At 37.1% G+C, this 72,089-nt stretch overlaps 2 protein-coding genes across 2 annotated transcripts; both read right to left on the bottom strand.

Moving 5' to 3' along the window:
* Nucleotides 1–21,130: 21,130 nt before the first annotated feature.
* LOC113108693 (ephrin-B2a-like) lies at nucleotides 21,131–38,989 on the bottom strand. Its single transcript, XM_026271972.1, has 5 exons — nucleotides 38,070–38,989; nucleotides 31,812–32,095; nucleotides 26,925–27,017; nucleotides 26,393–26,500; nucleotides 21,131–25,124 (listed from the first exon to the last, which is right to left on the bottom strand). Exons 1-5 carry the CDS (start codon nucleotides 38,180–38,182, stop codon nucleotides 24,721–24,723), a joined length of 1,002 nt encoding a protein of 333 aa, XP_026127757.1. The 5' UTR covers nucleotides 38,183–38,989; the 3' UTR covers nucleotides 21,131–24,720.
* Nucleotides 38,990–42,365: 3,376 nt separating this feature from the next.
* Nucleotides 42,366–49,343, bottom strand: LOC113108692 (arginine and glutamate-rich protein 1-A). Its single transcript, XM_026271971.1, has 5 exons — nucleotides 49,211–49,343; nucleotides 48,831–49,117; nucleotides 46,861–47,086; nucleotides 44,646–44,729; nucleotides 42,366–43,539 (listed from the first exon to the last, which is right to left on the bottom strand). Exons 2-5 carry the CDS (start codon nucleotides 49,112–49,114, stop codon nucleotides 43,375–43,377), a joined length of 759 nt encoding a protein of 252 aa, XP_026127756.1. The 5' UTR covers nucleotides 49,115–49,117; nucleotides 49,211–49,343; the 3' UTR covers nucleotides 42,366–43,374.
* Nucleotides 49,344–72,089: the final 22,746 nt, after the last annotated feature.

The raw sequence follows: 72,089 nt of genomic DNA, 5'->3' as shown, positions 1-72,089 counted from the left end.
TGCAATTCAGAAATGTATATGCTTCTTTCACGACAAGCATGTTTTTAAAAAATACAATTAATATTGATAATTTCATAAGAACATGAATAAAAAAAAAACCTGATAGGTCCATAATGACGTTTTCCCCATCATTATTAAGTTATTTGTAATAAATATTTGGGACCCACTTTATATTAAGTGGCCTTAACTACTATGTACTTACATTTTTATTAATAATTTAGTACAATGACCCATACTTTACACCTTAATCCACCCTTAAACTTACCCATACCTCGAACCCTCTCCCTAACCTTACCCCTATCCCACCTCAATAGCAGCAGAAGTGTTTTACAATACAATATGAACACAATAAGTACATTGTACTTATTTTTTTTATTTAAGTACATAGTAGTTAATGCCACCTAATATAAAGTGGGACCAATATTTGTATTATTACAATAAACAGCCTTATTAATAAAGCTTTAATGAAAATTAAGTAATATTTATTTATTTATCTATTTATTTATTTTTTGTCATCATATGGCTTTATACAGTGTTGCTGAATTAAAAGAACTGTTAAAACATTTTTGTCGAGACAAACCGTTCGAAGAGCCAATTTGTGGAAATGAGTTGGACGTCTTCAGGCTTGTCTCTGTTTTACGACTGACCCATCTGATGACAGACTTTCTCTCTCTTCCTGTACCTGTGCCCCAGGGGACCACCGTGTCTGATCAGAATCATCTTCACTTCTCGAGGTGTTAATGTGAAGGGGGACAGCTGTCCGTGACCTCTGACCTTTCCCAGGGTCCTCTGTTCTGATCTCCGTTACTGTGTCGATTTCTCCGGTCCATAAACGTGTCAGTTTTGTGTTTGTGTGCTGTGAGTACAACCATATGTACATCCGCATCTAACCTTTGATGCCTCCTAAAGCAGATGCTGACAGGTACAACAAATTCGGTTAACCTGTATGAAGATTCTCCACAAACAGAGAGAGATTAGAATATGTAACAACCAATAGTAAAATGAAAAGAAAAATGTTCCAAGTTTTTCAATGTACTATTTTTGGTCGAGTTTTAAAATATGCGTTTGTTCATGCTTTATTTGCTACAGCCTCCTGTGTGACCAAACAGGAGCTTGTGATTCTCTCTCTACAGTGATGTTATTATTAACTAAAGCTAAAACGTTTTGTTAATTGACCTGAAAGTTGAAAGACTTGAACTTACCTTGAAAACTTAAACTTAACTTGGAGAATGAGAAAACAGAAATGTTGCCTTAATTTGCAGCTAAGTGAAATAAAAGAAGTTAAAGCACTAATATTACTAAAAACAAAACAGAAAAAAAAATAATAAACCAGATTACAAAATAAAATAAAAAGTACTCTTACTAATGCTATTTTCAAAGTACATCTGCAATTTTGTACTTGTAGTTTTTCTTCTCTTCATATATGTTTGATCTTCTCATTTCTCCAGTGATTTTTATGTTCTTTCCTTTCATTTGTACTTGACAGATGTACTGTACTACAGATGTTGTTTAATCTCTTCAAACTTGGATTTGGGATTGCTTGCAGGTAGATTAATGGTAAATCTTGCTATTAAGTGACAGACTTAGAGGATCCTTGTGTCGTTTCTCCTGTTGGTGTAGGATCATGGAGAATGTCCAAAACAGTCCAGAACAAAAATGTGGAGTCATAGTGGAGTCTAAAACATGAGTTAAATTAAGTGATTCATTAATACATCGTCATCTACTGAGCTTTCTTAAAGTTGAACTTTGATAAATAAATAAATTATAAGCCTACTACAGTATAAGTACAGACCTGGAGGTGCTGTGTATATTATGTTTGTTCTGTGTTTGTATTTTATGGGACTAGAACTGCTTTTCTGTCTATCATCTCTCTTCTGGTCAACATCTGTGTCCTTTTCTGTCTATATTTCTCTTTTTTTTTTTCATTTGTCCACCATTCCATTAAATGTTTGTTTTTACCCTGTGTGTAATGTTCATCCTACAGTATGGCGTGAGTTTGAGGAGGCACTACCTGAAAAAAAGAAGAAGAAGAAGAAGAAGAAAGAAGTCAAAGGGAATATTTGAAACCTGTTTGGAAACAGTCTTTGGCTGCATCCGAACATACATGCAGTAGGTGAAAAACAGAATGTGAAAACTAGATAGCATGTTTTCATATACAGTATCCAGATGATCTACTTCTGGCTAGATGTTGAAATGTGCATCCAAAGACAACCTACATATCATGATATCATGTGAATGGCAGTGAAGTGACAATGACATGATGGATGAAGTTTGCCTGGTTCACATTACTACTACACACATTCATATTATATAGAATACACTTTTTTTTAACAGTTGCAAGGTAATTATTTTTTCAAAAGAAGTACTTACTCAGAGGGTATGGGATTTCAGATGCAGCCATTGTTTCTGGTGCCACTAGTGGCTATGAAATTACACACTGTGGTTTTAAACGATAATTCACTTGGAAATAATTTACTTCCTCTCATGTCATCCCAAACCAAACCACAGATGTTTTTATGTGGAACATAAATATTTATTTTTTGTCCCTAAAGTGGAAGTAACCAATAACTGAAACTGTTTGGTTGCCAACATTCTTCAAATTATTTTCTTTTATGTTGCACAGAAAAGAAATGACAACATCACACATGTTTGGAATGACATGAGGATAAATCAAAAAATGACATAATATTCATTTCTGGGTGAACTATCCCTTTAAGAGGCAAATGCACATATGCTTCAGTGTCTCCATCATGCACCATAATACATTGCCTGTTTGAGTCTTTAGCAGACATGCATATTTTATGAAAATTCTAGCAGCACTGTCAGGCATTATGTAAACGGTTCCCAATCCATATAAATTCTTCTCCACCATCGTAAACAATTAAAGCTCCGAGGACCACTGCCATAAATGTCTGATAGATCCCATACTGTGTGGAGATCTCCATATTTTGAAGACAATGAATACTGAACATTCACAAACAAAGAAGTTAAAGTGAACTGAAAGCCAGAGAGACAGTGGAAGATTACGTGCCGTGGAGAGATGAGACTTATGGAAATGTGTTTAGTCACACTTCAGTCAGCTTTAGACTGAGAGATGATGGAAGCTACACAATAGCAAATGCAAATGTGTGTGTGGGTGTGTGTTGTAGACAGAAGTAGAGGTAACACACACCGCATGCACGCTGTAAAGTTTTGGGAGTGACAAACGCATTTAAATGTAGGAGTGAATCACATGAAATGATCATTCTGTGTGTGCACAGAACACAGGAGTCTCAATGGGGGATAGTGAAATAGCAACGTTTTGATCTCTCATGATCTAAACCTGTGACAGATGGGTTTGGCTCAACTATAAAACTCTACAAATCAAAATATGAGGCTGAAGTTGCAACATCATTATGTATTGGTATAAAGAATTAATCTTGTTTGAACCGAACTATAGCTGAATTAACTGCATTTAAGATGCTATTGTCATGCAAACCTAAAACTTGTGTGCGCAGAAGACAGATATTACAGCCTTGAAAATAACTTATTTTATTTATTTCTTTTAATTATTGGAGATATTATTTTATTTATTATTTAATTTTCTCTCTGTGTATAAAGGATAAACACTCAGGAGAGGAGTGAAAACTGCATTTTTATAGTATGTGTACATGTGGCCAATGAGACTTTTAATAGTAGTGCTGATAGTTTAACAGTCTGAGCAGTTCCATACATTTACACCCACACAAACTCAACTTTCTGTTATTTTTATCACTGTAGCTGCACACAATTCATGCCGTATTTGGTCTTTTTCTGAGATCATAAAACCATATGAGGAGATGCTTACCACAGGTGATTATGGTATATGGGCATTGTGCATCAGCATAACATTATATGTGTGTGCAATTCTATAGAGACTATAATCCACCTGCCCTCTACAACACACCACTCAGAGATAAACACATCTAATAGAGCTGTCTGTCAAAATGAACTCTTAAAGTCTTAAGCCCTGTTTACAGTATATGAGATAACAAAGATGTTTTGTGTAAAAGTGAAGAATATGTCAGACACATAATCTAACCCTAACAAATGAAGATAGATAATCATTCTCACATCTCTGTTGGACTCAATTTTACCCTAAACAGCCCAAAAAATGCAGGTATTATTTACCTGGCTGAAGTACAGTTATAACTGAGTCAAGGCAAGTGTAAATGCACAACATGCTTGGGTTTAGGCTGTTGAGTGTGGTTTATTGAAATAAATGTAAGTATTGTTTATAATGTAATAGTCTATGTTTGTATCACACTTATGTCAATATATATATATATATATATATATATATATATATATATATATATATATATATATATATATATATATATATTATTTTTTTTTACAGTGCACATAATCTTTACAAGTATCTGGAGTTTGTAAAGACATAAAGCAGAGGTCAGGACTGTAAACAGCTGTAGTGAGACACCGTAATGTGACACTGGCGCTCTACCTGAAGGGTTCGGGGTGAAAGTGTGTATTTGGGGTTTTGTGTGACTGTGCATTTGTGGGAGAAAGAGAGAGTGTGTGTGTGTTACTGAACACAGCAGTTAGGTGTAACATTACACCGCTCTTCCGATTACTGTGACAGGTTCCCACACACTCCTACAAACTTGATGAGTCTCACACACCCAAGTAACCCCCAGCACACACACACTACAAACATGTAGCTTAAACCGAGGTTTGCCTATGTGCGTATGTGGGAAGTGTCCTAGTTCAACGTCATTCTTACATTACAGGAATGTTCTGGGTCGGACAGCAGATATGTCGCCCTATCTTACAGCTACAGGCTGTTTAATTCCACACACACATTCGGCATTGTCCTGTTGTCATCATATACCTGCATGTGTGTGTGTGAGTGAGAGAGGGAAAGTCAGAAAAGATAGAAAAAAATTGTTTTCATCAGCCTGAGTGCTGCTAGAATAAAGCATGCCATAAAGTGTAAATACACACACACACACACACACACACACTACATAGACACGGTTATTTCACATATAACAGCCTGTAGCCCATCCATACAAAAAAGACAATGGGGACTTGTTCTCTTTGTTATGAGAGGAGATTGCTCTCTCCACACACACCACCACTGATGAATGTATATTAGGATGAGATCAGCTCATCCACCTGTAGTATGAAACAGACAAGTGTGCTGTAGGGATGATGCCTAAGAGAGACAGACAAAGAAAGAAAGACACACACACACACACATGCACACGCACACACACACAGAGAGAAACTACAGACAGAGTTAGTATCTTATTATATATTAGATATTTTATCTGCCACATTACACTAAATTAATTTACATGCTAGATAGACAGACAGACAGACAGACAGACAGACAGACAGACAGACAGGTAGGTAGGTAGGTAGGTAGGTAGGTAGGTAGGTAGGTAGGTAGGTAGGTAGGTAGGTAGGTAGATAGATAGATAGATAGATAGATAGATAGATAGATAGATAGATAGATAGATAGATAGATAGATAGATAGATAGATAGATAGATAGATAGATAGATAGATAGATAGATAGATAGATAGATAGATAGATAGATAGATAGTGTATAAAGAACGAGACAACAATAAATGAGACATGAGGTTGTATAAGAGTACATTTGTGGAGTGGGAGAGAGAGACCCTCATTATCAACTTTTTATCCGTCTGCTTTTCATTGGTTCTTTGAGTGGTGATTTCGTTGAGTTTGCACAAAGAGCACATAAGAGCAAAACAATGTTGAAACATTTATAGAGGGTGCACTCTACACAAAGGCTCAGTTCTAAAACCTGCTGAGCTGCCTTGTGTGTTGTTAGCTTAGCAACATGCTAATGTCACTGTCAAGTTCAGCTGTGGAATCAGTCAGTCCCATGCGCTTTACGTGATGAGGACTGTCTTGCAATATACAATTTATAGTGTGAGTGTTGCTGTCTATACAGAGAACTCACAGCTTGGCCGCTCAAAAGCCTCTAACCAAATCCATTTATATATATATAAATGAACTGTATATATATATATATATATATATATACTATACAGAATTATGAACTATATATATATATATATATATATATATATATATATATATATATAGCGAAATAATGGTTTACTTGATAACAATGTAAATCATATTCACATATCATGCCTGAATATTATATCAATTTAATATATAATTTGTTTATGCAAATTAATGCCATATTAATTGTAATATTATTATACATCAGTAAGTGTCATCATAGATTCCTTTTGGTATAATGTTGTAGGGGAATTTACAGTTAAAACCCAAGGACCAGATATGTCGCAATAAAGACCAGGAGTCAGAGATGAGTTCAATTAATAATAATAATTTTACTTGAAGAAAATAGTTTGCAATTTCATCAGCAGAAGTCAGCTTCAACACTCTCGAAGGAGTTCACAAGCCGCCCCCAGTACAATACAAAATCAACCACAGTTATACCCTGACAGAGGATACTAATTGCGTCAATACATGAGTCAACAAAATTCTGATTGGTTCCAAAACCAAGATAAAACTCTCCAAAGACGTATATCTGATATGCTGGACACTGGCAGTTGATCGTTTGTCCTGGGACTGTCTGAGCTTCTCCCTGTACAGACAGATACTAACACACGTACACAGAGAACTTATCTAAAATTCAAGGCTTTCTAGCACTGGCGAGTGTCTTATCATTACGGTTGGATACACACACATAATATGTGGACATTAATCTTGAGGAAAAGAAATACAGCACACATAAGGTTACACATTTCACTCTTGCTATAACTTGATTAATAGTCAAACAAGAAATCATGTAATAATATAATATAATATCAGTATGAAGGATATGGCAACTCGGCATCCACTCCTTCAATGTTGTCAAAGTACAAATGTGAATTAAATTACCGCAACTGTATGTGAATGAGAGGTATATTCTCCTGCTGAGAAGATTTTCACTAATAAACGCATGTGCGTTTAAATCGGCCCAATCGATGGTATGAAAGATGAAAGGATGAAGACCTCCCAGTAGACCAGATTAGTTTAAAAGCGCCTGTCGGCAGTTGGTCTCAAACTAATGCAACATAACAAGGCCTCAGTGATCGATCATTAGCAGTCAGAGATATTACATGCTGCTCCATTGATTTACACACACCTTAGCATATTGTAGCATGTGTGCAGGAGAGACAGACAGACTGCAGGACAGATAGATAGAATTTTAATGTTCATTAATGCTGTTGTACTGTGTCCACAGCAGATGATAAAGTGACAAGCAATTAAATCTCTCTTCCATGTACGTTCCTTGAGTTTTTGTTTGGAGTGGAGTTTAAAGTTTTTGATTAAAGATTATGAGGGCACATTAATAAAAAAAAAAAAAAAAAAATGAAGTGCACGGATAAATTATTTATAATAAACACTGGAGTATTCCATTAAAACATAAGAATTTAAATGTTTGATTTCATGGTGACTTTAATCTAAATCATTTCTGACAACTAACATAATTTTAGTACTGACTGATCATCAAACTGATTAAAATAGTGTTAGAATAAAATAAAATTGACGTCAAAGAAAAATCATAAGATTTGACAACACTGTCATGTTAGACTAATTTAAACACTTTCTGCATCATGACATAAATATAATACTTCATCATAACACATTAATTATGCATGGTGCACAGTTAAAATAGTTTTGCCATTTATGTGCTCTTAACGTGTAATAAAAAATATATATATTATCAAGTGCACAAGCCGATGCAAAAAAGAGGAGCAGAAAAATATGAATATAGAGATAAAAATCACAAGTAATCAGCTGTGTATTAGCTCATGATGCTTATGTAGTATTTTGAAATAGAATTAAAAAAAAAAAAAAATTAACTGTCAACACTGACAATGTGGAATGTTTTTACTCGAGTTAACTGCTTATTAAATTTTAATAATAAATTTAAGCTTCTGTAATGTTATTTTAATATCAGTTACATTACTGCCTGCTTTTAAAGGGATAGGTCACCCAAAAATCTAAATTATGTCATTAATAACTTACCCTCATGTCGTTCCATGAGGGTAAGGGGAAGGGGGAAGTCGTGGCCTTAGTCGTGGCCTTAGAGAGTCGGACTCCCAATTGAAAGGTTGTGAGTTCGAGTTCCGGGCCGGCAGGAATTCTGGGTGGGGGGAGTGCATTTACAGTTCTCTCTCCACCTTCAATACCACGACTTAGGTGCCCTTGAGCAAGGCATCGAGCCCCCAACTGCTCCCCGGGCGCCGCAGCATAAATGGCTGCCCACTGCTCCGGGTGTGTGTTCACAGTGTGTGTGTGTTTTCACTGCTCTGTGTGTGTGCACTTTGGATGGGTTAAATGCAGAGCACAAATTCTGAGTATGGGTCACCATACTTGGCTGAATGTCACGTCACTTTTTTTTTTCACTTTCCAAACCAGTAAGACCTCCGTTTATCTTCGGAACAAAGTTTAAGAAATTTTAGATTTAGTCCGAGAGCTCTCAGTCCCTCCATTGAAGCTGTGTGTACGGTACACTGTCCATGTCCAGAAAGGTAAGAAAAACATCATCAAAGTAGTCCATGTGACATCAGAGGGTCAGTTAGAATTATTTGAAGCATCGAAAATACATTTTGGTCCAAAAATAGCAAAAACTACAACTTTATTCAGCATTGTCTTCTCTTCCATGTCTGTTGTAAGACAGTTCAAAACAAAGCAGTTTGTCATATCCGGTTCGCAAACGAATCATTTGATGTAACCAGATCTTCTTGAACCGAAAACTGAATCGTTTTAAACGGTTCGCGTCTCCAGTACGCATTAATCCACAAATGACTTAAGCTGTTAACTTTTTTAATGTGGCTGACACTCCCTCTTGAGTTCAAACAAACCAATATCCCGGACTAATTCAATGAATATATATAAGTTGTTTTATTTAGTTTTTGAGCAAAGAAATGCATTAGACATGTTTAAATGCATTAAAAGCATAATGTATATAGCCTCTCTGACTCTCTATTAAAATTTTTATTTGTCAGGATCATATATAATAAGGGTCAACGTTTCAGTAACATCTTCAGGTGAAACATCTCAAATAATCTGTCAATTTTGAATGAGCTGTTCTTTAGAAATGTGTTGTTGAAAAGAATTTTCATCAGTGAATAGGGTTTCTCAGACTGCAGGTGTCATGACATCAGCTCTTTCACTCTCATACTGTAAATGAAGAGCTATACGACTTGAGTTTCTCTACACAGAAACAGAGCAAGAGTCAGATGCTTCTATGAACACATAAATTACTGCAAAGCATTCACACGTAGATGATCCTAATTCCTGACCGCAAAGCTCTCTTTCACACACACACACACACACACATTGGGTGAAATAAAAAGCTCATTATGCTCATGGACCTGAAGGTATGGCTGTATTCTCATCTCATCTCAAGGCTGTGAATATTAAAGAATTTCCCTATTTTATTTCTCACTCTTTCTCTTTTACCCCACAGGCTCTGAAGTGGAAATAAATTGCAATTACACCCATACAGTTTCTTTTCTCTTTCCTTATTATTTCATTTTCATGACAACAGTTCTTTGTTCTCGTGTTCAGTCTAATCCTCACGAGCCACATGCACTGTACTCATCTGTGTGTGATGAGGTGTAGAAGTTCAGAAAGGTGGGGGGTAAGATATCGATCTTAACTTGAGAGTGATGCTCTTCAGATCTCTGTTGGGTTCTGGGCACACACACACACACACACACTCACACACACACACACACTCCTGGGGTGGATTCTACAGTCCTGAGAGTACCCATGGCAACAAGAGAGGTGTAAGGCCCACTGCTGAAACATAGCCAAGGGTCTCATTTGTGTGTATCTCTAAACATGAAAGAGAGCACTGAGAACATGGCATGATATGTGGGTTTGTGTTGTAAATCATGAAAATTCATTTTGAAGCAACCCACTGACCTTATAAGAAACTTTGAGCCATCTTCGGGCAGTGAAGGTTTGCGTGTGCATGGTTGCGTGTCAGGGCTCCATGCGTCAGTAACGGCATCTCATTAAGGCTAATTTAAAAGCAGCTGCTTCAGTTTTACCGCTCAAGTCTCTTGATATAGCTAACACCCGTTTTAGCTATTAAGTGGCATTTCTCCAGCTGAATTTATAATGCTGGCGAGATGGAAATAAAAGGAAAACGTATACGACCCTATAGATTAAACTCAGCTTTTTAGATGCTATCTAAGCACTGAAATGTAAGCTAAAGCTGGGAGGCATTACGGCTCTTTACTGTAAAGTTATTCATCATTTTCCCCCATTTTTTCTCAGTCTGTATCCATTCACTCCTGTTTGCATATACTGTATGTGTGTGTGTGTGTGTGTGTGTGTGTGTGTGTATGTATTGTAACAGTGCTGCCCATTTTAAAACTACATTACACACAAACATTAACATATTCTCTATGAACCAAGTGAGAAACAAACAAAAAAAATATTATAATAAAATACAACGTTCTGAAATGGAGAAATATTAAACTTATTACAAGAACTTAAGTCATTTAAGCTATGAGCAAGGGTGATGTTTTAGACCTGTGGATTTGCTGTTTTATACAAAAGTTCGCCTATTATGCCATTTCTAATATTACCTTTCATGCAGTGTGTAATGTAGCTGTATATGAATGTAAACAATCTGCAAAGTGCTAAAAGTGCACGATGAATAAAGTTGTCTCCCCAAATAAAGAACTGACTCTGTACAGCCTTATATTTATATTTTCTACAGATCGTTCAAAACAGAACTATTGAAACAGGCGTATCTTTTCTGACACCGCTGTACACCGTAGACCAATCACAACACACTAGACCATCTGACCAATCAGAGCAGAGCAGGCTCAGGGAAAGGAGGGGTTTAGAGATACTGAATCTTTTAACCACTTCAAACTAATCGGTTGAGAATCGCTGGAAAATTAGGTAATATTAAATGTATAATTTGAGAAAGCAAATGGGGTGGCTTATTTTTATTTATTTATTTATTTTTTTTACCTTGCATACATGTAATCCTATAGTAGGAGAATAATATTAGTAACTGTAAAAATGGCATAATAGGGGCACTTTAATACTAAGTAACCTTTATTTTAGAGACAGCATTGCTAGTTACTTTCTGTACTTTCTGTATTTTTTACTTCTAGAATAAATTAATTAGAGTTGATATAATACAGCATTTCAATTTAATGCCCTACCCTTGGATTCCCAAATTCAGGTTCAATCTTTCACAGGTGTCCTTTCATTCCATTAGAGTGTAATCTAGTCCCATCATCTTCAGCATTCTCTCCCTCAGTCTTTCTTTTTCTGGCTAATGTCCTGTTCTGTGATTCTTTACCCAACAGCCCTCACATTGTTCTCCTCTCCTCCTCTCACACTCATCTTTCACTGCGTTCCCTTGCTCCGTTCCCCTCTCTGTCCCTGATTGTCTTCAGATGACCTGCCATGAGATGACAGACCGACAGAAGTGTGACAGGAGCATGATAGTGATGTCCATCACAGCAAGAATATGAGAAAAGGGAAGTTAATGGTTTCAAGTACCAGCTTCTGACATAATAATGCTGGTTAGCAGTAGACTAGAACTATAAAATACATTGGGCCTTGATGAAAGATCAGAAATATATATATATATTTAAAAAATAATAATAATAATAATAAATAAATAAATAAAACAGACAGACAAAGCTTTAGAAGGTGATTTGACTGTCATACATTCATCATATTAAGTGTGTCATTACTTTGGCTCTTTCATGACCAGTGACACATTCTGAAGGTGTCTGAACATGACTCAAATCTTAAAGACAGGAGGAACAATAACTAGAAACACACTACAGGGAGAGACAGACAGTCTCGAAAGAACTCAATTTAAGATGACCAAGAACAAACCGGCGTCATTCTTTCTGTAAGAAATACAAATGAATCAACAGAGAACTTTCTCACGCTCACTCTGGATGCAGATGCAAAGTCATTGACAGACAATAGCAACAGGGTTCATAATAGGAGAGCTAAGAAAAAAAAGTGCTTAAAGTGTGATTCTAACTGTCTGACAGGGCATCATAAATATCTTGTCACATGAAATTTTATTAAAGATTAACTGAAATATGAGAAATTGTCTTTGTGTAATTTAAAAATTGTTTAAAATATAATAATAAATTAGAAATAAGGCCCTGAGGAAGTCAGGTATGTTTGTTTGACAGATGTATTTTCAAGGCCGTCTGAATCTAACATGTGTCTGTGTATTTGGTGCACAACACAGTAAAAATTCTACAGCAAATCTCTTCCTATTTTTATGCTCACTCTAAGGTCCCATGAGAAATATTTGGCTCATGCCGAGGTTTCAGATAGAAATGTCTGTGATTGGAATACATAGATACATACATAGGTGTGTGTGTGTGTGTGTGTGTATCTCATTTGTTTTGATCTTCACTGACTACAGCTGAGCTGCCTGGTTGGACCTTCATTATGGTTTTAGACCTTTTCGCCAAGTTTTGGGGTAGAGTAACAGATGGTGGTTCAAGTACTGCTGGCATCCCATCCGATATAAAAAGAAAATTGAATCAATAAGGAAAATCTGATCACGAAAACTTCTCAGAAAGGCCATCAACAGCATAATGAATCCCATCCATTATTGTACACATAATGGTAGAATTATATCAAATACAGCTGAGGTCAAAAGTTTACATACACCTTGCAGAATCTGCTAAATGTTAATTAACTGAATTATGTATTTCAAATATAAGACATTTACCATAGTCCACAATATAAAATAATATGAGGTAATATAAAAATGTCTTATGGGAAGCATGTTAGTATCTGCAGCTTCTAAAGGGCAGTGCTAAATAATAATAATAAGAAGAAGAAAATATATTTTAAATAAGAAAATGAGAAAAATGCAAACATTTTAATGCATGTTTGTTTTTTGTTTTTGTTTTTTACTTCTGGAGCATCAGTGAGCGTTTGAACCTTCTGTAATAGTTGCATATGAGTCCCTCAGTTGTCCTCGGGGTGTAAAAAATGAATCTCAAAAACATCCAATCATTGTTGGAAAAGGTTCAAATACACAAAAATGCTGGAAAACCAAAGAATTTGTGGGACCTGGAGGATTTTTCTGAAGAACAGCAGGCAGTTTAACTGTTTAGGACAAACAAGGGACTCGTGGACAACTATCACTAAACAAAAAACACAGCTGTTTATCATTTTATCAGTTCAACTTCTTTTCTCTTGTGGACTATATGTAAATATCTAAATAAAATAAAAAATAAAAAACATGCATTTTGTATGATCCCTCTTTTTTGTTAAAATGATGAACATTTAACAGATTCTGCAAAGTGTATGTAAACTTTTGACCTCGCTGTGGTACATTTGTAGAAATAGCCAAAAAAAAAAAAAAAGCAAATAATTGGGTCAAAATCATCTTTTTTTTTTTTTAGGATAAAATTAATTAAGATATTAAGAAAAGATCATGTTCCATGTAGATATTTTGTAAATTTCCTCCTCTAAATATATCAAATCGTAATATTTGATTAGTAATATGCATTGCTAAGAACTTCATTTTGACAACTTTGAAAGGTGATTTTTCTCAGTATTTAGATTTTTTTGCACCCTCAGATTCCAGATTTTCAAATAGTTGCACTTTGGCCAAATATTGTCTAATGCTAACAAACCATATATCAATCAAAAGCTTATTTATTCAGATGTATTGAAAAAATGATACTGAAGACTGGTTTTGTGTTCCAGGGTCACATATGGCTACTCAAACATTATTGAATAAACGAATCTCATCAGAATAGTGGTTATGTTTAGCTTGATTGTGTCATTAATTAGTGAATCTTCAGTAGTCTAGTGTTCAGACTTGCTCAGACTTCAGATGTGACGCTGGTAGCACAAACATGTAATGAAGGATATTATGGAATCATAGATTTCAAGATTCACACATGAAAAACACGTCAAACATGTCTCATAGACAGTCTACTGAAACTGTATTTAGATCAATTTACAGAGTTTTGCTAATGAATTATGTGATTAAGATCAAGTCTGCATGGACAAAAAAGCTTAGAAGATATTCACAAAAATACTCTTTCGTATGATAAACAGTCTATAGTACTGTATGAAGAGTTCATACACAAATTGAATGTAGGAATCCAACGGGTCACTTTTAACATAAAGTCCACATGATCAAAGTCTTTAATACTATTTAATCACAGAGGCAAGGAGCTAATTCATCAATTTATATTTATATATGCAAAGATCCACCGCCGTTATTCCAACAATGCAAATGAGCGGAGAATCAGTGTGTTAATTCAGATCTTTTACACTCAAACCCCAGTGTGGCCTTGAATCCCGACCTCAGCTTTCATACATGAGGGAATTCTAGAAATAAAAATGATTTTAATAAATGCATAATTCCGGCTGAATATGTGCGCACTGGGGGACAGACAGGAAGAGCATGTCATATGCAATATTCGAGCACTAGGTTGGTCTCGTGGGGGTTTTAGAATCGGGTTTTATGATTATTGTTGTGTGTGTGTGTGTGTGTGTGTGTGTGTGTGTGTCCATGCATCCGCTACAGTTCCATCACATCAAGCTGAAATTGTGCGATTGCTATGACAACGTTTTGATGGACAGCTCAAAGCTTTTTCAGTGACAGAGGGTGGGGTATCTGTTGTGACACGCCTCCTGAGAGCTGTCAATCACATTGATTGATAGGCCTCAGTAAGCTGAAGCTCTCGAGACGTTTGGCCGTTTGACAGTCCATGACAGTGGAAGTGGAGCCACTGTGTGAATGAGGACAATAAACAGTGTTGTTTAGTTTACTAATAAGCCCAGACCAAGTCTGTGGAGCTTGCTGAAACATTTGGGATCTTTTTCGAGATATATACAGTTTAATATTTAAAATAAGTTAGTATATATATATATATATAGCTGGCCAAGAGTTAAAAAAATAAACAGGGAAAACATAATTATTATAAAATATTATTGTGATTTAATTTTTTTTTTTTTTCTCAATTGCTTTTACTGATGGTAAAGCTGAATTTACAGCAGTTATTATTCCAGTCTTCGTTGTCACACAGTCCTTCAGAAATACTTCTAATATGCTTATTTGCTGTTAAAGATACATTTCTTATCATCATTGTTGAAAAAGTTGTCCTGCTTCACATTTTTGTGGAAACTAAGCTACACATTTTTGTATTGGATTCTTTAATAAATAAATGGAAAGTTAATAAAATGTATAAAACAAACAAAAAAACAATACACATATATACAGTGGGTACAAAAAGTATTCAGACCCCCTTAAATGTTTCACTCTTTGTTATATTGTAGCCATTTGCTAAAATCATTTAAGTTATTTTTTCCCTTATTAATATACACACAACACCCCATATTGACAGAAAAACACAGAATTGTTGACATTTTTGCAGATTTATTAAAAAAGAAAAACTGAAATATCACATGGTCCCAAGTATTCAGACCCTTTGCTCAGTATTTAGTATAGGCACCCTTTTAATTAATCTAATACAGCCATGAGTCTTTTTGTGAAATTTGCAAAAAGTTTTCCACACCTGGATTTGGGGATCCTCTGCCATTCCTCCTTACAGCCCTTATGAAACAAAAATATATTGCAGTATATTGGAAAATATAATGTAATATATTAGGCATATATTCTTATATATATTTATTTTTTCCAATATATTGCAATATATTGAAAGCGGCAATCATTTGTATATTTTGAAATATATTATATAATATATGTGTAATCAATATATTATTAAATGTATTCAAATATATAAAATATTAGTAATAAAAAGGGAAAATAATATATTACAATATATCACAATATATTTTAAGAAATATATTGATAAATATATTTTCCTTTCGTAAGGGAGATCCTCTCCAGTTCTGTCAGGTTGGATGCTAAACGTTGGTGGACAGCCATTTTCAGGTCTCTCCAGAGATGCTCAGTTGGGTTTAAGTCAGGGCTCTGGCTGGGCCATTCAAGAACAGTCACAGAGTTGTTGTGAAGCCCCTCCTTCATTATTTTAGCTGTGTGCTTAGGGTCATAGTCTTGTTGGAAGGTGAACCTTCGGCCCAGTCTGAGGTCCTGACCACTCTGGAGAAGGTTTTCATCCAGAATATCCCTGTACTTGGCCGCATTCATCTTTTACCTCGATTGCAACCAGTCGTCCTGTCCCTGCAGCTGAAAAACACCCCACAGCATGATGCCGCCACCACCATGCTTCACCGCTGGGACTGTATTGGACAGGTGATGAGCAGTGCCTGGTTTTCTCCACTCATACCGCTTAAAATTAAGAATTAAGACAAAAAGTCCCATCTTGGTCACATCAGACCAGAGAATCCTTCAGGTGTTTTTTTTATCAAACTCCATGGGGGCTTTCATGTGTCTTGCACTGAGGAGAGTTTTCCGTCGGGCCACTCTGCCATGAAGCCCCGACTGGTGGAGGGCTGTGGAGATGGTTGACTTTCTACAACTTTCTCTCATCTCCCGACTGCATCTCTGGAGCTCAGCCGCAGTGATCTCTGGGTTCTTCTTTACCTCTCTCACCAAGGCTCTTCTCCCCGATAGCTCAGTTTGGCCGGACGGCCAGCTCTAGAAAGGGTTCTGGTCGTCCCAAACGTCTTCCATTTAAGGATTAAGGAGGCCACTGTGCTCTTAGGAACCTTAAGTGCAGCATAATTTTTTTGTAACTTTGGCCAGATCTGGGCCTTGCCACATCTCTGAGCTCTTCAGGCAGTTCCTTTGACCTCATGATTCGCATTTGCTCTGTGAGCTGTAAGGTTTTATATAGACAGGTGTGTGGCTTTCCTAATCAAGTCACAGCTGGACTCAAATGAAGGTGTAGAACCATCTCAAGGATGATCAGAAGAAATGGACAGCACCTGAGTTAAATATATGAGTGTCACAGCAAAGGGTCTGAATACTTAGGACCAAGTGAAATTTCAGTTTTTCTTTTTAATAAATCCGCAAAAATGTCAAAAATTCAGTTTTTTCTGTCAATATGGGGTGTTGTGTGTACATTAATGAGGGAAAAAAATAACTTAATTATTTTAGCAAATGGCTACAATATAACAGTGAAAAATTTAAGGGGGTCTGAATACTTTCTATACCCACTGTATATATGTGTGTGTGTGTGTGTGTGTGTGTGTGTGTGTGTGTTACTATGTCTACTAGGTCTTCACTACCACTTTTGATTGATTTATTTGTATCCATCCATTCATTCATTCATTTCATTATTTAATGTAAATGTATGTACTGTATATGCACATACAAACATCATATAATAAATGAAGTAAATACATAAAGAATCAAACAAATAAAAAAAAAAATGAATATTGGAATCATTTAGAAAGATGGCTATTTAAATTCAGGTTTTTATATGCAGTCCTGCAGGGACCTCCTATAAGCTTATAAACTGTCAAAATTATTATTATTATTATTAAGTAAATAAATAAATAAATTGTTGTTTAAATATTAAACTGCAAAAAATATAATTTCCAGTGTAGTTATCATACAATAGAAAACTTCCAAGAGAAGCTTATTTGCATTAGCATTAGCAGTCACCAGTGCTAATCTTTTATAGTCATGGTGGAATTGCACAAAGTTACAAATTTTACAAATAATGGGCAGTTCGTTTGATCCTGAGGGATTGGTTTTGGTTTTGTATTTGTTTAGTCATATTTACAGACAATCATTTACATATTTTGGTGACAGATAATCATTTTCACATTGGCCAACATGAAACTGCACTGAAAACAAATACTGATCCACACACACCCAAACACACCCAGCGTACCTCTCACACAGCCGTGTGCTTTAACACACTCTGCATTTGTCTTTTCTAGAAGAGGGCGTATATGTTTATGTGTGTGTGTGTGTGTGCGTGTGTGCGTGTTGTCATGTCCAGACGCACAATAGCAGTTAAACAGGCTCAGGGTTTAAAGTGAGGTGAATAGCTGTAAATAAAGACAGCCACGTTCCCTTTAAACCGAGGTGTGGAGATGAGCAGCCGAATGCTGTGACGTCCAAATCCCTCACATGAAACTCAGGTTATCCCAAAGCTCTCCACTAATTCTTCTCTGTGTTTGTGTTGTCAAAACCAACAGATTATTCATGTAATGATGACTCTTGTCAAGTGGGGAATTTTGACATTGCCTTTATGCGTTTAGTATAAACACTGAATTTTTTTTTTGTTGTCATGAACCATATGTGTATGTCACAATCCTTCTATCTGAATCATACAGAAATATGATATTACACATATCACATGACTTCTGGTCCTCTCTGTGACAATACAGTCACTGTTTCCCAATTTACTTCCATCTGGCCCTTCATTTAAATCCTGAACTATCAACACATCCAGTGATAAGAGAACTAGACACTCCTTAAATGACAAATCACAGACAGAAGATCTCTAGTGTTAATTCAACACAAATAAAGAATCATGTTTTAAAACAATAACATTATTATCTTTCTCTCAGCTTTTCTGTATTCTTCCCCACAAGAGACTTTTCTGGAACAAAGAATGCAACTGCGACACGTGGCTCCTCTCTAAAAGACTGCCAGTCGCAGTAATCGGCACAGATTATTTTCGAGTAGATCTCCAGGGACTTCAAGTTCTCTCAAAGCCATAGATTCATCTTATTCACTTATCCAGGCTTGAGGTATGCCAAATGAACGAAATGCGTAACGTGGTTTAACAGGAACTGGTGGAACAATGCAACTGGCAATCTCCGTTTCACCCAAGATTATGAAAGTTCAGTCATGTGTCATCGTCTGTTTCGACTCTCAGACGGGATTTCCAGAAGCTTCACTCTTAAAAATAAAGGTTCTTTATTGTTATGGATGTAATGATTAACCGCGAGCCAGTTGAAAATGTATTAAAATATGTGGCGATTCAAATTGGTTGAGATGCTAAACAAATCGTGATTCAGTTAGGGGTAGGAGTTTATATGAATGTACAGTATGATGGATTTTGGGCTTGTTTTAAAATTTCAATTTAGTTTTGTTATTTAGATTTACGCTATATTTAACATTTTCTCATTTAGCAGACGCTTTTATCCAAAGCAACTTACATATGGGACAATAGAAGCACTCAAAACCAACAAAGGAGCAATGATATACAAGTATATTAGTATATTATTATAGTGTTATGTTTCAGTTTCACAAACAAACGTGCAGCATTTTGTCCAAGCAATAATAAAATGACAAATGTAATTTATAATTTGTCTTAAATCTAATTTTGTAAAATAATAATAATAATAATAATAATAATAACAACAATAATAATGATTAATGATTTAAATTGTGAGTTGACTGGATCGTTACATCCCAAATTGGCATCAATGGTTTCAAAACTTTTACCATCCATGAAAACTTTTCATTCCACATAAGCTTCTTTAAGGAAAAATATTTTAAGATTATTAAAATGTTCTTCACACTAAGAAAAAAAATGATTATTTTAAGAACTGTTCACTGCTCACTGAAAGGTTTTTGGGGGAACAAAAACTGGTTCTCACTGTGAAAACCTCCTTAAACTCATAACCTTTTAAAAACATTCCTTTATTCTTCACAAAACTAAAAAAAAAACCTTTATAAAGACCACTTTTATTCTTATTCTATTTTTTTTTACTTCAAAAAGGAGAGAAGATATGTGTAGACAGACAGGAAAGCGGTGAAGAAGCTCTCCTGAGTGCTGGAAGGAAGTGCTCTGGGGAGACCACCATGTAGATACCCCAGTGCCTCGCAACATGGAAAAACAAGAAAGAGCACGGGACGACAAAACTCAGCGTGCAGTCAAAGAAGCGAATGTTTGTTCAGCCCGAGCAATGATCTTCAGATAAACTTGAGGAGAGAGAACGAACACATCGAATCCTCACATCCTCTTTTGTTTCCCCTCAAATGTTAAAGCATGCAGATGGTACACATCAGGTGAACTTTGCCTTAAATAATGACGACAAAAGACTTGGGAAAGCCGATCTGCTTAACATTCTTCTTTTAGGCGTTGACATTTGACAACTGCCACTAAAACTGCAAAATAATCAGAGCTGGGTAAAAATATAGATTTTACAAATAATCGTGATCTTCCTTTGAATGATCTTGAATCTTTTACTGTTTGCCAGTGTTTCTAATACTGTTTTGAATGAAGGCACAACACTGCTGCTAAATCTACATGACATAAATGATGTATTTGAACTCGAGCTGGAAGTCTAAATTGAAATGTAAAAATAGAAATGTTATGTACTGTGTTAAATACAGCTTGACTACTGTGGTTTCAGTCACCATCAAATGATTCCTTTATCAGTTCTTTTTAATGAATCAGGATCACACAGAACAACTCATGTTGACTCATGAGTGATTTGTTTTAGTGAATTTAACCAGTGGGGTCTGATTCATGAACTGTTTTGAACTGGTTCTTTTTAGTGAATCAAAACTTACTGTGCAGCCAGCGTAGTCTGAATTATGAACACTTGTATATGAGCCAGTTCTTTTTAGTGACAATGTGACTGATTTGCAAACTCTTTTAAGACAGTTCTTGTGAGTGAATCAAAAAACACTGTGTCCTATGTATGAACAATTGCCTGTTCATTCATTGAATCAATTAATGAATCATTCAAAAATACATTTTATAGACTTTTTACTTTCTGGAGCTTCCTATTTCTGGTGTTTGTAACTCAAAAAAAAAAAAAAAAAAAAAAAAAAAAGTTAGGAGAGATAAATGTTCATGAGTTCACAATTTTATGATAATTGTACACATTTACACAACTGAAATATGTCCAAATGAATCAATTCGATAGTCTGCTCTAAACTGGCTTTTTATTTATATTTTTTAGAAGATTATGAAGCTCTCTGAACTTCTTGAACCCTTTGCTTACTTTTGTGTTTAAGTAGATTGATCAAAAGTTGTAGCACAATATTGTTAGCAGCTTTAGAACCAACCCCAAATGTGTCTGGGCAGGTTTTCCTTCATGAATATGAGTTCATTCACTTCAGGAAAGATGGTAAAAAAATATATGCTAATTGTAAATGGATGAACTCTGTCACCTGACACAACTGCTTCAAATAAACATAAAAGAGAACTGAAAGTTCCATAGGAAAAACACTTTATTGAAAAACATGTTCAGTTTGTAACAGACTGGTGGAATGTGTGCCATTTCATTTCTAGGACTTTATAAGGTTGCGCGTCCTGACCAGATCTTACTGCGAGAGAAGGATGGGCGCATGGGCCATCAGGGAAACGGTAGTTACAGAAAGATAACAGGAAATGGAGAAGTTGGGGAAAAACTCAAACGATAATACTGAGGTTGCGTACAAACTGGGTCGAAAAGAAAAATCCAACAGAAAAAAGCAAAAACAAAGAACTAATTAAATAAATATCTATGGTACACACGTATGGCACAAATATGCAGCAAGCAGTCAGTTTGGCAATTCTCTATCTCATTTTCATTTTTAAACCAGATCACCATGGGAACAGTGCAAAAGGGTTGAGTGGGAGGGGTCTGACGAGTGCTAGCTAAAATACATTGCAAAAAATTCCAATTCTATACAAAACATCTTACTTAAGAGTTTATAAAAAACGATTTATTGGGTTTGTCGTCAATATATACACAAGTTATTTACCAAAAAAATTAGTATGCTCTCTTTTAACTGAAGTGATTCATGTTTTTTTTTTCTTTTTTTTCGTAACTTTTTTTTTATTTGCTAGAAATGTGAGAATAAGGCTATCGTAACAACCGGGGATCCATGTACAATACAAACAATAACGTATTTACAGCCTCTCACCTACAGATGTACGGTGCAAAAACTAGAGTCCCGTGAACTCAGGGTGACCATACAAGCAAGGCATTTTACAATGGCCCGAAGACACTTCTCCCTGCGCTTCGCAAACCTTCCGCCCACATCGCTGCAACATCTTACGCTACTAGTTGAGGCTTACCGCTCCTAAAATGTTACAGGAAAGTTTGCAAGCTGCTTTCCGGAACAGTGTCTTCGGATTCGAAGAAACTAAAGAGATTGTCATATTTAGCCCATATGGGACAGCAACTGAACTGCAATATGTTTGTAGTTTTTGTAGTATGTGTGTGTCTTCTAAAGTTTAAAACAACTGCTCAGTCTTCAAGATGTATGTGTGTAAGAGTTCATGTTTCACAGTTTACCTCGAACCTACAACACAAAGTAAAAAATCAAATAATAATAACACACCGGGGTTGTAGTGTTTTTGTATGCTGTATTGTTTCATTTAATTTTCAGTGGTTAAGAACACTTTTCCATAGGTGAACGTATATCATCTTTTTTTTTTTCTCAATTGTTATAAAAATAAATAAAAATTGCATATTTGCAGATTTTGTGGCCTCTTACAGAGGCACAAAGCTCCGATCACACAAGGCTTGGCTTCTCGGTGAGATTCAAGAACCTCCATGAACAAGTTAAACAAAATGGATGAACAGTTAATGTGCGACTATGGCGCTCCACAGTCAGTTTGTGGACATTTTCAACTCTCAAAACGATTTTGATTTTAACGTAAGAAACAAATGGAGATAACTGTCATTGCTCACCAAGGGTTTCGTATGAATGACGACAAAAAATTCCAGTTCCAAAATCCTGTGGGTTGTGGGATACTCTGGCCTCTGCTCGGTGACTTCCTCTCTAAAACGCATGCTAGGTCCACTTGTGACCTCCATCGATCATAATGTGTTTTCTTTCCCCCTCCAGAAATGTCCCACAATCTGAGCCTGAAAGATCCCATTTCATGCAATTTACTACATTTAGCCTGCGCTCGTTCTCATCTGGTATGCTCGCTAACCCATGTCTACTGCTCTCCTTCCAGATTAAGGGGCCTAATTTCAACCCAGAGCACATCTGAGCTTCATCAACAGAGACAGGCAGGCCGGAGAAGTTGGTTTAGCCAGGACTCTGTTAGACGTGCCCTTCCTTTGGTCCGTTTCTGGCCCTTCCCTCTCATTCCTTTCGGCTATTTTAAAACCCAACATGCTGTTTTCCCTGAGGGCTCCTTCCAAAGCCGCCCCTTCCCTGGCCATGAGCGCATGTGCTTTTAGTACGGCTGTGTGTGTGTTTGTGGTCCAAACGCAGCTATTCGTGTAGGGATCGATGGAAAAAAGCAAATAGCGAGATGGAGACATATCTGTTAACGAAAAGGAAAACTTGAATCTTGCATAATGTGCAGATTCGCCATAAATTATTCATATTCTTGCTGTTTCACACTGAGCTTTCTGTGCGCTAGCATAAATAAAGTCTACCTGCACTTTTTCAAACCGTTTTCATCTAGCGCTAAACAAATCCATAAACAATTGCTAATGAATTTTTTTTTTTTATTTCAACTAAACAATTAGATTTTGACGTCCCTGTGCTTTTGAGCAAAAAAGTAGAGCACCAGTTCCTCTTCCACAATCTGCACTGGCCACTGGTGAGGGAGAATGTGTGTGTGTCAGTGTGTGATGGCAGAAATACTAGAAAAACAGGAACTTTCGCAGCGACGTGCCTGGGGAAGGCGGCCATTTTGTGTCAAAAATGACAGATTTTGCTAATAAGCCTTGAGTGATTCGCTCGCTGCTCTCTTTCTTAATGCGTTTTCTTGAGTTTGTACTCCATGTGGGAAAAGTGGTGAGGCTTTCAAAGTGCTGCTAAAGTGTTCAAGTGGGTCCTCCACCTTCCCAGCAGGCAACAGGACAGCAACTGTACCAAATATCGACGTTCTTCCCTTCCTTCTATCTCTCTGTGTGTCTTATTTTTCCAGCCCTGGCAGCAGACGTATACGAAATGAAATGTGTGTATGTGTCTTCCACGCTACTACACAGCACATAAACCAGCACAAAAGGACCTCTATGACGATACCTATTAGTCTTCTACCAAACAAATCTGCAATTGGACTGCACTGGGAATGACAGAAAGAAATGTAAGTAAGACGCATGACCATACAAAAAGACTTCAAGTAAACATCGTGAGTCATTTTGTAGAGGTGAGCAAATAAGGAGAGTTAACGTAAATGAAAACAGTACGAGTGAACGTGCAAAAACAGATGAAGTCCATTCAAATGTCCAACAGTAGGCTCCTGAGAGCTTCCCGCTTCATTGATAAATCCCCTTCCTGTAGCTCTGGCCAATAGGCTGCATTCACTTCCTGTTTCAAGATGGATCAGCCAATCAGCCAAGCTGAATAAACAGCTCAAGTTCATATTTCTTGCTGTGTGATACTGTCACGTCACTTCTCCATCTCCGTGTGTTGTGTCTATAAGGGAGATGATGTAGTAGAAAAAAGAGGAAGAATCATTATCTTGACCTCTCATTTCACGGCCACCCTCTCAACCCCCCTCTCCCCCGCTCGTCTGATTCACACACGCTCCCTCGTACACACTATAATATCTGTTATAGTGCACGTCAATCTCCAGAAGGGTTTCTGTTTTCTTTTTTGTCCTTTTTTTGATTAGTTTGTTTCGTTTTTGCAGGTGCAAGAGCAGCGAATCAGGAGTGTCACTCCACCATCAGCAACATCTATACTGAGAGTAATAATCAGGAATATTATAAAATAAACAAGAACAGCAAAAAAATAAGAGGGGGCAGGACGAGGGTGAGCTCAGGCATCAATGCCGCCCTCGAGGGGTTCATCGAGGGGCATGTGGGGGGTTAGAGTTAAAACGTCCGAAAAAAGCGTGTCCGTTTTCACACTTTATAATAGATGTTTGCTGGGCTTTGGGGCGGCATTTCCTGTACGATGTAAACGGGGTGTCCGTAATCGCCGCTCACTTTCTCGTAATGCGGGCAGAAGACGCTGTCAGCAGTCCGCAGCGGGATGATGATGTCGCTAGGCTCCGAGCCGTTGTTGTTGCCGCCGCTGCCGCCCCTCTTGGGCGTGGCTAATGTACTGAGTGACAGCGTGGTTGCGTGCTGAGGCGAGTGTTTGCGATGGCGTCGGCGATACTTCAGCAGGAGGACTACCAGCATGATGATGATGATGATGACAATGACGCTGGCTGAGGCGATGCAGGCAAACAGTGCGACCTCTGAACCAATGACCGATGATGATTTATTTCCATCTCCCTTCTCTTCACCTTGATGAGCTGCGTCTATGTGAAAAAAAAAAAAACTATTAGCAACTAGTATAAAGTACTGTTCACATTGAAAAACTATAACAATTAATGATAACTACAATAGTTTAACATTGGTATAGTGGGTGCGATATGACGGTTTTTGATCATCCATGATTAAATTGTCTCCACGATCTGTTGTGGGTGTTCTTGACAGTTGTTATGAGGCTTTTGTTTTAATAGTGTTCATCGATAGTGTACCGATATCGGAATTATATCGTATCGACCAAAATTCGAAATATATTGTGATGTAAATTTTAGCCATATCGTGTAACCCTACTTAAAAGGCTATGTTTTTAAATTAGCTACATTAGTTTAGCTGTACTGCTTAGACAACTTTCAAAATAGTGAGTCCAACATGACAAGGAATTGTAATAAAATACTATTCTTGAAAATATAATAAAAAATCGATATGATATGATATTTTTGCCATATAACCCACCCCTACATTGATCTAAATGTTAATATATAATTATAGTTATCGTTTTTTAGGCTTTCAGACTAAAATGGAAATGGCATACTCATGAGCAATTAAAAGATGCCTTGGCCTATTTTATGTATGGTGTAATAAATTTACATGTATTTAATTAGCATGCGCCTTTATCTAAAGCAACTTCCAAAGGGGAGAAAATGCAAGCGATTGATCATAAAAGAGCCGACGGTATTAGCAGTGCCATGAAAACAAATTTCAAAAAGAAACCAAATACAAATCTTGAGTAATATCGTAAGTGCTGTAGAGAAAAGAAAGATATTTTTTAAAAAGAAGTGCCTTTATCTAAATTATTTAAATTAATTAGTTTTGTGCTTCTGAGAACCGTCAATTTTTAGTGCTGTCAAAAATGTGTATTAGGATAGATAACGTCCATGGTTGTGGAAAGCTGTGGACAGAGTGACCTCACACAGCTTTGGACTCCAGTGAGTTTGTCTGGCGGAACAGAAGAGCTGCTAACGCTCACACTCAGGCTGTTTTACAAGTGGATTATTGTACCTAAGACACTCCACTCAAATTACTTTGATGTCCATATGCTTCTACGTAGAAGTTGAATTCTACAACGAATACGTCTGTCTTGCTCTGTCACATTAACGTTTGCTTGTCAGAAGGATTTTATGCGAACGAATCAGTGTGCATGTCATTTTGACAGAGGACTGGTACTTGCTCAGCAAAAAAGGGATTAAAAAGCAGACGGAATGATGAATCAGTGAGTGTCCCTTTACAGGTGTGTGAGGTGATAAAGTGTGTGACGTACCCGGCTTGTCAAGTACTTCATTCGATTTGGTGTCCTTGCCCCCTACATCGGGGTGTTTGGGAGGGTAACTGGTTGGGTATTCTTTGGGGGAAATGGGATCGGAGGGGTCTGCAAAACATAGATAAGAAACACATTCATCACTCTGATATATGCACGCATTTTCATGTGGAGAGCTATTACTTTCACGCTGCTAAGCGAAATAAAAGTTTGCGTTTGTGACTGATAGGGACCATGAGAGTGTGTATGTGTGTGTGTATGTGTGTGTGTGTTCGTCATTAAAACACAAGCAGGCATGATTAATCTAGTGACCTTCAGCTTGTGTCTGTATATTCATGAGAGAGCGAGAAATTCAGTCGCTTGTGTTGATGGGTGTGGCCTATGGTAATTACTACAGATGTCACTGGTGAGATGATTTATTAATAATCATCATTAATTACAGTGCAGGGTCTGCAGCAGGTTCGAAGGGCTTAGCTATTGATCTCCACCCTATTAGACACCCACATACGCACATGACAGTGAAACGATTACTCACTTTGTCCAACCTTCATGATGATTTTCATCGACTTGGTTTTACACACCCCTCCTTCCTGATTATCCAGCCCTTCCATCGTTCCATTAGATGTAGCTGAAACACAATGCCAAAAACAAGAACTTTAGCAACATGATATCAACATGTGAGTTGCTATTATATATGCAAACCCATAACTGAGATTACTCAAAGCTATCTAGATGACGTAACTGCGTTATATGAATATTCATGTAGACAAGTTTCAGTGTAGAACCTTCATAAATCATGTAACCAAACTTGTATTTGCCATTTAGGAACCTGATTTTTTTGTTTGTTTGTTTGTTTTGGTGTTGAAAGATGAAATGGTCAGGAGGACCCCTGCTGAAAGTGAGTCTTTGCTCTTTAACAATTCAATAGGAAATAAGAAGGATTAAAGGAATAATAAAAAGCTGATTTACTTCACCAGCGAGGCAAAGGCCTCCAGCACCAGTAGTGCTTGTTAATAATTTAGCGAATAAGGCACGGAGAGAGAGCGCTATTAATGAATGTGAGGTTTGGAGCATGTTTAAGAGCGTGTAACACTTTAGCCACAGCAGATGTTTGTCGAGAAACAAGTGAACGAGAGGAAAACAGACTAAATAATAAATAAATAATAAAATACCATCCATGTTGGACTGGCTTAAAAAATAAAGTGAGGAAAATGGTAACACTTTAACATAAGGAACAATTTTCACAATTAACTAGTTGCTAACTAACATTGCCTATTATTATCATATTGTCTGTTTATTGATGCTCATAAAACACAACTTCTGCATGAGCATATTCTACATCCCTAATCCTACCCAAAACCTAAACTAAACAACTACCTTACTAACTATTAATAAGCAGCAAATAAGTAATTTTATTGAGACAAAAGTTGTAGTTTATGGTTAGTTAATAGCGAGAATAGGACATTAAAATAGTGTGACCAAGAAAACTAGAAAACTTTTCTTGCAGTTCGACTTTACAATAAAATTAATTTGAACTTAATTAAGCCATTTGATGTCATTATCTGGTGCTAAACAAACTATCAGCAGTATTCTGGCCACTGGTCCCACGTGTCCCATGTGGGCTTTTAACCGAACAATGCAGCTATGCCATGTGCGTGTGTGTGCGTGTGTATCCACACCCGGCAGGCTTGCGGTCTATTGGGTCAGTAACACAGAGCTAACGAGCTGCCAAGGGCTTAATGTCTGGTCAGCGTCCAGAACAATGTGGCCTGCATTCAGAGAGAGAGAAAGAGACGAGGGAGGGCGGTGATGTTGGAGTCTATGAGGCGCCTGTCCCCCCATCATCACTTTTTTTTTCTGACGCTGCCGAGGATGGAGTGTGAGGGAGTTATGTGTGTGCCATGTGACGGATCCGTCTGATTCTACTTTCTTCTTGTTAGGACTGCAGCATGACACCATCTGACTCTCTCTCTTGCCTTTTTAACCTGTGGCTTTGTAGTGCTGAGAAGAACACAAGCACATTACATGCAAAGCTCCTTAAAAGCTTGCGTTCCTTTCATAAATCTGGCAAATAAGCCTAAACACGCACGCATTAAAACAAACAAATAATCACATGATGATTTCACATTCCAGGTCAACAGTCACATGACACAACATGCGGTTCATTTAGTTTTAGTTTAAGTGATGAATTGAGTAGAATACAAAGAGACTTTTTTTAAAGCACTTCTTCATAGATGAGTTTAAGTGAAAGAATGTTTGACTTTGAACTGACAGACCGGCTGGCAAAGAGTATTTCAGTGTAGGACAGGTTTGGCCTACATTGTGAAGGCCAAATTTCCCCAGGAAAGCCTGAAACCTACTTTGTGGAGAGCAGTGAGAGGGCTCCATGAAGTAAAAAAAAAGATGAATAAATATGCTAAATATTTTAACTTAAAAATAAGGCAGTTAAATAAAAATAAAAATAAAATCATTAGAGTATTATAAAACAATAGAGGTCACTTGAAAGTGCCCACTGTATTGTTAATATAGTTAAATAACTAAAAACCTCCCTTTGGCACCGTCCTCAGTAAAAAAAAAAAAAAAAAAAAGATTAATAAATATAATATTACTAAAATATAATATTCTAAAATGGAAAAGGTTTTCTTTTAGTGGTATAATTAGGGTTTGGGTTAGTCTGCAGTATTTTTGTACATATGTGATAGACTAGGTTATGACCCCAGCTAGATAAATGTGTCTGTGTGCTACACGAGGACACCAAACTCAATACTGACACCAATACCTGTTCGGTGAAACCCTATCAAGCTCAAACAGACTGCGAGGTATGTAAAGTCCTGCCATGACAAAAGGGCAACCAGTGGGACAGGACTGGAAAACGACACCATGCAGCAGTCGCTAAATGCTTAGAAATGTTGCATAGTATTACACTGAAACATCAAATGATTTTTATAATAATAATAATTAAAAGCAATGATTGAATGGCATAGCTATTTGAATGTAAATGTGAGTTGTGATGATGAGCTGTGGCTGTTGTTGTGGAGTTTGACCTGATCAACATGGCGTCAGGGTCACAGAGTGGTGAACAGCTCTCAGGCCAATAATGAGAGCTGACACACAACAATACACACACACACACACACACAACATTGCACATCTAGTCTAATAAGATATGGCATGGCACCTCGAAAAGCCCTGACAGCCAAAGCCAAACAACATGTCTCTCTCTTTCTATCTCTCTTTCAAAGTCAGCAATGCTTCATTGGCATGATTATTAACGTTTATCATATTGATAAAGCATATGAAAAATAGAAACTTACAACAAATAAAATACAAATAAAAAAAGGAAAGAAATTAAGGTTTAAAGTAAAATACAATGGAAATGAATTTCAACTCTTTCTATGATTTACTGGTGTAAATCACTTATCACTTATCACTAATAAATGTTCATCGTCGTTGGTGTCTGAAGACATGCTCGCCCTCAGGCAATCGCATGCTGTTGCATTACATAACTAGTTGCTAAGGGGCATTGTTTTCATTTTTCATCATCTGTCAGTAAGGGGAGGTCTGAAAAAAAATATTAATTCAGAGAATGTGAAAATGTCTTTCTCTGAACCTGCAACTGCAACACGTGTTAAATGTTTCTGCCAATCTCAGGAAACACACGACTTACGAATAACCAGTCATAGACTCCATCCGAATTCAAAATGATGAAACAATAATTAAAACTGTGGATGTAAACCAGTTACATTCAGTTTTTTAAGTACTACTTGCTTTTCTGTTACCAATTAACCATTATTCTATTCTTAAGGCAGAACATTTCTGAATGCATCTTTAAGATTTACATTGATGTAGATTGTCTCTGCCTCATTCATTTGATTTAATGTTTCTGCAGATTGTATTCTTTTTTATGAAACATTCTTGCTCTCTCTCTCTCTCTCTCTCTCTCTCTCTCTCTCTCTCTCGTGCCATATTTAGATCATGTATCTCTCTTCTGGATCCCAGCTCGAGGGCAGTCTGTCAGACCAGATCACATCAAGCTCATATTCACACAAAATCATATCAGAGTCATCCGAATCAGGCTGCATATGAACAATAGAAGAGCCTTTTGAAAGTTTGGCCAGCACACACCAGGCCTCAACAATAAACCAATAAAGTTGAACAATGACCCAGGAGAAGTTATTCTAATATGTGATTTGGTGCTAAAAAAAAAAAAAAAAAAAAATATAAATATATATATATATATATATATATATATATATATAGGGAGGAAGGAAGCCCTTTAATGTCTAATAAACAATATGTAAATAATTTTCTGAAACATATTAAAATATGAAATATTTAGCTGTTTATCGTATTTATGTGAAAATGTTGTCAGGCCAAGTAAAATCTATACGACTGGCCTAAAGAAAAAATCCTGATTGTTGAGTCCTGCATCACTGTTGACGTTTGGCTTGCTGAACACGTTTATAAGGGACTGAAATCATCTGATTGGTTTCTAAGCAGATCCAATTGATAAAGACAGAGTGATTAAACTGAGCTATTAGGATTAAACTTTTTAATTAATGACTTATCGAATAAACCCCCCCCAACCACACACAGCAGTCATACGTCTCTGCACTTCACAACTCCACACACAGCTGTACACCAGGGCAATTATCATCTACAATGCAGCAAAATTAACCCATTTCTCTTTCTCCACCTCCCTTTTCTATCTTTTACTTTTCTCTCCACAAATTAGAGTGGCTTAAGAGAAACGAAGAGGGAGCAAAATAAAGGAGGAGAGAATTTCCAGAACTGCAAAATTGGATTTTCTCCTTATGCTGGAAGTGAACTCTCATTGTGAGCGAGAGTGAGAGAACGGCTCAGGGCTGGGCAATGAGATTGACGCTGTGTATCAAAGCAGTCTCTGTGTGTGTGTGTGTGTGTGTGTGTGTGTGTGTGTGTGTGTGTGTGTCCGCCTTACTCCATTCGGTAGATCCCTGCGTTCCTCTTCCACCCCACCCGCTGTTTATACAGCTTGCTTTGAGCCTGAACTGCAAGTTCTGAGGCCAGGTGAGCTGTTATTGTTCTCGCAAATGTGAAAATTCAACCCACATGCAAAACCAAGCCATACAAAATGAATACGAGAACTCATTATTGTTTGTGTACATACGCGTTCATGGTCAAATGCCACACACAAACAGAAACTTTCCGTCTCTGTAACTCTGAACTAACAAGCATTTCAGCCGACATAAACAAACGCTAGCAAATGTGGTATAAATGTGTTATTATTTGCACCACGACTCACTAAAACATTGCTAATGTAGTTCACCGCGCAACGTCAACATTTCCCGATACTTAAAACCACATAAACAAACCCAAGAAAACGTAATTGACCAGAACGGTGATGCAAGCATGGTTTACAGATATCCTCTGTCATACTCACAGATAATGTAGTAGTCTTTCCCCCTGAAGAACTCCAGGCCCCAAAGGTTTGGGCTGAACTCCTGGAATTTGAGGGTGAATTTGACGTCCTGGTCCGGTTTGACACAGTTGAGTAGAGGCGTATCTGCCTTTGTGACCTGACAGGACTTCAGCTGTTCCAGAGGAACCATATAGAGTTTATAATACTCCACTCCTTCTGTTGAGCCGCCCTCCATGCGTGGGCAAACTATGTCCATCTTATCCCCGATCTGTGGATACAGCACCAGACCCTGTCCTGGCACGAACCTTTGAGAGAAAGACAAGAGGCAAAGAGAGAGTGAGACACATCATAGACGATGAATCATATCCAAACCGCTCTCAGGATCAAAAATATGCTGGATTGTGAAGCATAGTGTTAATCAATAATTGAAAAAGGAAGCGATCAATTATTAAGCACCGATTATAAAGGATAAAATGGGTTCTAAAGAATTATCTGGATCATAAAAACGTAGGAGAATAAGTGAAACGATCCTAAACTGTATGTGCGAGTGTTTTTAAGTTGCTTCATGAGAAACCAGAAAAGAAAATGGAGCAGCTAGATTGAGACAAAGGTGTTGACTCGCTGCTCATACTTAAGAATAAAGGCAAATGGTCTCTCTGATGCCAAGCGCTGTGAAAAGAAAATGATGTCATGAGAAATAAGGAGGAAAAGCACAGCAGCTCACACATCAGGCGACGCTCCCAGCCATCCGCCTCGAGGGACTAAAACAGGAGTTGCTGGGAAAAGTGCTCTGCTGTGTGTGCGTGCGTTTGACGTGCAGCGGGGTAGCTGTCAGGACTATCTGTGCGACAGATCTAGCCACGCAAATCCTCTCGAGCCGAACACTGGATCGCTATCTCACTCGTGTCTTATCGCTATGCAAGCTTATTTGAAAAGCCAAGAACATTTGCTCGCATTTGTGTGCAGTGTGTTTGAATATTTGCCATGGGATCGTTCAATAGAAGAGGGCGAGACTCGTAAATTCCCAGAGTAAAACATGTTCACACCTTAAAAGTGTATACACACACCTACAAAACCACAAATCTGCTCCGTTTTCCCAACTAGTAAACTGCTAAACACTTTTTTAGAAATTTATTTATTTATTTATTTTACAACGATGCTAATGAAGAACTATTCTGGGTTCAGTGGACATATTTTTTGGTATGAAAAACATTTGAATAATCTGAAGAACCTGTTTTCAACTATAAAGGATCTTTTGTGCATTGGAAACATTCTGTGGATGTTAAAGGTTATTCATGAAGCTATTAATACCAGTAAAGATTATTTACTTTCAACACGTGTGTGTGTGTATATATATATATATATATATATATATATATATATATATATATATATATATATATATCATATCACATGCTAATTCTATTAACCTCTATTTAATGAGTAAATACAATAGAGCAGTTAAATGGAGAGACAGGGCAAATGCAGCATATTAGTTGTTATATACATTGCTGCAGCCCACAGTCAGTCATTATCCTAAACCACAGGGCATGCAAGGTCACCCCGCAGCCCATACACACACATTCTACTGTTAAAAGGGTGTTTTACGTGTCTGTATTTTACAGGAGCTGCTGTTAAAACAGTCTAGTTTTAGTTTTGAGTAGAAAGCGGGATGTAAAAGTGTGTGGGGGGGTGTAGTTGAACAAATAAAGCCAGAGGTCACACTCATGTTTGTAAATGGCTTTAATCCTTGTCTAAAAGACACAATTTAACCCCCCAACCTTAGCCTTGGTGATTCTCCCAGTGGTCGTAAATATTCTGGGACATGTGAATGTGAAAAAGAAAAGAATGACAGAATAAGGGTTTGCACACGTTTAACACAGACCGCTCATTCTGCTAACAAGACTGCAGCTGCACACAGAGAAGCCATTAAGTCGAAAAAGGCGCACGTCTGTGTAAGAGCGAACGGTCAGGACATGTGCAGTACATCTAAGACGACACGGCTGTGCCACTCGAGGACATTTCTCCATAATTTTATTTGTGATCTACATTTTTTCCCTCGTATATCTCGGTTTTTTATACTCACAAAGCATCTGTTTTATCTTTTCTCTTTGTCTTCTTCCCACTGACTCATTCATTTGTACTCAGGCTGAAATATTCATTTTTGGCAGCCTTTCTAAAAGCCCTTCAAAATGAAGCCATTTAAATAAACTTGCTCATAGACAATAAAGCAAGACAAAAGAGAAACTCACTAACAGCGGTTAATGAGTAGAAGACTTTCAGGACTCGCTCTGGCAACTAAGGCACGATATAAACGATAAAACTGAAGCTGAGAAACAGGTGGAGTGGATGGATGTCTGAAAGGCGTTAAAGAGTAAAGGATAAGACATCTGTTTTGTTTTTGTTTTTGCTACTGCCCCTTTCATTTTTCTTTTTTCTTAGGGGTCAAAAATACGGATTCATCTGCTTAAACTAAAACAAACACGTGTTCCTGATAAACTATATCTAAAAACAATTCCCCATTGTTTTCATATATCTCGCTTTCTTCAAATGGAGCTTTTGCATAAGAATATTTGTCCATTAGCTTTGCTCTTTCTCTCTTTTTCCGTGTTAATCTCTAGTTGTGTGGGCCGAGCTGTGACACAGTGACAGCAGTAGACTAATCCCGCCCCGATAGGAACACAGCGCTTTAACCCTAACATCTGAAACAAAACTGGGCGACGGACGCATACAGGCTGTTTGACTTACAATCATCAGACCAATATGGAGATTTATTGGGCATAGAAAGACGTAGACAAGAAGCACAGGACAAAAGAAATCAACAGACATCTCACGGTTTAAAAACTCTATCATGTTTTGCAACCGAGACCTGCCTCGGGTGAGAGGCCAAATCGACCAGACAGGCGCCTTATCCCTTTGTCACCCTATATCCCTTCATTCTTTCCTGTTTTCCTCGTCTATTCAATCCATAATCCCAAAAGACCCCGTCTGCTCTCTCCTCACATTTTAAAGCGACACAAATGCAATTTAACAATCTACTTGTGTGACTAGATTTCACACTTTTCCCTCAGCCCCTTTCCTCTCTCCCAGTGGCAAAACAATCCCACCCATCTGCTAATATGACAAAATTTGGAAAATGGTTAACTCAACATCTAAATCATAACAGCCTTCCGCTAGCAGTCTATCATGAAGTTTCTGCACCCCTAAATGCAGAAGGGGGGAAGGGGTAGTTATTATTCATGGCCCACTCGGCCCTGGTTCATCCATGCTGTATCTGCATGTGTATGAAGCCATGGATGTGCCCCCGTCAGAACCCTGCTAAGCGATGTAATCTCCTAATGAAGAGAGGGGGGAACCTCCTTTGACTGAAAACGTGTAGAGCAGACTGCTTTTGTTTCTCCACCTCCGACAAAATGGATTGCCAGAAGGAATAAGAAAGAGAGGGAGAGAGAAAGTCTTTACATGCCTGACGCATCAGAGGTAAAGCAGTGGAGGGGTAAAAAGTACTGCGCACTGGATTGACACATTTTTGCAACGGGAAAATAAAACAGCCGTCATGCACATCCACTCGCTCAGAGATTGAGTTTTATGGTTGTCTCATGTGCAGAAGGCCAGGGAGTACAGTACAGATTTTAAGCACACCCCTCCTATTATGCAGCACTGATACATTAGATGAAGTGCTAGTCACAAACATTATACCTATGGGATTGCTCTGTAATCTTCAGATTAGATAACAGTTGTTGTTTTTGTTTGAGTATTTGTGTTTCTGAAATGAAGATGGAGTCGATATACGAGACGTGAGTCAGGTTCTCCTCAGTTCATCTATAACTGAAAAATAAATTCATACCATGAAACAATTGAATGCAGAAAATAAAAAGAGAAAGCAAGAAAGAAAGAAAGCAAACGAATGAAAGACTCCTGCCATGTCCCAGCGTTTTGCTCTGTTTATCTTGTCAGGTGGTAAAAATGCAGTCGCCAACGCTAACAATCAGTGCCATCACCATTTAGTCCTGTGCTACAAAGAACTATAGGTTGAACTGCCCCGACAGAACGGCAGGAATGTGCGCAGTGAGTAATTCCATGGAACGCCGGCTTGCCTGGAGAATGGGGCCTGCATATTTACAGTGACACATAATAGAGAGACGCGCCGCTGGAGGTCACTTCATGGTCGCTTTGGGTCTTCATCAATGAAGATGTCACAATAGATATCGATATGGTGGTGACACGTCACATTCAGTGTCTAAGTTATATACAAAATGAATGAACTAAAATAATTGCAAAGTACGCCACAAAAACTTAATTACATACTAAATACAATTATGCAGTACTTACATATATAATCATCCAGAAACATAATCTTTAGTGTAAAGTGTAATGAACATGGCACGTTTAGAACTGTGGCAAACTGTGAATAGTCTAGAATACTCCTACGCTTAAAGAATTTCCACGATTGTTCAAAATTTGATATTTTAGCAATCATTAGACTGATTTCCATTTGTATGCCAAGAACTAGGCTGTTCTTTGAATTAACAGAATTTTACTCTACAAAAGCGCTTCATGCTATATTTGGGGGAATATAAATATTTAATTTAAACTGTAAAATGTATATTCACTATAATAGACATGGCCACAACTTTTCCATGACTTTTCATCAGTCATCCACGTCAATTAAAATGGCATATTGCAATGTAGTTAAAACATTAGTCATTTTAATTGTTCAAGTTCCCTAAAGACTATTTTTTTAAAAGGGACTATCTTACAGGAACAATGTAAAAGTAGGTTAAGTGGAGTGGGCCAGTGGTCACGAGCACATTCAGCAAAATTGAATCCCTCAATGCAACACGTCATCTTCTTCATTTTGTCCCCTCACGGCAGAATTTCAGCTAGAACGAATAGTCGCCTCTTTCTTAATAGTACATCCATACTAGCTGATCTATTTTCTCTTTCAAGATAATTTAGACCCAACATAATTTGGATTTTTTTATTTATTTATTTATTTATTTTTATTGATAGGCCTATTTCGCTTTGCGCTTCTAAATAAATAAATAAATAAGCTCTGTAAAGTAGACCGACGATCCACTCAACAACTCAATCCCAGCGCATCATATGCAGAGCAAAGCCTTTTAGATCAGTTACACTCTTATTAATGAACGTGCTTGAGGACGCTCGCGCACACTGCCAGAAGACTAAAGATAGCCGCTCTTTTACCTGTGTGCGCTAAAGACCCTAATTATCAACACGGGACACCTGTTATTTGGTCTATTCATGCTGCCCCTTGCCCTGTACATGCAGGGGTAAAAGAAGAGAAGTCTTTCTCTATAAAAATGGGCCGAGAGCGAAAGCTGAATGCTCTACGAAGCACTCGAGACTCCCGCGCGGGGCACGAGACCCCTCGGATTTCAGCATTATTTGATGTTTCGATGTTTTAATGCATGATTCAGCGCTGATGTGCTACGCATGTGCTCATCTTGACATTTTTATCACTGACTTCAAAGTCACTGAGGGGGGAAAAAGCTTTCAGCAGAAAATGTTAAGGGAAATATACACGTATTTACGCAAAAGTGTTTCGTAAAGTCTGAAAATAATACATTAGAAATAAATAAATAGCTTATACCACGACCTGGATAAATAATGAAAACAACAACAATAATAAAGATAGTTTGTGGAAAACTGTTTGAGTATGATTTTAAATCAGATAGCGATGGTCAAAATTACACAAACATTTTCTGAGGTGAAGGACTTGGGGCCTAGGCCGTCCAATAAAACATTACGTTATGCCTCAGCTGGACATTTAAGCAACACTTCAACAATGAATGTGTGTCTATATTAACACGAAATGTCACTCTTTTGACTATTACCCTTAATTGTTTTGTGGAAATTATTTTGTGTCGTGAAACAGATCACATCACAGTGAGTAAAAATCCTTTCAAGATTTATGACCTGAGGTCCTTTGGGGCCATTCAAAACTATTATCATTTATTTTTCATTCTGCCTCAAATTTACAAGTTAGCACGGGGGAATTATTAATTACTGTAAAATGCGATTAATTATTCTATATATTTTATATTAACATTCTAAACCCCTTTGAGTGGAAACAACGCGTCTCGCCTCAGCTCGATGATCCACATCACCTGATATTAATTTTCATTTTCAGAAGAACGCCTTTACATTGTACAAAGCCATTTATCCTGCTTTACCGTACTCAATTTTACCTACCCTTCCAGGGTCTGAACATTGCTCTAATGGGCTGAGAGAGAGAGAGTTAGTGATGGAGCTTACTTGGTGTTCGTCGTGTTCCAGTATATGGAGTCCAGGATGAGCGCGCGGGACAGGTTCACCTTGCACGCGATGAATAGAACTCCAAAGTAATATCTCCACAGAGAGTCGCCCATGGTCCGTTACGACCGTTAAGGTCAAATTCCGTTCCGCGGGAATTTCTAATTATAAAAAAGAAAGCGTCTTGTTGGAGTGCGTCTTGTGACAATCCACAATCAATAACCCTGTTCCAGGAGAAAAAGTAAAGAAAAAATAATAATAATAAAAAAGAAAAAGAAATGCTGAATAGGAGCCCGGTTAGAAGTGAACCATCCCGAAGGGAAAAGCTGCTCCTCTATTAGTCCTGCTCAAGATGAGAGAGAACAGCACCGCGGACAGCAGGCAGTTTCTCATTCGGTAAAATATAAGACTGAGTGGAGCACTCTCCTATCAACCGGCCGTGGGGAGCACGTACATTCCTCACAGGAAGGCGACCCGTGTCGTCGCCGCCGAAGTGCTCGATGTCCGCTGAGACATGAAGTTAATCCCCCCGGTGTGGATCATAAACCAAGCAGGAACCAATCCAAATGCGAGGTATTCCGTTCAGGCGGTCAAACGAGGGGAAAAACCACCGGAGTTCCACAAAAAAAGAATGAGGCAATTTGGAAAAGATGGGCAAGAATGACTTAATTGCAGCCTATTGGATGAAGCAAATAAGAATGACTAATGACTGAAAATAAAAACAAAATGAATCGATGAAGTCAAATGAAAGTTCTCATGGGTCGCTGTGGAACCCTCAACAGTAGCAGAGAACAGCTGCGGTTCGAGCCCTGCAGGTCCGGACTGAACTGCCGTGTGCGCGTGAATCGCGGGACTCTGCTCAGTTCTCTGCGCGAGGCTCTACTGCAAGTAGCTGCGAGCGTCTACAACACGGAATATTTGTCAGAGCGAGTTTTTTCGCTGACTCCTCCCACCTGCTCTCTCATTGGACAGGTATCCGTGGAGAGAAACCTGTCAATCAAGCGGTCGCCTGGCGACTGGTCGAGCAATGGGAGAAGAATATATCGGACTTCAGGTCGCCAACCCAGATTTGAGTTCTGAAAGGATTAATAACATTTCTGCATTTCAAAGACAACTCGGGATAAATTGTGTATAACCGCAGCTGATACAAAAACTACACCGAAAAACAGCAAACTGTACTAATAAGTACATAATTTAGGCTACATGCATCCTAATCATGTCATGTTACTTTTTTCTGTTTATTATATTTTATAATGTCATTGTTAATTTAAATAATGAATTATCGCCATGTTCCACTTCATGCACAAAGGTCGATTTCAAGTTCCACAAGTCTCAACAATCTTAAAATAAAGGCGTTTATTTAGGTTGAGGTCGACAGCTGAATGCGTGAGGGATTCATTTAGCAGTCAACAGCGCCCACTAGCGGCCAACTAAATGCGTAAGTACATCTGACTACACCTCTTACATTAATGTATGATTTTAAAAAAAGGTTCATTATAACAATTAATCACTATTTTTGTATTTTACACTGACAAAATATCCAATCATGAATTTTATTTAATTTAATTCAGAGTATCCATATAGTGACATAGCCTACATTACTCATACAGCATTATAAGAGTGCATTACTCAAAGTTGATGCAGTTCAGTTTTACTTGTCATGCATTTGTAAAATGCAGTAGGCTACTGTTATCACAAACGCACCAATTTAAGTATTTAAGTAAGAATAATACACTATAGTAGGCTATAGGATAAACAGTCAAAACAAGCCTAACTACTAAAAAAAAAGTACAAATATGTAATATAGTATGTTTTATTTTATTATATTATATGATGCTATATTATAATATTATATTATGTAGGCTACAGACTGTTTAACTATATAGTTATGGAGAAGTAAACCACTTGATTAAATGTATTTTCGACATGTCTGGCCTTAATAAGGAAGCATAGGCGTCTAAAACTAAATTAGGACGCAAGTGAAGAAAAAGCCGGCTTGAAAAGCGTTCACACTTTTCAAGGGCTGTAATTGAATCAGCGTTCATTTACTGTTATCGTTGTGTATTGCTCTGCTGGTTTATGAGACCATCAAACGTGCAGATTCCACATCGAAGCGATAATTAACACACATGCTGAATACACAGGCGGAATGATTGCTGTGCATTAATGAAGCGGTTTATTAACGTTTTACATCAAAGAAGCGCCGTTTGCCTGATTACGAAGTCTATTTATCTATGCATCTATTGGGTTAGATTAGAAATTTGTTGTTTTGTGCTACATAAAGACATATTTTGTCAAAGCACTAAATTGCAAGTGCAAAATTAAAGAGGCAATCTTTATAACTGTTTTTCAAGCACCACTTACAAAGAGCTCCAAAGGTAATCAATTATTTACTTTATGCAATGGTATTGTGTTTCTGAGAATGCTCCCACACTACCAAACAAAAGTAAACAATAGGACGAGTTAAAACAATTCAAGAAGAAGTCATGTCAGCGGGAAAACAAGGAAACAGCAATTTCCTGAACTATCTTAAAAATAACCAACACAGATAGTCTCCTGGTAAAGAAGTAATCGTGCAATTTTTAGCATATACTCTTTCTTGAATGCTCCATTAGAATGTTAGAACAAATATAGACTAGCTAGCTACTCATTTTAACAAGTTTTATAAATTAACAATAATCTTAATCCACGTGCACTTGAATAGCCTGTACATTATAAAACGAGCAATTAAAGTGAAACAAACTATTTTATCAAGCTTCTTTATTTAGGAAATTTTTTTAGTTCTGAAATATATTTAAAAGTGACCCGTTTGCACTATCAGTTTAAACATTTTATGATTCCCAAACTAAATGTTCCTCCGTAAATGAAAAACAAACACCGTTTAACACATTCAAGATAAACTCTGAGCAACTTCATATCTCTTTGAAATCACAGGGTCGGATCGATGTTTATTCAGTTGCACGCGAATAAGCTCACGGCCCGTGGTTCCCTCGGAGCTTGATCAAACACAGTAGGTTACACTTACGAGAAAACACACCTGCTGGCTTTCCTACACTCGCAAACAACAGCAAAGAATGCGGATTTTCGGCCAAACTTTACGCATCGCTTCTGAACGGATCATAACAGCCGTTGTAACTTCAACCTGGCGCTGAAACTGTAGCTACTCATGTCAGTAAAGAATAGTGGAGTTGAGCGCGCGCAGGGCTCGCAGAGTCTCGGCGTTACAGCAGTCAGTCGTTCATCAGTGCCGCATTGTTAAAGCTGACACTGACTAATACACACGCTAGACTGCATCATGCGGGCTCGTCGAAAAAATCGCACGTCTGTGACAGAAGAGTTTGCCAACATTTCCATTAGCTTCCCACACAGGCCACCTGAGAACCTGAGGCAGCGACCAGAAGTAACCTCGCGCTGAGGAATCCCAAATAAAACCGAAAGGCAGATTAGGTTATAAGGGTTACAGTCAATTCAGTTACTGGGTCCTTTACCGAAATAAGTTGGAAAATGTGATTTTAAAATTAAATGCTTTACGATTTTATATATTCTACGAGATCAAAAAGTGTTATTAAATAATACTGTGACATTAAACTAAATGTATACTATATTAATGTATTTGTTGGGATTTAACTTTTAAAAAGAAAAGACAAATAACTTATAAATATAATCATTTGCTCTCTGTACAACAGTTAAAAGCTGTCCATTATTAACCATAAAGTATGATAAAATTATTTAAAAAATAAAATAACTTGTTCTTGAAGAATTGAATGGTGTTATTCTAATATAAGTTTTTATTTTTTTAATTTTTTATCTTAATTAAAAGGAATTAGTGGTAATGGTTCAGCATCTGTTCATGACAAACACAAAAGACACCCTTTTTCATTGAATGACCTCACTAGACCTTTTTTAATGAGGGCAGTTTCTTGGGAAATATATATATATATATATATATATATATATATATATATATTGCTCTACAAATCCTCTAACACTCATTCTGCACTTCAGATGTTTTGTAAAACAGTTATATTAATTTATTTTTCTTGAATTAGAATCCTGCAAAATCTAAACTTAAAGTGACTATAAAACTGCAAAGATGGTAGTTTTATTTTTTTAAGCTTCGATTTTACTGTAATTGTCTTACAAAATAACAAATGACTGGTTTGTTGCAGAATACATACAGAATTAAAACAATCAAGTTAAGCAAGAGCACGGTTACAAATTCTCAGAAGAGGACACTGAGGCTCTAAACAGACTCCTTTGTGGTTTGCAGAGTGCCCAAAAAACATGATTCAGGCAATGTTGTGTTCAAGGGATTTATTGGTCATCACACTAAATGTCCCAGTTCACAAGCAAAGGGGTAATTTACCACGAGACAAGAACACTAGCATACACTCATACACACACAAACTCGCTCGCACACACACCCTAACTAGTCTTACCTGCGATTCCCGATTTCCTTAAGGTACCAACAGAGCACTAGAAACATTACAAGACTTTGTAACATTGTAACCTTTTTTCACCAAAAAGCTTGTATTATGAATGCTTAATAAGTTCTGGCAACATATGTTCTACGTTTCAAAAACAAGCGATTTAAGTAAGGTGTATCAAAAAAGACAATTGTGTCTAGGTGACAATGCTATAAACGCAGTTCATATCAGGTGATTATGAGAACAATGTGTTAAGCAGCATTTTAGAAACTAGGTTTTGAGGCGTTCAGTCCACAATCTAAAAAATACCAAATGCTTCAACACACTCTTGCAACACACATTCACTAATAAGCACAAAACAAAGTCTGCCAATTTACATTTTTCCAAATATTTTTGTGGACTTCCCCTATGCTTTGAACGCAAGAACAGTAGTTCAACTGAGCTCTCAAACCACTGATATATATTGACCAATCAACTAACCAAACACACTCATATACACAAATATTTACACTTATTCATTCTTATTTGCTTGCCATTAAAAAGGGGGGGAAATGCCCTGTTTCTGAAGGTGCATCCAGCTTAACGGTGTCAAATATCAATACAACACACTGAAAAAAAAAAAAGCAAAAGATGACAGCTGATCTGTAAGTCTGTGGTGGTGCCTGCAAGTCCGGTTTTGAAGCATGAGGATTTTTTCCAGGGTTTACGAAGAGCATTATGAGGGTAGAGCGCACAGGGCAGACCTTTCTTTGAGACTCCAATTCACTTCAACATGAAGCACACATCCAAAGAGAACAGAAGAGGAGAGGAGAGGAGAGGAGAGGAGAGGAGAGGAGAGGAGAGGAGAGGAGAGGAGAGGAGAGGAGAGGAGAGGAGAGAAGTCACTCTGTAGCTTTGAGAGTGAAGGAGAGACGAGGTCGGGACTTGCCCTTCCCCAATATCATCCTCTGTTCTTCTTTCTGTTGCTTCTGCCTCTCCTGCTCTAGCTTCATGCGTTCCTCGTGGATCTTCCTTTGTTCTTCCACAATACGTAGCTGATCTTCAGCCTAAAACAAACACATGAGCAATTAGCCAAGACAAACAGTTACGCTTTAAATCTTTTGATGCACTAATACATTAAAATGTACCTTAATTAACAAAAGGATATATGTACTAAAAACAAAACCTAGGTTCATTGTTTTCAGAACTACCATATACATAAAATGGGGGCACTGCCAAGCAGCCCTTTTGAACGTTCAGATTAAACATTTCAGAGAGGATAGGTTCTTCCACAACAAAACAAGCAGGAGAGAGATTCACAATCACTTCATCTTAACACCAAGTCAAAACCGTGGGCGTAAAAATATATATTTTCTGGACATTTTGAGTGAGATACAAAAGGCCACAATTCTGATGATCTTGAAATGTATAAACATGCATCAGTTGTCTTTTAGATATTACAATTTTCAGTGGACTCATATTAATTCACTGGCATGATCTCTGCATGGAACAGTGTACATTAGGGTTCCGGCCCTTTTGGATCAATTAATTTCCATAACTATTCCAGATTAGTAAGTATCATTGGATAAGAACTCTAAGAACAATATTTTACAGATCACATTCACAAATAACGATTTCTAGTCAAATAAATATTTGAGAATATTATTCACTATAGAATTATTATAGAACTATTTTTTTATGTTAATACCACTAATGATTGATATCATGTTAATACTACACATGCTACATGTACCTACTATAAGGTTAGGGTTAGGTTTCATTTTAGGGTTACTTGTAATTATGCATAATATACATGTATGTTATTCCAATAGTAAGTACATGTAATGTGTAAAATGGACAACTTAAAGTTTTTTATATATATATATATATATATATATATATAATGTTATTTTTGTAAATTATTTTGGCCATGGTAATAGTGAAGTTCAAATCTGTTGTGACCCTAATTTCTGATTTTCTGTGGTAACCTTGTCATGCATAACAAAAAGACACTTTTCGTGTAGACAAATATAAATGCTTGATAAATTCCCCCCATAGAGAGCATACTCTATTAAGTTGAATTTTTGTTTTGTGAACCTATTTTTATTATTTGTTTGGTTTTTGTTCTTGTTTTTTCTGCTTTGCTGTCAAAATAAAACATAGGAATAAGTACCAGCTTAGCCTGAGCATCAGCAATCTTTCGGTTGTTTTCTTCCAAAATTCTCTCCAGCTCCTCTCGTTTGGATTTTTCTTCCATCTAAAGGAGTGATATGGTGACATGTTAGGGCGGGGAGACAAATCCACAGAAATAAGGGTCCATAAACCCAGCTGCACACTCACACACGTCTACATTCACACAAACTGGAACCAGCCAGCGACACTCACACACTCTCATACGCTTTCACACACACTCCACATTTCACATTCTGCTCTGCAGCATCAAATGTTTGAAGCTAACCTCTATGTATGCAACAATGAGCACAAAAACCCACCCACGAATGTATTCAGTCACACCTTTAATCCCCGCCACGTTATATGTAAATACAATCATCCAAACATCCATTTATGCATTCATTTACATCCATCCAGAACTGGTATGTATAGACAACACATCGACAACTAACGAAGAATCTCATTCGATTGTAGATGAAAGGAAAAAAAAAATCAGCTTGTTCTCTCTCTCTCTCTCGCTTTTATATTTTATCAGCATCCATAAGCAAAAATTTCAAAAGAAAACGAGAGAGACAAAGAAAGATTAACTTAAATAAAGGAGAGAGTGAATAGTAGTGGCTCACCAATGCTCATATACCTACGCCTTTCTCCTTTGACTTTGTACTGTACCTACACAACTGCTGATTAAAGGGGTGAGTATTTACTGCCTGGTTCCGTGTGTCCCGTCCTGGACAGCGCAGCACCTCCCCTTTAAAAATTTCTGAGCTGCTAGCACGAGCTAGTGCTCTTACACAGCAACACCACATGCAGTATATATAGCACAGTCCAGGAAAATGAATTATGTTAATCATACAACATTACCGTGTGGGGACGTCAGGCTATTAACGTTAAACGATGTTAAAGACTGCAAAAACACAAAGGTTGGATCATTCATTAGAAGAGTTTGTTTGAAAACAAAAACAGTGATGTGTTGGCATCTAAGTCTCAATGGTAGAGTAGCGTTGACTGAGTGTGGATGTAGTAATGTGTGTCTGTGTGTATGTCTGTGTGTGTGTGTGTGTGTGTGTGTGTACCCGTACGGCAGCACTCCTGAGGAAAAGCAAATCGTGAGGACACATAAGTACATTTAAAACACTGCACTTTTAAACGACGTCAAAATGGAAGAGTCAAAGAAAAACAAAATGTTAGAAATCTATGAAAAACAAAAAACAAATCAGCAATTAATAAATATAAAACATGTATGACAGAAATGGATGAGCAATAAAGGGAAAGGTAGAGCGTTTTTTGTGATTGATGGTGCAATTGAAGACAAAATCATCAACAATAAGATTAATTTAATGGTTCATTACCAGGGCTACAGATGATGGGCACAAATCTAAAATGTACAGAAGGAGGGCACATATCTAACCCTATTAGTGCTGAGCTGCTGGATTCTGTGTGTGCTTCTGGAATGGAATCAGTTTCTCGTTCATAACTCATTGCATCTTTACAATTACAGCACAGTAACCCTCCTTTATGGTATGGGTGGAATTACAAACTATGGATTTAGCTAATTAACTAATTTAAGTGCGGTCTAGTGGCTACTAAAGGTCTTATGTGTTTGTAACATCCAAAACAGAATTACGGCTAGACCTATCAAAGTGTGTAATGATGAACTTTCACTTTGAAAGCTCATAAACAAAAACAGGCCTTGTGACCTTTTTTTTTTTTTTAAGAAAAGCGTTTTACTGAAGACAAACATCTTCTTATATTGGTGACAGTAAAACGCTAAAAGATATGAGGAGTGAAGAGAGCAGGGTAGGGGTGAAAAATAAAAGGGGTGAGAAAAGATGGAAAACATAATATTGGTCCATCACAGCCGTGGCAAAACGTTCACTTGAAACCCTCGAGAGTGCACTAGGTGTGGGTGACTCGATAAAATTGAAGTATTACAGAAAAAGTGCAGAGCTTGTCAATAGAGTAAACATGGACTCCAATACCCAATGTCCTTAAATATTAGCGTTCCCCAGACAGCAGCTCAACAGAACTGCTTCAAGCATCACATCACACCTTGAAAATGTCGCATTTTGTAATTAATTTTATTCCCCACCCGATCAATGGAGCTAGCCTGCGTCTCCTGCTCTATCTCGTGGAGAAACGAGTGCCAGGTTGTGCCATGGCTGTGGGTGTGCGGTTTGCGGCTCAGCTCCGCTGTGTTCCGAACGACCGAGCGTTACCTCTCTGGCTTTCTGGGCGTTCAGTTCGGCGTGCCTCTGCCTCTCTAGCTCCTGCAAAAGCTGTGCCTCCATGATGCGCTTAGCCTCCTCTACCCGCCGTAACACCTCATGCTCAATCTCATCACGGCGCTTCTCAAGCTCCTCCTCTACACGCCGTGCTACCAGCTCCTCCACGCGCCTCGCGGTCTCCTCCTCAATCAGACGCTCCTCAATCTCCTGCTGACGGCTGTAGAGGATACGAGAAAGAAAGAATCAAACATTGCAGTTTCACTGGCAGAAGCATATATGTATATATGTATATATATATATATATATATATATAAAGAGTGAAGAACAACTAATCAAAATCAGGGCTGACAGTAAGGAAGTAATATGTTTGCACAATCAGGCCAGTATTTCTTTGCTCTGACATAATTGTCACTGGCCACCGATGCAATATTGATTCTAAATACTTCAGTTATATACAACTATAACTTAACTATAATTTAAGTTATATATAACTTTCCTTTTTTTTTTCATTTCAAATAATTAAAGTAGAATAATAGCTAAAACAATATTTCATTTATTATTTACTTTAAATGTAATACTATTTTATTTATTTGTTAATTATTTCTTGAGAAAATGTTTTTTTTTTACAAAGAAAATTTTACAATTATAGACATAAATTATAGTTATTACCATATTACCATACTTGTGTGTGTGTGTGTGTGTGTGTGTGTGTGTGTGTGTGTGTATATATATATATATATATATATATATATATATATATATATATATATATATACACACACACACACACACACACACACACATATACACACACACATAAACACAGCAAAACATACTGATTGGGTAATTCATTTATAATTTTCAATTTCAACCAAATATTGCTGATGCTATCAAATTATAAATGCAATCATACTAGGCTCAATTTGTGAAACATAGTTTGCATATTTTTTTAAACCAATTGTGACAGAGGTTCAAGTGTTACATTCTGCATTGCACACAATGCACTGCTGATCCCTGAAGAAGAGGCAGATGTTACTGGTAGGCTCCACCTGTGAACTGCACAATTCTAAAACAAAATACGTTGGGTTGGCACATTTTGACATCATAAACCCATAGGAAAGTATGCTGCTCAAAGGGGGGGGGGGGCATTGATTACAAAAACATGTTTCAACTTTATTTACATTTTAAGCATGACTAAACCATTAGAGGAGAGCAAGCTGTCACACCTGGCCTTAAGAAGGAACACAAAACACAGACACAATACTGAACCAAGTGACCATAACATTGCCCAGAGCCAAAACAAAAATCAAACAAACAGCAGCCAACTTTTGATTTGATCTCAGTGTCACGTAACTTGATCCAGGGGCTCTCTTTTAGTTTTAAAACACCCTGAATGCGGTCACAATGTATTCGGGGTGAAGCTCAAGCCTGGGGCTGCAGCACGTCTCTTCCTGTTCTTTCACTAGAAACCACCTTTCCTTCTCTTCCACAAACTCTTAACATTATACCGGTGGTCCCCAATCACAAAAGAGAGATGTCAACAATCTGTGATAGATACAAAGACGTATCATCTGACATGGCCAGCAGATCTCAGTGATGAGATGACCTGATGTGTGACAGCTGTCTATGAGAGTCCACAGAGCGATGAAAGCTCACTGAATACAGACTGGTAACATGAAACATGTCACTTTTTGCACACTAGCTACGTTGTTAGGTTCTTATCAATATTAAACAACAAAGAGTTGATATTTGAAGCATTTAACTTAAGTGATGGTGTTGTCCAGACTAAGCGACACGTCATAGACACAGAATTGAGTAAGGCGGCATCTCCATACAGTGCTGGCACTTCTTAAAATGTTCTCTCTCTCTCACACACACACACACACACACACACACACACACACACACACACACACACACACACACACGAGTATCATGACATATAACGTTAGATGTCTTACATCTTCCTCTGTCTCTCTATCTCTTGTCTCCTCTCCTCCTCTTCTCTCTTCTGTTTCTCGTCGTTGTGTCTCTTGCTCAGTGCTCGGCCGAACATGTCGGTTCGGTCGGGGGGTGAGCCACCTCTGTCCCTCCTGCTGCCTGACCTCGAGCGGGACCTTCTGCTCCTCTTCGGTTCCTTTGACTTGCTCCTTTTCTTGCTGGATTTGGATCTGGAGCGGCTCCGTCTGCGGCTGTGTTTTGAGTGTTTGGACCGGGACGTGCTGCGACTCCGGGAGCGACCCATCTCCTGCACGAATAAATCCGACGGACACCGCTAAAGAGGGTTTTATGAATGCAGCACGGTCTGCAGCGACCTCGTGTAATATTATGTGACGGTTACCTGTGTAATTGTTGAATAAAAGCTCGTTTAATCAGAACTTTTTTTGTTTTCTGCTACAGTGAATCTGCGGAACCAAACAATATGGCGACCGCCTCCAGTCTTCCTTTTCCCAGAATGCAACGGGTTCGGCTCTTTTCGGAAATTTCCGGGTTGATTCCGAGTGAGTGAGCAACACGAGGAGACTGGAGTCTGCGGAAGCTGAGGTATCTTGATGATCTTTCACACAAAACGCCGTCGATGACTACAAAGCTGAAGCCTTTTCCCCCAAACAACTGGATGCCTCACAGTATTTTAGTTCTACACAACGCTGTATATTTTGACAAATGAAAAGGTCACTGTCCACATTGAATATGCAAAATTATTTAAGTGCCATGAAGTGCAACCGTATTCCACACTAAAGAAGAGTAGCTATAAGCTACTTTTTGTCATCACGTTACATATTTAATGAGTGACATTTCCATTACCTTTTTAGAAATGAATGTATGGCATTTTTTAATTGTATGTAAAATGTCATTTGACATTTGGCAGTCTAATCTAATAAGCTAAGAAAGAGATAAAACCAGTGATCTATAATAGAGAATTATATAATTATGTATATATCAGTGGATAAAACTCAAAAGTAGTTATACCATTTCACCCATAACAGCTGAGTTGGTAGGTTAATTCAAGCATGTTGCAGTGTGGATGCAGTAGGCTATTCCAAGCAGTATACTGCTCATTTTCGCAAATGTAACAGTATTATGCTCTTTCCAAATGTCAGAGGTTTGAAAGAAATAGAAGCTTAACAAGTCATTAACTAATGGGCAGGTCCAGACAAAATCTACCGACCTTTTTGCATTGTCCCCAATGATTTTTGAGGTTGCTGAGTGGATAAAAACTTTATAAAATGTATCAAATGGAGCTGAGATTTCCACTCTCGTATTGGTAGCTTAAATAATAAAATTTGCCAGAATAGGGCCTAATAAAAAGATGTGGTGTGCAGTGTGTGAAACTGTGAATTAAAGGAATGCAGAGCATTTTGAAGGATTCTTCAGGTGCAGATTCTGTTTGGGCCTGCTAATGGGTGATTTACTGGAACGTTACGAACGTAAGAATTTCATTGTGCAGTGCAGTCTGTGCAACTGAGAACATATACCTAGCAGCTTAGTGTCAACAATCTGGTAAGGCAACAGTCTAATGTGCATTCCACAAAATAATAATCAGTTTCTTGCCCACTTGTTTTCGACAAATTCTTTCTGTGTACCATTCTGTTGGTCATGTTTTAGCACATCTTGTTGGTTTCCTTGAGAGATTAGCTTATCCTAGCTCCATATGAAAACCAATTCCTAACTTACTCTGTTTTTGTCAGGCCCATTTGCAGACAGAACGGTCATTCTAAGAATAGGTCCGAGCCCCTTCGAACTCCAAGGGAGCATTATGACAGGCAGTTGCTTATTCTGATAAACTACAGGCTAAAAAATATTCGCCCAGGGCTATTTTAAAACACATATGAGCAAAGCAATAGTGACTCCGTTTTAAGAACTGGGAAAGCGGGTCTAGATAAGAGCAGGAAAGAGCAGGATTTTCTCTTTTTGTTTTTGCATCCCAGGAAAATAAGGGTTCACTGCTATTATATAGACAAACAATTAAATGTTCTCTATATAAACTGATGCTTTATATTGTCACCAAAATATATTGTCATACCCAGCCCTATATCTTCTTTTCTGTTTCATATAAGAAAGAAAGTCATGCAGGTTTGTGTGGACTATCTCTTAAGCATTTATGCACTAACCACTGCAGTGGTTTTATAGTTCAAACTCAGTTTCTAGGGGCTGTTGTATAAACAGCTTAGGCTAGACTTAAAAGTTAGAGAGCTATTTTTTTTTCTTCAAGAGTCATTAGTCAGATACATAAAAAGGTAGATGAGTCTAATTTGAAAATGAAGACTCTTTAGTTTAACTGCTAGTTGGTCAAACTAGGTCTTAAAACACAGTGGCTATATTTAATTTTACTGGCTCCAGTCATAGGTCAAATCTTTGAGCACAGTTTTATTGCCAGATAGCACCAGCAAGCTACACTCCAGTGTTCCCAGCATCACCTCAGCAAACTTCTTGAGCCTGTTTATTATTCAGTAAGGTGTGTTGTTGTACAGTAGTTGATAGGGGTGCACGATAAATCACATGCAATATTTAATCTGGTCAGTAAAGGCAGTTCTGTAATCAGTGGTAAATCTCAATCACCTGCGCGCTTTTACACGGAACAGCATTTACTACACATACTACACTTGTCGTTGTTCACTGACAAGCTGCGCAAAACATGCACAAAATATGATCGTTGAAGACTTTAGTTTGGTGTCCATGGTCACTGTAACAGAATAATGTACAAAGTTGCTTCGATGAATAATCCAGGACGAGTGGGAGAACGCCTTCAGCTTAGAAGTGATGAGATGATGAAACTTGAAAGTTATGATTGAGATTTGTTTTTACTTGAAGAAGGACATTTAAGTGGTTTTTCATGTTAAATGCCTAAACACAAGTAAACTGTTCTCTTATGTTTTTCTAGAGAATGTAAATCGCATTAAATAAGCATCAAACTAAATGACTTCTGAGCAGCTACACTAAAAATGACTGCTCTTCCTTCTGGGGGGAAGAAAATCCTGTACACTCAGTGTTACCATCCTACCAGTTAGATGGTATTCATGGTCATTGTGTGACAGAATAATATTGAATAATAATAAATAAAATAGAATTCTAAAAATAGAATAATAAAGTTGCCTGTATGAGTAATCCAGGACGAGTGGTAGAAGACTGTAATTTTAGACTGAGCTTGAGATGGAACTGTGGATTTCAGGAGAAGTTATTGAAGTGAAAGTTTCAGAAAAGCTAATAAAAATAATATTTTCGCTTTCTGGAAAGCAGCAGTAATAGTTGGTATATGATAGAGGCTTCATTTTCATTGGAGGAAGGACATTTTAGTGTTTTTTCATGTTGTTCACACAAACAATTCTCATTCTTTTCTATAGGAAGTCAACAGTATTATATGTGTCTGATAAGATCAATGAGCATCAAACTAAATGACTTCGCTACTTCCCAGCTGCTACGCTAAGAATGACAGCATTTCCTTCCAGTGGAGCAACGTCACACAAAAGACAGACACCAAAGCTATACCTTAGGCCAGATCCCTCGCTTTCAATCGAGCCATTTTACAATTCTCAAACATATTAACCTCATCTTTAAATGATTAGTTGAGCAGCATAATGCGCTGCTTTTTCCCGCTCTTCAAACATGAATGGCCTTCATGCTACTCGAGTTAATGAAAAGTCGTTGCGCTCTTTCTTCCCCCTTTTTTACTCGTTTGATCAAAGATGGCCTCTCCTCTCTGGCTAACCTCGCCTCTCAGTTGGCTGTAGCCTCTGTCTCTTGAGGGTGAGGGCACTTAACAAACACAGGATCCCACCGCTGGGGCACATTGTCATGTTGATGTCCCAGGGGCCCCTACACAAAGGACCATTGAAGAGAGGAAAGGAGAGAAAGACCTGAGACAGAGAGAGAGAGGGAGAACAAGGCTCTCAGGAGGAGATTCTTTAACCCGTCCTGCAGTGTGTGTGTGTGTGTGTGTGTGTGTTGAGTGGGGGAGGGTCATATATACTGGCTATAGCTTCAGTGTTGTTGGTCACTGGACTGATCCTGGTCACTGACTTCTTAAAGACTCCTGGGGTTGTATCTGCAAAGAGTCACCTTACTGTGTGTGTGAGGTTTCATGGAAATTCAAGAAGCTTTTCACTCTGACATGCTTCAGTTGCTTGTTAACTCTGCATATGTTTCCTTTAGGCGACATTAAAACTATATACCCGACATACATTGAATTAAGTTTTTTATCGCCTTTACTATTCCTCAAACTTTTCAGTGGACAAAAAAAAATTATTGGATTTCAAAAAAGGGGTTTGAACCATATCTATAAAAAGGCGAATGTAACAGCGAAGACTACCATGGAAAAAAGCCAATGGCTTTATTGTGTTTATTGTAAGTATGGGATACTTTTTATTGTGAACAGTTTGTAAACTTGTCTAATTTCTATAAAATTCAGAATGATAGATCTTGTCCCAAATGGTTTTGTGGAGGTTGTTTCATGTGGAAATTGACCTTATGATGTCCCGTTTGCCATTTTGGGTTGGAGGGTGGCTATGAGTAGGGTTGGGTATTGATTTACTGATTTGAATCCAATTTGCAAGCTGTCTTTTTGAGGATCAATTCTGATTTTATTAGATTAGTTTCTGATTACTTAGAGCAAATATCAGTTATAATGTATAATATTTGGCTTGCTTAATTTTATTGTCTGTCTGTATCACGTATATAGATATATATATAATAAAGAATGATTTGTGAAGGAACATGTGACACTCACGATGGTAGCAATGGCCACTGACAATAAGCTTTACCATTGCAGAAATAAATTATATATTAATATGTTTATTTTTTCTTAAAATATTTCAGGAAGAGAAAGAGAAATTTGTGTGTGGGATTGTTTGACTAATAAACAACTGTCCAGAACACCTTTACAGCCATAGAGGAACACATTAAAGCCATTTAGCAACCGCATAAAAAACAAATTTATTTGCATGGATGAGCTGCAAATTTACTTAGAAAATGTAAAAATCTAGTTAAAGTGCTTCTCAACCTCTAGCAGCACCAGCATACCAAATTCAGTAATACGTTTCTTACAATCCCCACATCCTCCATTGTTTGGGTGTCCCGCCCTGTCATTGGCCCTGTCGATGTCTCGAACAAACACATGCAACAGATTGGTGCAGCTTGTGACACACTTCACTTTTCATAAGTGTTAAAAGTTTAAATGCGGATCCAATCCATTAAATCCATTAGATGCAGACCCAAAGCCTCTGTCATCGAATAAAGGAAGTAGTTAGTGAGCCCTCTTTTAAAAAGCATTGAGCTCTGAGACCCTCTTTTATAATAAACGGCTATATAGATGGAAGGCTGTGACAGGCCAAGCAAAGAGGTGAAAGGTCATTTCTGTAGTATTGGATTGACCTGAAAGGTGATCAGGCACAAATGAAATGTATAGGTCTCTCTCATTCGGTCCTACTCTTGATTTTCTTGGTGAGAAGGAGAAACATTTATTTGTGTTTATAAAAAAAAAGGTTATTTAACCCTTCTTCTTTTTTTCCCTTCTTTGTAACTGTTTAATCTCTGCGAAGAGATCCTTGAGAAAAAAAGGGAGGCAGAGAGACGTTGGCAACACAGGAAAAAGAGCCTGAGAAAGTCTCTGCAGGAAAAGAGCCACATCCATCACGGCTCCAGTCCTCCTCTCCTCATCTCACTCTCTGACCCATTCTCTACCTGATCTAGAAACAATGGCCATTTCCTGCTACTGAGTCTTGAGACTGGAAGCTGGAATGACAGAGTGAATAATCATGAGAGAGAGAGAGAGCTTGAGAGACTATTCTGCAAGGAAAGAAACAAGAGGCCCTAAAGTTGACGTCACCTTTGTATGAGAGCATGCACACGTGTGTGTACATGCATTACTTACATCTGTTTTGATGGCCAGAATAATTTATTAGCAGAACTGTACAAACATCCTCACGACAGACCACACAATGAAAATCATTGCTCATTTGTAGGCTTTTCTAGATTGGGCCTAAGCTTTCTACGGCTAAGGAAGGCTTTTAAATCTGCTGGAAATGTAATGAAGAAAAAAAGAATTGATGTCTTATTAGCGAAAGTACATTTTCTTATGTATTCTCTTCTCTAACATATTTCAGTAGCTTAGTTTTATAGAGTAAACAAGCTCAAAAGTCACAGTGGTGCCTGATTTGTAAGTTATTATAAGTTTTCACGAAACAAGTAGGCCCAAGTAAGTGTACTTCTGTGGGAAGTAAGTGTGCACAAGAAACTTTCACATGGGAAAATGCCTGAGTTACCATGGGGAAAAAATAGACATACATAAACCAGATAACGGTATTAAGTTTCTCTTGCATTTTCAAACATTTTTATGTAAGTGTCAGTTTTTTCTTTAATACGTATTTTTTTTTTTTTTTTGCAAATGTCATTTTAGGGTCTCTATACAAATGACTGGAAAGATCATATATGTTTGTGAGTCAAATTTTGAAGTATGTTCCAGCCTTTCAGATTAAAATAGTAGTTTTTTACCCTTGTATTGCACAAGAAAACTCTTAACTTACCAAATGTATGTACACAGATTTATAGAAACATAAAATAAAGTTGCTAGTTATCGCTGAACAAGATTCTAAAGGTCTCCTAACACTAGAAAACTGGATGTGGACAATGAATTCTTTTTAAATGCCTGTTAGCCTCATTTCTTGCATCCTTAAAGACTCCCTTAGGACCCCGCCACACTCTTTATACAACAAATACACACACATAATGAAAGTCCCTCATGTTTGACTGATGTCCTGTAGCACAGTTAGGTGTGATTGATCCGTTATATCCATCACCCCGGCTGTCCGGAGCACAGTTTGCCGTTACCCTCTCAGTCTCCACTCTCATTTTCATGCGGCGTGTGCGTGTCACTGTCACTAACCACCCTTTTGTTTCTCACCTCGTCCGTCTCTCTGACGCTCAATGAATCAAGCTTTTAAAGTGGGCTGGGTTTGCATTTGCAATTGCATTTGCATGTCGGCTCGTGTCAAACAAATATAAGTATCGTTATGATCTGAGAATCTGTTTAAGGCTGTGTTTGTGTTTGTTTGTGTTCTTGTTTAGCACTGTGCTTGTCGTGAGGTGATACAGGTGTCATCACAGACTTTCTATTGGATGTTAAGGTGGAAATAGAAAGGAACAGGGCACCAGAACATTTTCCTCCTCTGAAGATAACAAGTTTCTCTGAATTGGCTCACTGATAGTAGAAAAGTGTGAAAGATTTAATCGTATAACTTACGTTTGCAAAAACATTATGGGAACGTGAACTTTTATCACATCAGATATACAATCTTATTTATTTTTTTTTTTTTTACATTTCAGGCTAAGCTCCAAACAAGATACTACTTTTTTTTTTTTTCTTTTTTTTTTATGTCTTAGTGAAAATTAAGTATATGTATGTGTGTCTTCTCTGAGAAAGATTATATATATATATATATATATATATATATATATATATATATATATATATATGTGTGTGTGTGTGTGTGTGTGTGTATGAAAAAAAAATATATATATTATTATTATTATTATTATTATGTAATATAATTGGGTTAAGTATTAACGGTGTCTGAAGTAATGCACAGTGATGTACAAATAGAATCACCTCCTCATCTCCTCATCAAAAGAGCTTTAAAATATTCACATTCTATAAGGGGTTAATAACTTAGTACCAATTTTAATCCTTTTAACGTATGATTCTCCAGTGCAGGCTTGCACTAAATCGCAGTGCCAAAGGTAATTTGAAATAAAGTTGTGACCCCAGACTTCAGAGTCACATGATCCTTCAGAAATCATTCTGATATGCTGATCTGGAGCTCAATGAGCATTAATCATTTTAATCTTTTTATCTGATTAAACTAAAAGAACGTAAATTCTCCTGGCTGTATGTCTGCATGCAAGCTCAACTGGTCCCTGGGTGAGCCGTTCATGCTGTGGTCCAGTTATTGACCGCTGAGGTCAGGTGTGATTGACAGCTCTATTAAGACTGAGAGTCCATGTGACACTCACATTCTAAATGGAGGAGTGAGAAGTTTCAACTTCCGTCCCCTCACAGTGACCCAGAGCTGCTTAGCACTGACACACACCGCAACAGTCTTTTGATCACTTTAAAGGATGCCCTTTAACCCACAGCTCTGACACCATCTCCATATTATACAATACTAACAAACCACAGAGCAGCCATAATTAATGAATCTATAAAAAGAATCATTAAAGATAGAGCAATCATTCTGAATAGTACAATAGCGGAGACATTGTTATTCAATGAGGCCACGTGAACTGAGAAACTGCAGAAGTTGGGAAAAAAAATGGAAAAGAACTGTGAGCTGAGTGGCTTTTACGACAACAGTGAATTATTTTCACATATTTTGCCCATACATCATAGCTCAAAGAAAACACAGGTCAAAGGACAGTGCCAACATGATGGATGTAGTATGTCTGGGAATTTATTTATACTGCAATACTGCTTTACGGAGCTCTGCACATGACATGCAGGGGGAAAAACAAGAAATCCTGACCTCAAATTAAGTATTTGTTCCTGCAGTCTAAGAATCTGTACCATCTTTCAGTTAAATCATTGTTACAATTTAACTCTATTCAAACGAGGGGATGAATTTGTACAACATGGCCAAGATTTATCTTTATTAAAATGAGGGAGCGACTTTCGGGGCTCTGTAGTGAATACCTGAAGAACATACTTCATCAGTGTTCAAATACTTTTTTAAATCATAGTACTTACTCAATCTTGTGTGCAAAAACAGTGTTTACAGTGTCGCTCTTCAAGACGTCAGCTAAAGAAACTTTGCATTGTTTTCATATGCTTAGCCATATAAAGCAGGTCGAAATTGAAAGTGACAGAGGGATTTGGTGAAGACAGCTTGTGTTTTGGAGTTCAAGCCTGGTGTATGAGAAGGCATGGGATACTTTGGCTGATATTTTTGGGTAGTTTCGGTGTGTGAGCACCTCTGACCTTCCAGATCTCCAGTATGTAGGTGGCGATTCATGGGGTGAGACAGCTGCTGCCGCTGTGTGTGTGTGTGTGTGCGCGTTTATTTGTTTCTTGTGAACCTACATATACAACTCTAGCATTCCAGCCCTACCACAGATACACACATAGAAGGACAAACACATTCATCTAAACTAGAAGTAAGTGGGTGGTAATGGTGACTTGATGTTGACCTGAATGTGACCCTCGGTCACTCTCTCCTCCCTAAACTGGGCTCATTTGTGTGGAATGATCACACCTAGCGTTCCCACGTTCCTTCACCAGATAACACTTTTATCTCTTACAGTGCAAAACACACACACACACACACACACACACACTCGATCTACACCTGTTCAATCTAATGTGCCATGTTAAAATGAGACACCTCTGACCCACACCAGTGATAGAGCTGAAATTCACACACAAATCACAAGTGACGGTGTTTGTGTGTGTTTATCAGGGTCTCCTCTCACCCTCAATATCTTAACATTCTCAAAAAGCATTTTTGATAATCATTAAAGATAATTATGGTTATCATTAATAAATTAAATGCCTTGTGTTTTTTGTAGCTCAGTCAGTTGCTCACGTTCCCCATCTGGCCGTCACACACTCTCATCACAGGTGATCTCTGCCATCTGTTTCCACCAGTCAAAGTTGCTAAGATATGCAAAGTACAGAAATGGCAACACAATGACACTCGTTCACACACATTTCTACAACAGTGCCTTGAGGATAGAATAAAAAGTGTATTATACAATGAATTTGTGCACTTTAGAGTTGATTACAATAGGACAAAAAAGATACTTGAGTGCTACATCATTTATGTTGGCTATGCACTAAAATCATTCAAATAACTGCTATATATATATATATATATATATATATATATATATATATATATATATATATATATATATATATATATATATATATATAGGATGATTATTTATGTATGTATGTATAGTGTGAGACTGAAGGCTGAAAGGTTGAAGACTGAAAGTCTTGCTGAACTTCACTGACCCGAGAAAACTGTCCAGTCTAAAATAGATGTGTCAGTACTATCTAGCAAGTCACAAAAAATAAAAAATAAGACTTCCTCGTTGCCTTTTTCTCTATCACATTTTAGAAATCATCAGAAGTTATATATCACCTGAAAATATAAAATCTCAAAATTCATCCTTCAAAACCCATTTTAAAATCAGACATTGCATTACCATGTAAATGGTACATCAAAATCATGTTACAAAATGTTTTCAGTCATGAATTAAAAAAAAATGGGTTTGTATCATGCATATTCAAGTCTATCTTCAAAAACGTGAGTGACAGTTAACAGGTTAATACAATATTTTCATGATAAATCATTTTTAAATATGAATACACAGCTATTTTAAGTTTATTTTTATGCTTTGACAGATTCTTAAACCTTCTCAGTTTTATACATCTTTCCAAGTTCATATGCTAGACATCTGTTCAAGGGTACAGAAATGTTCTATTGTAAACATCTGAAATACAGCTTAACAAGCTGTTTTTGCTACTTTTTCAGATAAAAATACGCACACTGAATAGATCTGCGTGCAAAACATCATTTGATGCCTCTTCTCAGAACTTCATAAAATAGACCTACAAAGCACCTTTAAAGGTTCCTCCAGTGATCAAACTGGAGAACATTTACGTGCACTAGATAGAAGCTTTCTTCACAAACACACACACACACACACACACACACACACACACACTCACACACTGTCTCTCTCTCTCATTTATTGTTTTCTGTTTTGCTATTGTTAACAGTTGCTTTGTGTCTTATTGTGGGAATCTCTTGTATGTAGAATAGACAGTGGGGGGAAATGACAGGAAGGGAAAGAGACGTCTGTCATTCTGTGCGATCATCATATGGCTCATGTGCTTATTTAATTACTGGACACAAGCCAGAATGATAAATGGAGATTACAGTGATATGATGATAACGAACATGCACACAGTATTAGACTGACTGAAGAACATGCATACAAAAGATCTCAATCAGCAACAAAGGAACACACTTTTACATCACCTGAGACAGCAGCACACTCACACTCTGACACGCATACACACACGGAACAATAGTCACAGATTTAGAAGGCTGTGGGAAAAAGAATACAAATGCACTGTCCATCCAGCACACACACACACACATGGCACATATCCTCCCCACCCATCACACACAACACCAAACGTCATTCCAGACCCACTGTCCTGTTTTCTAAAGACACGTTATGAAGTGCAGTCTCCCACACCGGTTTGCATAATCACAAAGACTGATGGGAATCACAGTCAGCTCTAAAATTTGACCACAATTTGACAATTTTTAGGGAATATTTGTTTGCTACATAGCCTGCATCACACACCAGTTAATATACATTTATGCATTTGGAAGACATTGCACACATTGCATTAAAGGTACACATTTGATCAGTTCTTGTTTGCCCTCGGTGATTGAACTCAAATGAACACATGACTTTGGTGTTGCTAGCTCTGTGCTCTACTGATAGCCGCAGGTTTATTAAATGATCACAATTATAATGGACGGTAGGTATTACTCACATGTGCATCTCATGTGTTTGTGTATGTGGGAGTGATTGTGTTATGAAAGTAAAAACTGGACAGAATCCCCAAAAGTGTTTGCGTCAGTGTTGGAAGGGTCAAGCAGTGATTCAGGAAGGTGTGTGCTAAAATAGTCTGGCCTTTGTGGCTTAAAGGAAGTCATACAAAAGGAGGGACCTGAGAACTGACAGTGAAGTCAGAGCAGACAATAACACACTAGTAATATTGAACAGAACATGCAAATCAGCATGGAAGTGCTGCATAAAAACGCATGCAATTTTTATGTAGCCAAGGTACAATCTCATTTTGAGTACTCACATGTATCTATGTGGAACAATTTCTAATTGAAGTTTGAATATATGGTATGATTTCAGGTAAAAAAAATGATATAATTGTTTTGGTTTGAAAATTGCATGTAAATGTAAATGTACATTATGGTTCAAAAGATGTCTCTTATCAAGGCTGCATTTATTTGATCTAAAAACACAGTAAAAACTATTTTAGATTGAATACATAATGTAAGTTATATTAAAAAAGTAATTGTCAAGTAATACAATCTTTCCTATTTAATGTAAAAAAATGTAATTTATCCCTGTGATGAATTTTCAGCAGTTCTCAGTGTCACATGATCCTACGGATCTGATACTCAAGATACATTTCTTATTAATATCATCAATGTTCATCAATCATCAAAACAAAACAAAACAAATAAAATAAATCTTACCGACCCCAAACCTTTGAACGATAGTTAACGGTCCTTATTTAACCATTATTCAAAGAAATGTGAGAATGACATGCTGAACAAATGTCCATGAAACGTAGGGACAGTTGTTTTGTTCATTAGTAAATGCAGATTTTCATAATAACATCCAGCCTGGCTTGACACCTCAATGTCAAATTAGTTTTGTTAACCAGTGTTAGTCAGCATACAAATATAACAGAATCAAATGTGAACATGGTTCCCAAAGCGCTCTCGTCTTCCCTTTTCCTTCATTGCAAGGCTTCTGTCATTCACACCCCCACTGTGATGTTACCATCTGTAGCCCTAGACCTGTCTGCCACCAGTGCGTGTGTGAGTGAATGCACCATCTGTCCTCTATGGTCTTCCCCTTGATGCTGTTATATAGGCTGCTTGTGAGTATATCACTAGCACATCTCGCACACATGCATCTCACACCATTAACACTCTCCATTTCATTCATGTACTCAAGGCATGAAACCCTTGGGGCAGTATTACATTTCTCTAATCATGTACATATGACCCATTAGTCGAGTGCTCATGTTCCTATTGATTCCTTTGAGCATATGTCTATGCAACATTTCATTTAGTCTTTGCAAAATGTCAGTTTATGTTCACCGTGTGTATAACCGTGATTTATTGTGTGTCTTGATGTATTGTAGCTCTATTCCAAAGCCTAGTTAGCTGCTTACTAATATTTTTAATAGTAATATTTTACCCTTTTTTTCTTTTTTTTTTTGCTGGAAATGTACTCTCCCTCAGGCCATGTAGATGAGTTTGTTTCTTTATCAGAACAGATTTGGAAAAGTTTAGCTTCATGTCACTTGCTTACAATTGCAGTGAATGGGTGCTTTCAGAATGAGAGTCCAAACGGCTGATAAAATCATCACAGTGATCCACATGACCTCGGGCAATCAATTAACATCTTGTGAAGTGACAAACTTTGTGTTTGTATAAAAAATAAAAATAAATAAATAAATAAATAATCATTATAATGCTTTAACCATTACCTGTATGATCTATAATAACGCTTTCTCCAGTAAAAAAAATTCTCTCCTGATTCATACGAGACAAATTTCCCACTGGAAAAAAACAATATTATGGATAACAGACTCATATATTAGCCAGAAGCAATGGTTTAACTTAAAATGTCTTAAATTTACAAAACCACAGCTTTTAGCTTTACGAGAAGTTAACTGATGGACTGTAGTTGTGTGTATTATTGATTTCTTTACCCTTTAAAAAATAAAACATAAAAAGTTTTATAAGTAAATGTATAATTTTATAAGTGAATAAGCATCATAGAATTATAATGAGCAGTATAAAATTGGATATTTATTTTGACATTTGCCAAAGATTCAAATGTATAAGTGAGCATTAGATGATGACAAAAATGGAAAAGCCATGAAAATAATTGTGCTTCTGCAATAAAATATCCAGTAGTGACCAGTGCAATTCTCTCTCTCTCTCAAAAAACAAAAACAAAAAAACAACAACAATAAAAAATTAAGTAAAATAGATAAAAAGCCCAAAACTCTAATATTTTTTTGTTCATGTCATTAGTTTAGTAACAAGCTACATCAAACTCTATTGGAATCTACTGTGAATCAATTTTTTTTTTTTTTTTTTTTATGAAGTTTCGATTCAATTAGGAGGCTGTTTTTGAAGGAAGATGTCTGTGTATACATAAGCATACATGAGGCAGCTTACAAGGGTTTGAACAGATCTCGTCTTATTTTGAATGTTTTATTAAATGTAGGAGGACTTTAAAGTTCACTACACACAGACACACGGCCGTGACCTCCTAATTAGTTTCCCACACTCTAGTGTACATCAATCACCTCCGCAAGGCTTGAGTGCGAAAACAGACACTGTAATAATTAGAAAGTGACATCTGAAGACAGCTCAACAACAAATGGCTGACCTAAGAGCTGCCAGCTGATCAAGAAATGTATATTTGGAGCACAGGAGTGTTAGTGCTTTCCTTACAGGTCATTCGGCAATGTTTTCTGTTTTTGGATGTGTAAAATTAATGTTCTTTATATAATAGCCAAAACTGAAACACTTGCCTTAAGGTAATAACCCTTAGTAATGTGTCTGTGCACGCTACATCAATCCGAGCAGTGAATGATATGCTACTCCCACAGAAGGCAATCTTGGAATTAAGTATAAAGTTTTCAAGTTTTGTCCTGTGAAGCATCAGCCCTGCTTTGGGTTCAGAGACCTACATTAGCAGTGACACCTGTTGTCGGTTTTATAAACTGCAGAAGGTCTAGACTTGTCTGGAGCTGGGCCATCGCAAATTTCAGATACAGTTCATTCCAAAGTGTTATTGTGGTTCTTACACCTTATTCCTGAGAGTTTCTATTAAGTAGATTTGCCATGTCCGTTTCTAAATCAAATAGTAATATCCCGTTCCTTTTCCAATGGCTTGATGAACTCTAAAGAACAGCGTCTACACTCCACACAAGCAGAAACCATTACCCATGAGAACCACACGAGGAAGGATGTATGTTATTGTGGGTGTGTTTCTAACTTCGCCCTTTATGTTTATTCATTTAGCAGATGCTTTAATTAGAGATTTATATTTGGTGTACTTTGAGGACAACATTTCTCTCTGGAGGAAGCTATAATCTAAGAAAAAAGAGTATGGAAACATCTCAAAAAGTGAATTTAGTTTGAAATATTATTTAGGGAGACTAAATAATGTCTTTATTAACACATAAATATGTCACAAATCTGCTATAGAAGTCACTGGTATGTCTCCATATAGATAAGTTGAGTAAGCGTGTGTGGGATGTGAGCCATGAGTTTTTCCGAGGTGTTTTCTTTGCTCCAATCATTACCACTGCGGAAATGCTAATGGCTGTTTGAATAAGAGCAGGTTCGAGGGGGCACTTGGGGCTCAAGGCTTTGTTTGACTTGCTGATCCTTTTTGCCGGCGGCTCTCAGACGCTGTTGTTTTTAAATTACGTAGGGGATATTGCTGGCCGGGCAAAGATATACAAGTGGAAGCCCAGTGCTTTTAAAAACCACGGGAAAAATGCTGAACGTTACAAATTGTAAACCCTTGTCTTCAGCTCGCCTCTCGCCACAAATGATTTATGTTTAAAATAATATTGCCACAAATCACTTCTGTGAGGCCTCCGATGGGCCAGCCTGTTTTTGGACTTACGAGTAATGACGGATTAGACAAAGTCTGGGGTCCTGTTACGCTATAGGAACCTCACAAGCACTTCACATTTTCTGTAAGTCTGTGTATATGATGCCGAGATATTCACAATGCCTTTAATACACATCACAAAGCCACAATGTAATAATTTTGAATAACTTTGTATAAAACTTGTAAAACCTGGAATGCAAGTTAACACATGATGTAACACTACAATTTGTTGTTGGTGACGTGCTTTAATAATTTGAATGCATTGCAATGCCTTTTGAATAAATAAAATTAAATGTAAATCATTTAAAATTAAAATATAATAATAAAATAAAAAACAACGTCAAACACTATTTACTACAGTTCCAACAAGTTTGGAATGACTTAAGGGTGAGTAAATAATGACAGAAATGTTTTGTCTTTCTTTTTTCCTTTCTTCCATTTTCTTATTTTTTTTCACACGCTGGCTTCATAGAAAGTGCTACTGAAATGGATCTCTGAATTTGCCCTCTTGCTTTCTCACGGATTATAATGACCATAAACTTTAATATTTTGTGAAAGGGTGCAGAGTATTTCATTAGAGTGGAATGTCCAGCTACTCAACGGAAGAGCGCTCTCACTAACATGATAAAGGACATGTTTTGGACAAACCGATTTAGCCAAGCAGAACCTCATACATCCCTAATTATCTCTCGCCGCACCATTACATCCAGGAATCTAAACAACAGAGGTGAAACATGCATCATCAGATGACATTAGAAAGACAAGATTGAGCTGGATTAAGATTTCATAAAAAATTATGATTCAGATTTGACTAAACCTACAGTAAACTATGCCAAATACAACCTGGTCTCACAGAATTCCGTGAAATGTCCACGGGTCCTTAACTCAAAATCCGTGAAGCCATCACGGAATTGCCCCAAATTCCGTGACCCGACCACGGATATTTCTCCAACGCAAGTCAATGACACTGACCTCCCGTGATCCACACACGGATACCCCTTTCAATGAAGGAGTACAGAACTCGCTGAACGGACGTGCTTTCTCATTTGGAAACGCAACATTTGACGTATTTGTTTCTTTTCCAATATCAAATGCCATAATGACATTAACCAGACAGCTGTTGTAGTTATTGCATTGTCCTGTCAGCATAAAAATTACGTTTGTTTCAGTTACAAAAGTCCCGTGATGGCACGGACCTCCACAACCTGACCTCACTCACTTGTTTAGGAACTTACACGCTTTTCGTCGACACTGTTGCAATGGCATGTAATTAACTTGGCATTTTTTCTCGTCCTGTCATCATAAAATCCAGTTTGATGGCGTTTTACACACATTTTGGCTATAGTCAGAACTAAAATCTGTGATAGGAGCACGGAGTGAGTCTGTGCTTAGATCACGGATAACTCTAACGCAAGTCAATGACACTCATCTTCCGTGGTCCGTACACGGATCGTTTCAGTGATGGAGTACAGACCTCACTCAATGGACGTGCTATCTCATCTGGAAACGCAACATTTGAAGTATTTATTTTTTTCAACACCAAATACCATGACCAACCTGACTGTTATTGTAACTATTGCATTGTCCTGCCATCATACAGATTCACTTTGATTCTGTTAGCCTAACTAAAATCTGTGATAGGAGCACGGAGTGAGTCTGTGCTGAGATCACGGATAACTCTAACGCAAGTCAATGACACTCATCTTCCGTGGTCCACACACGGAAACCCAGTCTCACGGCAGTTCGTGATTTTGTCACGTAATTTAATCTATTTATTCGTGGCAGGCACACGTTTATTTCCTTATTTTCATGATTGCAGCACGTTTTTTTAAACTAATGCATTTCAACTGGAGGCATCTTTCGTGCATCAGCACAATATTTTCTGATTAATTATTATTATTATTATTTAATTTTTCACAGGACAACAGAAGAAACTCACTGAAACTTGAAAAAAAAAATCGGAGCTTAACTTACTGTACAAACTGAGCAACATACTGTATTGCTGGTGAAAAAAAACACATTAAAACTTTTTTAGCTGTAAAATGCGCAATGGTTCTTTTTTTACTTTTTCATTGATTTTTATTTTTTCATAGGCCTAGATTTATTTATTTTTTTAATTACAGAATTCAATATCAAGTCCTTGACACATAACTGTAACACATTTTCACATTAAGAAACAATTTAGTTTAAATAAAAAGAACAAAAAATATCTAAAAATAAATAAATTATTTATTAGCGATAGGCCTACAGATTTATTTTTTTTATTTATTTTTTATTTTTTTACTTTAGACTCTAAAGTTAAAAGTTTTTATTAAGGCTATTGTAAAGGCTTCTTAAAAATGATGTCGCTGATGAGCCTCTGTCAGATTCTGTGATATGAATGTCCGCTAATGGGTTTAGAATGAGCCCCGCTCGGCCCGTGTTCTGGCTTACTGTAATATTTCACCTGTAATAAGACCGAAATAATATAATTAAAATAAAGAAATGAATGAATACATGATAACATCTAAATAAATGTTGATAGATTTAGCGTTATAGTTTTAAAAATATTAATAAACAGCAAATCAACACAGAAAGACCTAAATAATAATAATACATAATTAATAAACAGCGCCGCCCCTCCCACTACGCGCATCACGCGCTGTGCGTCAACCCCAAAGCGTCAAAAACTGAAGCGTGGTCAAGCGCCTCTAGCGTCACTGACATGAGATGTTTATCGCTTTGAAATCACGTTCAAGAAGTCTCATTCAGCACACATCGCGATACTTTCCATCAGTTTGCAAGAGCCGCAGGTTGGGTGAGTTATACAGTCTATGGTGAGTAGTAGTAAATATGCTCTTTTAATGCCTGTCCTAAAACGTATTCTGTCTTCTTTATTAATCAGATGAGCGCCTTATGTTTATGTATTACATCGGTCATCCGAGGCTGTCTTTGAGTTTCATTGTGTTTAACTAAATGAACACAGCTGCTAACTGGTTAAACTCTATCGGTCACGTGACGTGACGTGCCACAGACCTGGGATCCGTTTTATATTCATTTCAGGTTCAAAGATGTAAGTTGTATTTGTAGTAAAATCATGGTAACCATGACACCTACAAAAGTAGGTAAAACCCAGTAAACAAGACATTTACCATGTTTTTTTGTTTGTTTGTTTTTTTACCACAGTAACTGTAGCTTTACTGTAGTATAGTAATAGCAGATTAATCACCAAATTAACTATAGTTGTACCACTGTAATGGTAGTGTTTTAATGTGCTTTTATATGACTTATTTCACAGTAATCACATTTACTGTACCATGCTTGTAATACCTTTTTAATGTAAAAAAAAAAAAAAAAAAAAACATTTTTCCCATCTTGCAGTTCAATTCATATTTGTTTATATCTTACATATTTTGCTCACAGATCACTATTAACATTCTGTATATAATTCTGTTTTATTTTCTTTCCCCTTGTATTAATTTCTTAGCTGAAAAGACGTAAAGTAAGCAGTCACCCCAGTGGTGTTTGTGGAGAGGTATTCCTTCAGAAATGGAGAAGACAGAAAGCTGCAGAGGCAGGTTGGTCTGTGATAGTTTGTCCCTTTTATCAAACATTCCTGTTGTTATCATTTGCACAGCATTTTGTTGTTTCTTAAACTGTTGTACGGTCCAAATACCCACACTTGCCATCTTTGCACATTTCCTTTATTTGGCCCAAGTGAGCATGAAGATCACAATGTGTGTCGATCTTAACATGACAAAGTTCGTTTCAACTTTGTATTTTAAAAGAAACTTCTAAATGTCTTTTCAATAGTCCCTAATAATACATTTTAATGCGCTTTTCTAGAACCCAAAGCGCTAAAATTAGCGCCCTATTAACCCTATTAAAGATGACAATTTATTTTGTGGTGCTTCTAATTAAGTGATAAAAAGAAGTTACAAATGATGTACAAAATAAATATACTTTTCTGTGCACAAAGAAAACATGCAACACTTTGTTTTACTACTAAATTAGTCTCAATTTCTAATTATTATAATTAATATTTCACAAACATTGGAAAGTTGCGTGACCTCTTGTTAAACCCCTGCAAAAAGTCTCACATTAATTCCAAAACATGATGCATGATGGGATACACTAAGCGTTGTATAGCGCTCCGGAGCAGTATTGGAGAGGTTTAGTGTGAGTTAAGGACACTGTGCTTTGGCATTATTAAGACCGGGGACAGTCTCATAGTCATGTACACACACTCTCAAGTGAATAAGACCTCAAGTGTGGGTAACTGGAAAGGGGAAAAGTCTTTAAAATGATCCCTAAATACAGTCCCACATCAAAGTCTTAATAATTCACTAATGCTTTCATGGTCTAAAAAATAATGTATGTAAGTAATGTATAAGTTAAAGTATATAGTAATGTATAAGTTGCATGTAATGAAATAATATTTCCTTTCTTTCTGTCTTACAGGATTGTTTGCAGATAATGCTGTTCTTCTTTTTCAGAAGTTTTTGGGGAGCCAACCCTCACAAACCTTCCTAAAAACTAAAAGAGCTATTACTGAGTCTCAGCGACTCTTGCCACGATCAGCTCTTCCCAGGTACATTTGTTTTTACTCATCAAATGCTCTGGTCTGAATCTTACTTTAAATTAACTTAATTATATGTTTAATGAGAAATATTGCTCATTGCACACAGAGTAAGATTATCTTGTTTCACAGAAGAGAAGGAAGACCAAGGAAATGATTTGCTCAGGATGAGAAATGAAGATGGTCATCTTGTGCTCAAGCAAACAGAAGTCCTCTGGTATGTGTGTGTTGAAGCAATGCTGTGTTACAGGACTTTATGATGATCTCTCACAGGACTGGTCATGTCAGCCGTAATTATTCTTTCCAATGTTTTTATATTTATTTTATTTTATTTGATACAGCTATAATAATTATAGCATGTTAGCAAAGTTTGACTGGAACATTTTTAATCTAAAGTTTTAAAAAAACACCAACTGTTATTCTTAAAAGCATACAAGTGTCATAAAAGTGGTTTAATTGATATAAACACCAATTGACATTATCTCACTGTTTTGTGAATGTTGTGTTATAAATTGTGAATTGATAGTTGATTGGTTTGAAGCCAGGCCTTACACTGCACAGACTAAAACACATTTGTGAGAGAAGTCATTAGCTCTGGAGAAAGACTCTAGAGGAAGAAAACACATTTACTGCAACAAAAGATGAATTCTAGAGTCTCTGAGAAGTACACATGCTAATGGAGTCTCATGAGCAAGACCTTGCCTCTGTAACTTTTTCTAAATTCTTGCATAATGAAATTGTTTATTGCAGTATTTTAACAATTTTACTTTGTACAGATGATCTCATCAACCAAATGAGGGGTTTTGACAAAGTGATGCTCTTGAAAGGAGTGAAAGAAGAGGATGTGGTAAATTGTCTTCAGAGAAAAAGCTTCTCAAAAGATCTTAAAACAGCTTGAAGAATGGTAAGTGTACAGTACTACAAGGGTCATAGTTACTCACCCTGCTAAAATCACACAGAACATAAGATGAGCTCTATGTCCATTAAACAACTTCATCTGGATTGTTTGTTTCACTTTGACCAGGTCTGGGATCTTAGGACTGAGAGATCTCACTGGCACCCAGTTAACCTCCATAGAGAACATTTATCAGAAGCGCTGTCTGGGTAGGGCAAGAAACATCATCAAGGATGCCTCTCACCCTAACCATGGACTTTTCACCCTCCTTCCATCCGGAAGGCGTTACAGGAGCCTACGCTCTCGAACTAGTAGACTCAGGAAGAGCTTCTTCCCCGAGGCTGTGACACTCCTGAACACCGCACCACCTATCTAACCTGCACCTGCACTGGTCACAGTACTTTACATACATGTATTGCACTACTCATATTTTGCACAGACTGCACATGGTTAAATCCATTACACTATAAACTGTCTAAAGCTGTTACTGTACAAGCACAGTAAACTATTTCTACAATAAATATAATTGCACTACTATTATTTTGCATATAATAAATTGTTAAACTATACTTTTGCACACTCATTCAACTGTATTTATTACCACTGTTCTCAAGTTCCTGCTATTCATAATGTATATATAATTCTTCTTTGCTCTGTTCATAATGTACATACAATCCCTACATTAAATTCATATTTATACTCTGTATATACTCTGATCAATACTGTATATAGCAACTCCACTGTAAATTCTGTATATCATAGCTTTACTTACTCTGCACTTTTATGTATATAAAACACTATATTCTTGCACTTCTGGTTAGATGCTAACTGCATTTCATTAGCTCTGTACTTGTACTCTGCATAATGACAATAAAGTTGAATCTAATCTAATCTAATCTAATCTAATCTAATCTTCTGGCTGAGAACAAGCTACACCACATCAGTGCTGGATATCAACCAAAAGCTGTTTCCAGACACGAGAGAAGATCACGATGAAACCAGTTTAGATGTGTTGATAAGGAATCATTATTTTCTGAAACCAGTATCAAATGTCTTATAAGTATCACATGATCTGTATCACAGTTGACTGGATGGGACTGTGACTTTTAAGGACATTTCATCACTCATCTGTGTGAACTGATTAATATATGAGGTTAATGTATTTTTGATTATGAATAATTATTTTCCTTGAATCTTATTTGTCTTGATGCTACTTTATCATCTTTATAGTCTATGCTTCAATAAAATGAATATGACGAATATTGTGTTCTGAAGATTCTTGTTAAATACATCATTTTAGGTAGGCTGATATGTGTTTATTTAAGACTTGGAAAAACTACATAATCATTATTGGGATTATTTTTTACTTAAGACATAAAAATATTTGATCAGATTAATGACATCTGGGACATCAGTACACCAGAAAGTTATTATTGTTTATATTTAGTAACAAATGCCAATTGTTTTGTGAAAGAAAGGGAGTTACGAGATTAATTATTTTGCATTACAAGATGGTGCCATGGGCTTTATTGTTACAAACACTTGAGGGATAACTGAGAATGTAGCAGGAATGATCAACGTGGATCTTGTACTGTATTCAAACCAAGAGCACACACATTACTGATGTCCAGCACCTGAGGAGCAAGAGACAGGGGTGAGAGGACATTTTTACACTGATTTCTGCTAATTAGTTATTAGTAATATATATATATATATATATATATATATATATATATATATATATGAATGAATTTGTCCTTGTGTAATAGTGAAGTATCACAATGTGTATACATTGTCCTTGATTACTGCTTAACAGTGGGGAATAGATAATGGCATGTTGTTGCAGGTTCATCCATTATATTTATTGATGTTTACTTCAAAAATCAAATAAATAATCTATTATTTTTATTATCAAAACATTTCTTTATAATTTTTCCATGTTTCATCAGATGGCCTCACAATGTCCTGTCAAAAGGTATAATAGCAATGATGTAAGAATTAGAAAACAGAGGACTGTGAAAACTGTCAGATATAAATGTGACTCAGCTCAGTTTGTTGTCCATGATGAGGAGAATACATACATGTAGGTTTTACTGCCCTTCTACCCCCAGGGGCCCAGTAGCACCCCCCGGAAGAGCCAAAAACTGTATATTTCAAATGGCTGTAAATCAGAGTCCAATTAACATATCAAAGCGAAAATCAGCATGATTACTACTTATGCTATGCTGATAAAATAATGTTGGGCACAGTTTTCAGAAATGAATGGAAAGGTGGCATAAAGGCATTTTACATATTGCA

The sequence above is a fragment of the Carassius auratus genome, chromosome 9 (assembly GCF_003368295.1).
Source record: "Carassius auratus strain Wakin chromosome 9, ASM336829v1, whole genome shotgun sequence".
Taxonomy (NCBI): Eukaryota; Metazoa; Chordata; class Actinopteri; order Cypriniformes; family Cyprinidae; genus Carassius; species Carassius auratus.
Note: the sequence above shows the minus strand (reverse complement) of the source record. Positions and strands in the feature narration are given on the sequence as shown.

Bases quoted from the DNA above. Each gene is read 5' to 3' on its own strand.
- LOC113108693 (XM_026271972.1), bottom strand. From the start codon at position 38,182: ATGGGCGACTCTCTGTGGAGATATTACTTTGGAGTTCTATTCATCGCG. The intron at 32,096-38,069 runs GTAAGCTCCATC...TTTCTCTCAAAG, and splicing joins TGGAACACGACGAACACCAA to GTTCGTGCCAGGACAGGGTC. The intron at 27,018-31,811 runs GTGAGTATGACA...ATTGTGTTTCAG, and splicing joins GAAAGACTACTACATTATCT to CTACATCTAATGGAACGATG.
- LOC113108692 (XM_026271971.1), bottom strand. From the start codon at position 49,114: ATGGGTCGCTCCCGGAGTCGCAGCACGTCCCGGTCCAAACACTCAAAA. The intron at 44,730-46,860 runs GTAACGCTCGGT...TCACTCCTTTAG, and splicing joins ACGCCCAGAAAGCCAGAGAG to ATGGAAGAAAAATCCAAACG. The intron at 43,540-44,645 runs GTACTTATTCCT...TGTTTGTTTTAG, and splicing joins CTGATGCTCAGGCTAAGCTG to GCTGAAGATCAGCTACGTAT.